The sequence below is a fragment of the Myotis myotis genome, unplaced genomic scaffold (assembly GCF_014108235.1).
Source record: "Myotis myotis isolate mMyoMyo1 unplaced genomic scaffold, mMyoMyo1.p scaffold_m19_p_2, whole genome shotgun sequence".
Taxonomy (NCBI): domain Eukaryota; kingdom Metazoa; phylum Chordata; class Mammalia; order Chiroptera; family Vespertilionidae; genus Myotis; species Myotis myotis.
The window spans coordinates 10609352-10679054 of NW_023416324.1; the positions used below are offsets into that span (position 1 = coordinate 10609352).

The following is a 69703-nucleotide window of genomic DNA, read 5'->3' on the forward strand; positions in this document are numbered from 1 at the left end:
TGGGTGATTGCTCCAGGCTGCGCGATTAGCAGAGGCCTTAGAGCGGATAAGGCTGCGACCTGGATCATTCGGGACTCCAATCTGCCCCACCGGAATTTTCTGGGTGACTGCCCAGGCCCGGTGGCAGGAGCGCCAGCCCCAGTCTCCGGGACTTGGCTGGACTCTTGCGTTCCTGGAGGCCGCTGGGGGCTGAGCAGAGGCATGCGCACTGGGTCCGGGCAAAAGTTGCTCCTCGCTGCCTCCAGGCCCGTCTTCAGGGCTCACTCCCATTTCCCGCTTTAAGATTCTGGAGCCCAGAGTTTGTTGGGATCTGCAGCCCGAGGTCCTCAATGTTGGGGCAGGAGGCCGGGAGCCAGCAGGGCCAGAAGCTCCAGGCCAAAGAGGTCAGTTCCGGGCATGGAGGCTGCGCACACCAGGGAGGCCAACCTGCTGGAGCTGGAGAGACTGGAGAAGGTGGGGTCCGGGGAGCAGAGAGGTCCTTGGGAGGGCTGGGCGAGGCCCAGATCCTGTTGCAGGAGATCCCTCGGGCTACTGGGATCTTTACTCATCAGCTGTCAAAACTTGTGAGCTATATTGTTCTTTTTTTGTGTGTTGTTTTTAATCCTCACCTGACGATATGTTTTTATTGAAGAGAGAGAGAGAGAGAGAGAGAGAGAGAAGCATCAGTGTGAGAGAGAAACATCTATAGGTTGCCTCTTGCACGTACCCCAAGTGGGATCAAATCCACAATCTGGGTAGGTGCCTTGACTAGGAATGGAACACACTGTTGTGGACCAACATTCGCGAGAATAAGACCACCAACTCCAATTAGGTCTTAAACAGCAAGCGAGGATTTATTGAACTGGCCAGCGACCATAGTTACAGCAGCCTGCTGAAGCAAGTGCTGCACTGCAGTGCAGACTACAGGAGTTACATTTTATTAGCTACATTCTGTGGAGGCCCAAAGAAAAATGTGTCTTTCTTTCTTTCTTTCTTTTTTTTTTTTTTTTTTTTACTGTTTTCCAGCTTTTTTATTCTTTTAACATCTTAACAAAAGAATATTCCCCAAAGTTTAAAAACTACAGTTTTATATTATATACACAACATATGAGTACAGATTCCAATATCATACAAACACTGCCATGTTAGAAATACAGTGGGAAGGCATGCTATAATTCACTGCCTCCTGGAGGGTGTAGGCTCATGGATATGTTTTATTATTCCAACTACTTCTGTTACTTGTTATCCTGATAAACTATTAGGCACCTGAGAAGTTGGAACATGAACTTCAATACCTTCTGTTTTGATCTTTATAATCTCTTTACAAGTTTACTTCATCTACAGCTAAGGTACCTTTATTGTCATTAGCCTAAATGATCAAATATTAACCACATTAACTGTTAATATACATACTGATCAAATTAAACTTAAAGCTGTCAAAACTTGTGAGCTATATTGTTCTTTTTTTTGTTTCGTTTTTAATCCTCACCTGACAATATGTTTTTATTGATTAGAGAGAGAGAGAGAGAGAGAGAAGCATCAGTGTGAGAGAGAAACATCTATAGGTTGCCTCTTGCACGTACCCCAAGTGGGATCAAATCCACAACCTTGTGTAGGCTACATATATTTAAACCTAGGAAATTCCCCCAATGCATTGTGAGCGATATAAGTTCTATTAAAGACAAGTGGCAAATCTCCAGTTTCCATGCTCTGGACACTACTTTTTAAAAAAAAATATTAAAAATTGACTGACAGTAATTGGAATTGATTCCTTATAAGTTAATCAAGAAACCTAAGATAAAAAATTCTAAATGATAGTTTTATTTGTATTTAAAAATACATTGGAAATTCTGCATATCCCCATGATCAAGCTTATTTTCAATGCACATTAAATCCTGATGACGTGGTTTGATCTGACAAGTCCTTTTTCAAAGCAGGGAGACTCCTGTACATTTCCACTGGCCCTGCTGCCAATGATGTATATTGCTTCCTTGTTAATGATGGCGGATGACCTTCATCTGCCATTTATCACCTGAACAGTTTTCCGACCGTAACGATAATAACTAAGCTGATGCAACTGTGGTGACAGCTGTAAAACACCACAGTATCGGAAGATAAAAGCCGTGAGCATAATTGAAAACCGGAGCTGCCGAAGAAGCTGCTACCAAGATTAACTGGACTGCTGTGTTTACCTTGCTGATGAAGGTTGGTGTTAACCTAGCAGTAGCATAGCAAGGATTGAAATACTTAGAAAGTGTTCGTGGTTCTGGAAGAGTTCGATATCTGACATAAAAACCAGCAACAATCAACATTATATCTCTTGAAATTATCATATAAGTAAGTGGAACTGGAATAAGATCTGCATAGGTCAAGCTGACCTATAAGATACTGATAAGTATTTTATCAGCAAATGGATCAAGAGCACTTCCCAAAGCTGATTTTTGACTGGCCCAGTTTCGAGCCATTAATCCATCCAACAAATCAGTTAGCCCAGCTAAAGCAAGAACTCCTAGTGCCGCATGAAGCTCTTCTTCAATGATCAAATAGCCCAAAACTGGAGCCAAGCCAATTCTCGTCATTGACAACATATCTGGTATTGTCCATGGGTTTTCATACAGGCTGGCGGCACTCGCTGGGCCCCATGGGCCGCCCGGGGCCTCTGCGGCAGCGCCCTCTCTGGCTGGGGGCTCCGGGGTCGCCTTCCCCGAGCCTGAGCAGTGGCCCCGCGGGCCCCAGGCAGCCCCAGGCCGAGCTCGGTCGGGCGCAGCCACCAGCGCTCCGCCAGGCAGCCCAGGCAGATGGGTGTGGGCGGCAGCAGGGCCCCGAGGGTGCGCCCCGCACGCCCATGTGGCCCCGCGCAGGGCACCCCACGGGCCCCGCGCCACACGCGAAGCCAGCATGGCCCTGCGGCCGCGCTGCGGGAAGGCAGGCAGCGGGAGCTTAGCAGCCCAGGGCAGCGATGAGCCGCTTCGCCACCGAGCGCCCACAACCTCCCGAGACCTCGGACACTTCCATACTTCAAAAATGTGTCTTTCAAATTCTGGGCCCCCCAATATGGAAGAAACTCTGTTTATTTATACTTTTTCCAGTCCTTTGTTTCCCAAATTTGAAATGAGACTTCCGGGCCTTCTGAGAAAGAAGGCCTGGGTGCTGGGAAGGGGCCATGAGACCCTATCTCGAGGCCTGGCCTGATGTCAGTACCTTCCTATCTATGTGTTTTAGGAACAGACAGCACAGCGCGCCCCTGTCTGGCCGAAGTGCCAAATATGCAGCCCAGCACAACACCACCTTTTGGTGTATGGGACTGACACTCAACCAACTGAGCCACACCAGCCAGGGCAGCTGTGTGGTTCTTACTAGGCAAGGCCACACCTGGAGGGAAGATGGAGGTTACCCAGATCACCTGTGAAATTAGGGGCAAAGCTGGGCAGTCATAAATCGAGTTGGGGTTGAGACTCCTGTTTATGTTGACCTGAGGCCTTGCTGGAATTTCTTTTTAACTGAAACCACTGGAAAATATTTGTCATCGGGAATAGAAACAGTCAATATCTATTTAACGTTTCTTACCCTTTTCTGAGCTTTCACCACATACCAAACACTTTGGGACATAGAAAGAAGTACAGAGATGGGAAGTGTTATGGGTTCACTTCAGCGAGATAGACCACCGACTCAGAATTTAAATTTAAGAGCCTTTATTAAGCTGGCCAGCTGACCACAGTCCCAGCACTCCGCCGAAGCAAAGGCTGAACTGCAGTAATGACTGCAAGAGTTACAGCCTTTTTATTTGCAAAAACCACAAAGTTACAAAGCCTTGTTTACGCAATTTGTTCCCAACACAGTATAGCATTATCACCTTCCTATCTATGTTTTCCTGGAACAGAGAGCACAGCATATTGAGGAGGGACCATGAGACCATATCTCAAGGCCTGACCTGATGTCAGTACCTTCCTATCTATGTGTTCCAGGAACAGACAGCACAGCGCGCCCCGTTTGGCCAAAGTGCCAGATATGCAACCCAGAACATTCCCCACTGGTTTTATGTACATGAGTCAAATCATTGACTCTTTTGGGTCATTGTTAGGGAGAGAGTTATATTGACCACTGAGGACTATAAGCTTGATAGAATTAATTCTTTGCCAAATAAAGTCAGTGGGCCTGTTTATAAGATGAGGGCCTGAAATAAGGGCCCCCTGAGTCCTGGACTTTTCATTTTGCCTGGGCTGTCTTAAGCTGGGTGTGATGAAGCCATTTCAGGATCCTGTCGACCTTGATTGCCGTGGGGGTAGTCCTTTCAGTCCTTGGGTGGCAAATTTCTTTACCCAAACAGTGTCACCAGGTTGGAAGGGATGAACCGGATACAGGCAGATCATCTTGGATGTGCTTCTGGTCTGCTTTCTGGGTAGACCGTAAAGCTTGAAAGAACTTGAGTAAACTGGTGAGATGAGTTTTTCAGGGTCTGGAAGAGTCACTAGAATCTGGAAAGGCCCCACTGGTTTTAGGGCAGCCTCTCGGGCTGCTTCGTCTGCAGCCTAGTTCCCTCTTGCTTCTGGGGAGTCAGTGCCAGTTGGCACATCATCCTTGCTCTGCTCATGTCTGTCTGACTGCCTACTATATTACCTCAAGGATCCTGGCTCTGAATTCTTTCAGGGAAAATGGGTGTTGAATTCTCTTCTGTAACTACTTCGAGCTGAGGAGGGTCAGAAGTTTCTCTCAGAGCCAAGAGATCCTTGCTATCTGTTAGAGGGACGATGAGGCCTGGGTATAGAAGGAGGTGGGCTTGTGACATGGCAGAGACAAACTGTAACAAATGGTCTGGTGTGAGGGAAAGAAAACATTTCAGTTTTAACAATCTTTATTAAAATAGGATTTTTCTCCTTAAAATTATCCCTCCGTTCATTAAAATACTAATTTATTTACTGTATTCAATTTGGCCTGATTGTTTGCATAAACACAACAAGAATGGTAACTGACTACCTTTGCTGGAATTTCATGGTTGAATCTTAATGTGCCCTGTAGGGCCAGGAAGCCAAGCCATCCAGCCGCCGTCAGGCCTGCCTGCAGTATCCACTGAGTTAGGTGAATCCCTCACCTGTAGCAACTCCACCTGAGCCCACGCTCCAGGCTTTAAGGCCCATCTCAGTAGCCCTCCTACTCGTTGCAGCCCAGAGTGTGTGGGGGTTCCGCAGGGACGCAGAGGCATCTTTACTGCTCCCCTTCTACTCTGACCAACCACCAGTGATGGTAGGGCATGGGCCTGACGCTCCAGCGCCAGCCATCTTCAGGGCTTCCAAGCAGGATACCAGGCTTTCTCAAGGCACACTTTTTTTTGAGATTGTGTTTGGGAAACTGAAGGGGCTTGTATGAGGCTTCTTCCAGGAATGCCTTGGGGAGGAGGGTGATTTATAAGGTGAGGCTGGAGAGGGTGGCTGTGGGGCCAGCTTATGAGGGCCCATGTGCCTGTGGGGCAGACCAGTACCTCTGACTTTGGCAGCATGTGGAATGTGCTGTCACAGAGAAGACTGACCCAGAAACGGAGAGGAAACTGCTATAGGCAGTTAGATAGACATACACAGAGCAAGGACAAAAGGCCAGGTCCAGAAACTCACCAGGGCAGAAAGCCCTGGATGCCCAGCAAAGGGCAAAACCGGGAAAATAAGATCCTCGTCCCCAGGGTAACCTTTCCTCCCTAGCACATTGATGGTCATGCACTTTGGACCCCCTGACCTTTACCTTCCTAAAGATAACATCTAGGCCTCAGTTGTATTTCAGCTCCAGGCCCGGAAAAGTAGCAAAACCAGACAAATGACCCTATGGCTGCATTGACTTACAACCACCAACCAATCAGCAGAGACCACTGACCCTGAAAGAGCTCACCTGGGAAGCTGGTGAACATTCTATTGAGACCCTCCCTGAGGCCTCCCCTAAGATTTCCCCCAGCAAGAGAGAGACATAAATACCCTCAACACAAATGACCCGGTGTGCACGCTCCAGCAGGGGAGCAGGCTGGCGCCATTCCCTCCCCTCTTCTTCCCTCAAAGGGACCCTATGAGACTTGCCACCAGGGGAGCAGTGGGCAGCGGCAGCTCATCCCCGGCTCACCCCCTGAACCTGCCTCCAAGGCCCCCTTTTCTCTGACCTCCCAGGGAGCCAAAGCAGCCCAGCCTGGGCTCTCCTGTTGCTTCTTCTATGCCCTTCCCGTTTCTGTGTCCTAAGTGTGTTTTTGCTGTGGCCAGTAAATTCTTGCTTGCTTTGCTGCCCTTTGTCTCTTGATTGAAATCTTTCCTTCAAGACAAGAACCGAGGCCTTATTATCTTGCCAGTAACATATTTGGTACCGCGACCTGGACTGTTCTTACTGTGACTCGGATTGTTTCATCCCTGGTAAGCCAGTCCTCACCCCCTTGGCTTGAAGGACATGACTGTGTTCTCTCTCCTCCCTGCCTCTTTTCCTCCGGCCATGGCGTTTTCTCTCTTGGTCTGTGGATTACCTCCCTGTGCAGGCACAGGATGAGGGGATGAACATTTAAAAGCCATTAGCGTGCTTGCCACTAGGAGACCTCCGTGGCAGGATGAGCTGGTCATGGGCCCGGGAAGTTTGCACTAGGCACTCTGCCTGCAAGACAACGTCCATGCACCCAGGAACACTGTAAACTCCCTTAAGGCTTTCCCATGCTTTTCCTGGGCAGGTTACTAGTTCCAATGGAGAGAGATCCTTGCCTTTCAGCTGGAAGGATGCCTCTTCTTCCTTTTATTCTCCTTCCTTTGTGTGGAGTGAAATGCAGGCTGACATTCTTTGACCTTTTTTTTTTAAATCCTCGAGGTGGAGCTAAAGAGTAAGGATTGAGAAGAACCCAGGCTACTGATAAGGGTCAAGCTAACTAAGGACAGGATACATGGGTGGCTGGCTTTTAACTTTGGCTCTTCAGTTGGAATTGCTTTCTGAGGGTCTGAAGGAAATCTGTTACCACGTAAATGAGAGCTGAACTTGTTCAGCTCCAGAGATGAGAGACAATCCTCCCTCCGGCTTGAATCTCGGGTGTTCCTAGGTGACTAAGTATCTCTGCAGAGGTGTCAGAGGCTGTATCTCACCGTGTTCTGGAGCCCCATCGGGAACCCCAACTCAATTGTAATTATTTGACTTGTCTGGGGAGTGCCCATAAAGGTTGGTGACCTGGTGCTTGAGTCCTCACGGCCGTGGCAGGCAGCTGGGGAGAGAAAGCGAGGCACATAGGAGGGTTTGAGATGATTTGGGAAATAAAAGCCCCTTGGCGCTCAACCCACAAGCAGTATACTTATCGACCCACTACACAAAATCCCTAGAAATTCGTGCAGACCCTACAACCTCAAAATAAAACTAAAATCAACATGGGAAATTGTGCCTCCAAGGCTAGAAACTCCCAGCCCCAGCCCCCCAGGAATATGTCTTCCAATTAACAGGAAGACTTTACTCACAAGTGCTTTCAGAAATGGGGCGGATTAACTAGAGGTGATATCAACCTAAGATGGTCAAAATGTAGCACTTGGGTGCCTGAATTAATTTTTGCATACAAATCAGGGAAAGCCAGATCTACAACTCACACTGAACGAATGGGAAGCTTATCTTATTGGAAAGTAGGGGCTTCAGCAGAGGCACAGGTAATGGCACCCAGGAGAGAAGAACCGGAAAGGTGGGCCTTAAGGGAGAGGGGAAGCAGATTGTATACATTTCTTAAACTAGAACAAGAATGAGGGAATCTGCCTAAAGATTTCCCGGACTTTCTCCTGGGCCCTGATGGGTTTGCAAAGGAATTCGATTTAACTGTCAGAGAATATGGTATTGGCCTTCTGAGCGATTCCAATTCAAATACCTACTGGTTTCTGGGAGCAAAGCAACAGAATGATGGAGTAGGGTCTGCTGGGAAGCTCTGGCAGGAGAAGGCTGTTTTTATTGAGGAGAGCGGGGTCACCTTGAGAAGGGCTACAGAAAACGGAAATGGGAATGAAACAGAAGAGAGGTCCTGGCTGGAAGGTGGCAAATCTTTCTGCACCACTAGTCATCTCCAATGCGTTTCCCACTTTTCCTGTGAGTTTCAGAAATGAATGAAAGACAACAAGAAGTCAGATCCTGCCTAGCTGTTTGGTCAGTGGTTAGGGCACCAGCCCGCAGACTGAAGGGTCTCAGGTTCGATTCCGGTCAAGGGCATATACCTCAATCCCCAGCCCCAGTCAGGGTGTCTACGGGAGGCAACCAATCGATGTGTCTCTCTTACATTGATGTTTCTCTCTCTTTTTGTCTTCCATTCCCTTCCATTCTCTCTAAAAAATAAAAAAAAAATCAATGGGAAAAATATCCTCAGGTGAAGATTAAAAAAACGAACAAAAAAAGGCCAAATCCTTATCCGTGACGTCAGGGGCTGCCCTGAGGAATGGGAAAGATTAGAGCCGAACTGGCAAGCTTGGTTGCTCAAGACTAGGGTGTGCACCCAAACCCCAGCAATGAGGGTAGGAGAGGAAAGAGGAGATCACATTGGTGAGTTTAGGGATGTGGTCTCTCGCATGAGACTGGGGGCGGGTAAACGGGGTAAGGCTGGCTGAGTCTGGAAACCCAGGCACAAAGCAGGGATGCTCTCCTTTGAGCCCACCATGGGGTGTTGGGGGTGGGGAGGGATGGAGGGGCGAATCAGGGATGCCTATTCTCCTCTATTCTCTTCCAGATGGAAAACCAAGCCTCCATTTCTCAGGAATCTCCCCTAGAATGCATCCTCAAAAACTGGTCAAAATTTGACCCCCCAACTCTAAAGAAAAAGAGATCAGTCTTCTTTTCTTCGTTGTCTTCTTCTTTTTTTAATCCTCACCTGAGGATATTTTCCCCTTGATTTTTAGAGAGAATGGAAGGGAGGGGGAGACACACACAGAGAAACATAATGGGAGAGAGACATATCGATTGGTTGCCTCCTGCATGCATCCCAACCAGGGCCAGGGATGGAGCCTGCAACAAGGTACGTTCCCTTGAATGGAATTGAAACTGGGACCCTGCAGTCCAAGGGCCCACGTCCTACCCACTGAGCCAAACCGGCTACCACAAGATTAGTCTTTCACAATACAGCATGGTCCCAATACTAAGTTGGGCGCCAGGAGGCCTGGCTGAAGAATGAAAGCCTTAATTATAACACCACTAGAGGCCTGGTGCACAGATTCGTGCACCAGTGGAATCCCTTGGCCTGGCCTGCATCCTCTTGAAATCTGGGATCCCTTGGGGGATGTTGGACTGTGGGTTTTGTCCAATCCCAGCAGGCCAGGCCGAGGGGCCCCACTGATGCATGAATCTGTGCACCGGGCCTCTAGGATGCATATAAGATCTTTGGTTAATTTCTTCCCACCCTCCCTCATTCCCCCTTCCCTCTTAGATTCATCAATCTGTTCCATGTTTCCATGCATGTGAATTGAGCGTCTGCCCCCTGGTGGCCAGTGAGTGTCAGAGCTACTGGTCCAAGGGTCCAACGGTTGCTTAGGTTTTTATATATAGAGATTCTCCAGTTAGATCCTTTCTGCTATCAGGGCAAATGGTTTGAATTCCAATACCCAGCCTTATGGCCTGAGGGAACAACCTAGACCTTTGTAAGAATCGCAGCTAGACCAGTTTTGCTGGGATCAGGGAAATGGACAGCAGTCCCATATACACAAGTCTTTATGGCTCTCGGACATGATCCTAAACTATCTACTGGCTGCAAACTATATCTCTCTATAATTGCTACCGAGTCTGAAAGAAAAATATACCCAAATGGAAAAAGAAGTATTCCAAAAATGGGTGAATGGATTTGTCAATTGTTTGTCAACATTTGGGTGACAACCCAACTCTTGAGATATTAAAAATCATAGACCTTGTTCTACAAATAAAGTCTTTACAGGGCCAGAGGTATGAGTCCAGAAACAATTCAAAGCCCACAAACTCTTATCTGGACCATCTTTTAAAATACAAGTTTCTAAAAGGTAATCCTTATTGAAAGGAACAAAAGAAAACTTAGCCATCTGAGCCAATCAAATGAACTTATTTTAGCTAATAAATACTAGTAGCTAGACAAGTCTTAAGTTCACCTACTTTTGGCCTTTTGTTACAAAATAAAGCTAGAAAATAGACTTGGAACTGTTAATACATGTGTTATACTTTCCTAGGTATGTCTCTCAAAGGGATGAATGTGTTTGCCAGTAAAAGAGCCTTTGTTTCTAGAAATCATAAAATGTATTTGCCAACCTAAACAATGCTGGTCACTTACTTTTAGTTGCTACTAAAAAAATTAAATTTTCTAAAAGTTAAGAGTTAAAATTAAGTTAAAAAACCCCTGTATGGTTGGTAATAGAAGATATAAAATACAAAAATGCATTTTTGAAGACAAGAATTGAAATGGAGTTGTTCCAAAGCTGGTTATTTCTGAATGGGTAAAAAGATTTAAAATTCCCCCCTTACCTAGGCGTCTTAAAAGTCATCCAACACAAATGAAAAAAATCTTATGACTTGTCTATAAAATTACTAATTCAAGTTATGTGTATGGTGTTTATGTGCTATGTGTTCGTCTGTGTATTATATGTGGTGTGCTATGATGAAATAGTTATTGGCCTAAAGAAATTAAGTATTTATATAAATTAAGCAAGATTCTGTGGTCTGGGCAAAATATTGAATATTAAAACCAGGTTAAGTTTGATTAACATCTTTTAAAGTTATTACCCGGTTAGTTTTACCTAAAATATGTGTTGGTTTTACCCAGGTTTACAAAAAATTTATGTTATGACCTCTTGGTTAAGTTTGTTTGACAACCTTCCCAAAGTTTGAATTTTAAAATGCTTTTTTTATCCAAGAAATGAGTTTGAGTTATTCCAATGGGCCCCTGGAATGCCTCAAAGATCTGTTTTCTCTCCATATAAAAGAAGTTTTTTGAGATACTTAGGCCTATTTAATATGCTTGAAATTATATGGGAAATTTTGCCAAGTAAAATAATAATAATAAATATATTCTATTTAAATACACGTATATATATGTTTATTAAAATGGATGTTCTAAATTTTCAGCCTGCCCTAGGAAGGAACTTGCAAAGATTCAAAGGCAAATTCAAACAGAACACTCTCAGGGGTAGCAGGTGTCCTGTCAGTGACACTAGTCATCTGGCAGTTAAAATCCAGGTGTTTGTGACCCATACATTTGAAAATTTATGAATTGTTTTCAGTGCTCAATGCACACTTCCAATAAGTGAATAAGAACTTGGTTGTAAGTTCTTGGTATTCATCACTTTGAATATTTCTTGCCACTCCCTCTGGCCTGCATAGTTTCTGTTGAGAAATCAGCTGACAGTCGTATGGGTACTCCCTTGTAGGTAACTGTTTTTCTCTTGCTGCTTTTAAGATTCTCTTTGTCTTTTGCTCTTGGCATTTTAATTATGATGTGTCTTGGTGTGGTCCTCTTTGGATTCAGTACAACTGTTAACATCTTGCATATAATTTGTTCTTTATATATTGAGGTTATATGTTAAATCTAAAAATATGGGTTTTGCATTGTTCTTTTGTGTCATTTCATAATAATTATTATTTATCAAGAAATTATTATCTTGGGAAGTTATATCTTACCAAAAAAAGCAAAGTTTTTTTCATCAATTACATTATAATCAAATCTATAACGGCCAGGGTCTTGATCCAGCATCTAGAAGGGTTCAGGAATCTGAAGAAGGCGCTGTGTGTAAATTAATCAAGAGTCCAGAGATGAAACATAATTTTGGAAAGCATTTTGGGGAGCCAGAGAAGACTTAGCTAAAGGAACCAAGTTCTCCTTGTCTCAGGACCCCTTGCTTTTTATTAACACAATTTGTCCTAAGGCAAGGTAGATATACACATCAAAGGCCAGGGTTTAGTATACAGAATCCATTTTCACATTGGAGGAAATGCCTCTGGCTGTTCATGTGTTTGCCCAGTAGGAGGCAATAACATGTAGATGGAAATACCCTCAGCTGTCTGCAGCAAGCAATCATTTATGCATCCTTTTCAGGTTTGGGGAAATGCCCTCAGCCATCTCCAGGTGATTCAGCCCTGCTGACATGCTGGAATTGGCTTCCGGCATATAACCATGTCATTTCAAGTTTGTCACTTCCAGACAGTCATTGTTTTAGTCTAATGCATTTGCAAATATGTTAGTTATGTCTTTGGAAAGGTTCATAAAAAGAACTCTGACTTACTCTAAATTACAGATTTCTAAGCAAATAATAACTTAAAACTAGATAAAGATTTCTAAAACTCTAAGAAACAACTGAATTCATGTAAATACTGGTGAATAATCAGGATAAGCAAAAATTGATAATATGGAGCTAAATGAACTGAAAATAATTAGCATTCTTATAACTTTCTTCAAGATACTGCTGATTTTAAGATTTTTTTTTTCTCAAGATATAAGGAAACTTGTTTTTTTTCCTAGAGCAATTTGGTAAAATATAACCTCATAAACAATATTGTCACATTTATGTTTTTCTCCCTACATAATCCCCCCAGAATTTAGCAATTCTTAATGAGTGAATGTTATTATTTTTATGGCAATATGTTTCTTTGCATGAATTCAATAAGACCAGTTTCCAATTCTGGTTTTATTAACCAAGACTTTGAGTGGAGTGTCATGTCTGAGAGAGACATGCCTGGACTCTGAATGTCATCAGAAAACCTTAAGAAATGAAGATTGACTTTAAAGCTAATAAAACCAGTTGGAAAAATGGCCTGCTACCTTGCTTGGTCAGTGGTTCATGGCAGTCTTTCCTGTCAAGGAACGAAGGTTGCTTTCCTGAAAAATGGCAAGAAAAGAACCTCCAGACATTTTGGAGACCCCAGGAACCTGAGGAATCCTCCCAAACATACAGGTATTACAGGCAAGGCTCAATGGCTTGGCTTCCATGTGGAGGGGCAAATTAAAGCTCAGTCTGAAAATTCCCTGTGAAATTCCAGCAAAGCAAATTTAAAAGAACCTATATAATCAATTACTATTCTTGTACTCATGCAAATAATCAAGCCAAATTGGAACTGGACTTAATACAGTAAATAAATTGGTCTTAATTTGGCTTGTTAATAAAAATAAAGGATGATTTATGGGGGAAAATCATGTTTCAATAAACTCCACAATACACAGTTGTAAATATTAGACCCTACTGCAGCTAATTGTCTTCAAAGTTTTATTTTTCACCCATAAAACTAGACTGAACTAGTTAAATAATTGGTTACCACCCTCCAAATGAATGTTCCATTTTTCTCTGAAACCATCACTTGACTTGAAGTTATTAAGAACTAAATCTTTATTCCTTTTACCAGACCATTTGTCATAATTCTTGGCCCAATAATACTGAGATTTGTAACAGGTTATCTCCACCAAGTTACAAGCTCTATTTGTACTCAGGAAATATTTGTGCTCAGGGCACCATCACAACCTCCTTCCATATCCAAGCCTCATTGTCCCTCTGACAAAGAGCAAGGATCTCATGGCTTGGAAGGAAAACATTGCCCCCTTTCAGCAGGAAGCAGCTACAGAAGAGACCCTGCGACCCTTTCCTCTGAAAGAATTCAAAGCCAAAATCTTTGAGGAGGGGAATGTTACAGGCAGTTAGATGGACATGAGTAGAGCAAGGACGATGGACCAGGTACAGAAACTCACCAGGATAGACATCCCAAGATGCCTAGCAAGAGGCAAAACTGGGAAAACAAGAACCTTACCCCCAGAGTACCTTTATTTCCCTAGGGATAATTGTAGTTTAGCTTTCACTTCTCCATTTTGTCTGTAAAGAAATCACATGTCACTTTGGTCATATTTCTGGTGAAGATCCTAATCAATATGTCTTTATTGGATCTCAACACATTTCTGTACTGGAAAGACCATGGACCTGGGTGACAGATGGGTCAGGCTTAAGATGGGTCCACCGTTTACTAGCTGTGGCCTTGGGAAAACTACCTAACATCTGGCCCTCAGTTCCCTTACTTACAGAATGGGGTCATAATGCCCACTAGATTTTGTGAGGATTAAAGATAACAAATGCTGAACTTGCCTTGAACTTGTGGCCCAGTAGACGTTCATTGAATACTGAACTCCTCTATCCTTCCTTCCTGAGCTGTCAGCCTTGTAATCCTCCCCAACAGGAAGTACCAGAGCCCACAGTGTGTGACAGGTTCTGTACATTCCAGAGCCAGGCAAGCTTCTTAGAGAAGGAGCAATCAGGAAAAATTTCCTGGAGGAGGACTCAATGTAGACTTTCTGCCAGTGAGCCTCAGGCAATCCTGTTCTATGTGCCAGCCTCGTGGGGGTCATCAGACCATTTGATAAAACTGGGGGTATTTCAGTAGCTTGGGTCCCAGGGCCAGAGATTGTCCAGTTGTCTATGGCTCCCCTCAGTGGGCTTCAGCCCCAGGATGAACCTGCATAAGACAGACCCAGTAAGGGCAGAGAACAATCATGTTTAGGGGACACTTAATTCTCTCCACAGATATTTTTTGAGGGGTCAGCAGTTGTTCTAGGTTCTGGGGCCAGAAATGAGTCAGAGAAGAATCCTTTCCCCAACAATCTTCCACTCTTGTTGGGGTGTTTTAATTGATAATGTGTGAATGAATGGATCCACTGCCAGAGAGAGGAGAGCTTTGAGGTGCTGGATGGTGGGGGAGACAGTGAATTTAGTTCTGGGGTTCCTGTGGGCCACTGAGCTAGAATTCAGGCAGGTATGTGAATTTTAACTATATTTATTTAAATATATCCTATATAATAAAAGGCTAACATGCAAATTGACCGAATGACCGGTTGCTATGAAACGCACTGACCACCAGGGGGAAGACACTCAATGCAGGAACTGTCCCCTGGTGGTCAGTGCACTCCCACAGGGGGAGCACTGCTCAGCCAGAAGCCGTGCTCCCGGTTGGCGAGCGCAGCAGTGGTGGCAGGAGCCTCTCACATCTCCGTTGGCAGCCTCTCCCACCTAAGCGGCAATCAGACATCCCCCGAGTGCTCCTGGACTGCGAGAGGGTGCAGGCCGGGCTGAGGGACCCCCCACCCCTGCGAGTGCACAAATTTTGTGCATGGGGCCTCTAGTAATTCATATAACATTAATTACAGTAAACTTATTAAAGTTCAAATATCTGCCTGATATGCAAACACCCACCTGATATTTAAATTTGATAATAATTCAAATTCTATTTGAAGTGCCAGCTGGGGCAGTGGGGTGAGTATGGAAGCCAGAGCCGGAGAGGTCATGCATTCACTCAGCAAACCTAAGTGAGCACCTGCTCTGTGCCCAGTGTGGAGGGCACAGAAATGAAGCAGACACAGTGCCTACCCTCAGGGAGCTCTCAGTGTTAGTGGAAATTCACAACAGTAACACTACTTATAATCGTGACGTTTCACTGAGCACCGGCTAGGTGCCAGGCACGGTCCTGAGCCCCTCAGCCGGCCTCATCTCATTGAATTTTCAAAATTACAAAACGAAGCAGGTTTTATCATTGTCCTGCCTTACAGAGGATCAAGCTGAGACCTGAGGAGGTCGGGTGGCACAGGCAGTCAGAGGTGACACCCAGGTTTGAATCCACTTCTGTCTGACGTGAAGCTCAGGCTCTTTGACCCAACACTGTGCTCTCTCTCCATTCATACATTCAATCACTTGTTCACCCGGTGTTATTGTTGAGTCAGAACTAGTGCCAGACGCTGCTCAGCCAACTAAAGCTCCTGGAGTCTGCAGGGAAATAAGACCCAAATCCCTGACCTCATATGAGCTCACGCCCCCAGGAGAGATGAAGGGAGGGGGGGCGGTTCAGGCTTCCTTGAAAACACCAGCATTTGGGGGCCGACAGAGAGGGGAGCTGAGTAGCAGGAACGCAGATGACAGGGCGGCCCCTCGGAAGCCAGAGGGAGAGTTTTGAGACGAGAGGAGATGGTCAGCGGGATGTATTGCCTGAGAGACTGAGGGGGTGAAGTCCAGGCTTGGGCGACCCCAGGCTTTGGGGGATCCCTGAGAGCCGGCTGGGGGACGCAGCTGGAGCCAGGCAGCAAAGGGTTCAGAAGGGAGCGGGCGATGAGTAAGTGGAGGCTTCTCGGTCCAGAAACTGGGCTTTTGCAGGAAACAGAAACTGGAGAGAGGTCAGCAGAGGTAAGGGGTGTTTCCCTTTTTTGGCTGCTTTCGTCTGGGTTGGGGTGGGAGCTCCTGTGTGCCGGCAGCAGAGGAGGGGACTGGAGGGAAAGAGAAATAAACACACCGAAGGCGGAGTTTCCCCACGGCAGCTACTGCTCAGGGGCATGTTGTGTATTTATTTACATGACCGATGCCTGTACGCTCTCTCCATGTCCCCCAACCAGAAAGGCAGCCCTGTTCACAGTGGGTCCCCGGCAGGGCCTGGCACACAGCAGACTCCCAGTGGGTACTTTTTGTGTTAAATTGAATTCACAGGGTTCCTGGCGGGGGGTAGGTCCCAGGTAGAGACGGGTTCATGCGGGCCCAAAGGAGGGGCTTTGGGGACAGGAGGACGGGCACACCCGTGTCTTCTCAGTGTGTGTATGTGGGGGTCAGGATGGGGAGCAGGATCAACAGAATTGGAGGATGGAGAGTAGGGACAGCTACCCATGTCCTTGTGAGAACTCTAGGAGGCTGTGTATTTGTTAACATTTTGGCCACTTCTCTGTTACAAATGCATTAAGTCATTTAATCCCAATCCCTCTCGGAGGCAAGAGAACGACCATCAGCCCTGAGGTGAAATAGCTGAGTGGGGAAGCCAGGATTTGAACCCAGGATTTGGAGCTGCGAGGTGAACCCAGGAGAGCCTGTGGTGTGAACCCCTGAGCCGCACCCCTCCCCACTTGGCCTTACCTCTCCCTGAGCCCCTCAGGCGGTCATTATTGTCATAGTCCCAGGCACAAACAGACAAGTGCGGCGCCTTTCCCGGGGTCACACCGCTGCTGACTGGGGGACTCTAGCTGGCATTCCTCTCACTGCAAGGCGGTGGTTTCTCCTTCTCAGACGAAAGAAATGTGGTAATTTGCTAGAGAGTCAGGTGCAAAAAAGAGGTGCCAGCCGTGCTTGGCAACATTTTACTGCGACTCCAGAGCGGGGCTTTCACTGGTTCCCGAACAGGACAGAGAGTTGGGGTTGGCAGATGGGAAGCAACAGGCAGAGAACGGGGCAGTCAGAGGGGGTGCCACCCGCTGTCCTGGCTGTCCCTGGGATGAGGCCCAGAGAGATCGAATGAAATTTGAGCAGGAGCGTGGGCTGGAGGCCTTGACAGAGACCTGGCGTGGCCTGGGGGCGGGGATGGGGGGCAGGCCCAGAGGGGGATTCCAGATCCCCGGGCCTTGATGGAGAAGGGCCCCGGACCGTGGGTGGCCCCAGCGAGACGGAACTCAATATCCCTCCTGAAGCCACCCAGTCCCAGTGATGTGCTTCAGGAAATAGCTGTTTCTGAGTACAGGGAGGAAAAATCCCCAGGGGTCTTAGGGGAGACGTAAGGCTTCCTCCTGGAGCTGGCAGGGGTGGGAGGCAGGCGGGGAGGCCCTTAAAACCAGGCGGGTCCAACCCTTGCCTCTCCTCCAGGCCTGACCAGAGGACAGAGAGAAGGTCTCACTGGTGAGGAATCTCATTCTGGGGGTGCCTTACCTGTGGGTGGAGGGGTCGGGCACGGAGAGGGCTGTGAGAGGGGCGTCTGTCCCTCCGCTGCTTCTCCATGGACTGTAAGGAGGTCTCAGGTATCCTTCCAGACAGGGGGGCTGGTGCTGTCGTCCTTTCCTGGGGAAGACACGATGGACGGGGTCCTGGGAGCTGGGGGGGCGGGGGCTGCTGCCTGTGGACCTGGAGGGCCTGCCTGTGCAGTGACCCGGCCACACCCCAGCCCCCACGTTGCCATGCTCCGTCAGGCTGCCTGACTCCACTCTCTCCACCTCTCATTACCGCGGCCACTGCTCCACTCCAATATTACCTCCTGGCTCACTCATTCCCTGCTGTGGTTACTTGATAAAAATAGCCAACCCCACATCCTCCTCCTGGGGCCTGGTTTGGGCTTCCTTGAGGGCCATCTTCCCCGCCCTTCCCCACCCCAGGCGGCTGGTTCAGTGCCTCTGCCACCTTCTTGTTGTGGACCAACATTCTCGAGAATAAGACCACCGACTCCAATTAGGTCTTAAACAGCAAGCGAGGATTTATTGAGCTGGCCAGCGACTACAGTTACAGCACCCTGCCGAAGCAGAGGCTGAACTGCAGTGCAGACTATAAGAGTTACATTTTATTATTAAATTCTGTGGAGGCCCAGAGAAAAATGTGTCTTTCAAATTCTGGGCCCCCAATATGGAGGAAACTCTCTTTATTTATACTTTTTCCAGTCCTTTGTCTCCCACATTTGGAATGAGACTTCCAGGCCTTCTGAGAAAGAAGCCCTGCGTGCTGGGAAGGGGCCATGAGACCATATCTCAAGGCCTGGCCTGATGTCAGTACCTTCCTATCTATGTGTTCTAGGACAGCGTGCCCCGTCTGGCCGAAGCGCCAGATATGCAGCCCAGCACATTCTCTGTGTAGCTTAGCTTGTTCTCTTTCAGGGCCCTTTGCCTGGGGCCTCGTGCTCACACCCACAGCCCAGGTCAAAGGTGTTCTAAAATGTGCTGGGAGACACACCATTTAGATCAGGAGACGCAAAAGATAGCTTGCTACTCACAGTTTCCAAGAGAAGGGAACACGCCACAGCATGCAGGCCCACTCGGGCAGCACCGGGTCGACCAGGAGGCAAGATGAGCGAAAACATGGTCCAGAGTCTATTGTGTTTTTTACAAGAAAGGACAATTTAGGATCGACTATCTTGAATGATTTCAAGGGACTCTTAACAGTCCTTCCTGGCCCTCCGGTGATTTAGGGCAGAGGAAATATCGGCTGGGAGCATGAGTGTTAAATAAAGGTGGTTGGGCAAGGAGGTTTAGGATTGGTTGGCTTGCGTATGAGTGAAAGGTGTGCTCACTGAGCAGCCTCTGACTATCTCGAGGAATGAGCTAGTCCTGGGAGGGGCTGTCTCTTCCCAGCCCAGCAAGGCCCCCAGGATGACAAAGCATCATAAGGTGTAGAAAGGGAACAGCGTGGCTCCCACACAGGGGCTGCTCAGAGGCAGGGGGTCCAGTGAGTAGAGGAGTTGCATCCTATTCCTGAGCTGAATCCTTGGGCAACTCACTTCCCCTTCCTGAGCCTGGGTTTCCTGGTCTGTAAAAACCAACAACTGGCATTATCTCCTTCAACAAATGGCTGTTGAAGGGACAGACACCGTGCCAGCAGGTCTAACAGTTGTCACCTGCCAGGGCCATTGGCGGGTTGAGACAGTGCCTGGCACATTGTAGGTGCCCAGTACATGGTAGTTGCCCTCTTCCTCCGGTCACAGCTCCAGGAAGCAGCGGAGAAAGATGGCTGTGGAAGGATAGGGTCTAGAACCATGGCCTTGGCTATTTAGAGCCCTCAAGGCAGCGGCAATGGGTGGACAGAACCCTCGGGAACTCAGAGGAGCTGCTGGACAAAGGATAGCAGGGAGCGGGCATCCCAGGAGCCAGGAGCCCTGGGAGTTGGAGGTGGTGTGCTTGGAGCCAGGCCTTGGGAAGGGACAGGGCTTGGGGCACAGCCACTGGCCGAAAAGACCACTGAACTCAGGACTCAGGGACAGCAGGGCACCGAAGGGGAAACCGTGGCCGACTACTGGCCAGCTGGGCAGCTGCAGATGAACAAGGGGTTGGGATCCAGACAGGGAAGGAAAGCAGGCAGCCATAGGTCAAGGACCTTCTGCCAGAGGCCCAGTTAGAATCAGACACTGGCTCAAGGCACATGGAATTTCCTCTGCCTTCTGCGTGTGATCTCTTTGGACTCTAGGCCAGGACTCCTCTGTCTGGGGGGAGGGAAGCTGGGGCCTCTGGGCTCCATGGCTCAAAGGAGAGCCCTTCCTCTGGGGAGGGAGGCTGTGCAGCACATCGAGGGGCACACTAGGCCCCTCCACTTCTTATGGCTGTGCGACTTCTGGCAGTGCCTTGAGCTCTCGGAGCCTGTACTTCTCTGTTGGCAAAAGGCCAGCAATGATACCTACCCTTCTGAGCTCTCCTGAGCCCCCAGCGTCAACTTATGGCAGGCCCAGTGCCTGGGCCCAAGACAATGTTTCAATGTTAAATTCTTTTGATATTGAAGAAAAATAAATGAATAATAATAATAAGGAACCCAGCATGGATTGTATTTATTTTTATAGCAACTCGGTTGTAAAATATAATTTTAAAAAAGGACTTTTTTTTGAGGAAGGGGACTATGAAGACAAAAGGGCTTGGGATCCACAAAAGCCCTGAGGAGGCCTGAGAGCCACGTCATATAAGGGGTGCTCTTGCTTCATTCCTGAGCCCCTGCTTCGGGCTGGGCACTGTCCGCAGTGCTGGGAGAGGGGTGAGCCCTCCCAGCTTCTGTCCTCAAATCACCAGCACAGAAGACGTCCTTGAATCGGCCCTCAGCACCACCAGAAGAAAGGATGCTAGGACTTAAAGCCATCAGTGTCCCTGTGCCCTCCCGGCCCTGCACCAGCCTCTCCCTTGCTAGGGGCTGCTTTTCTCCCTGCCAGATCCTGACATCCTCCACCCAGGGCCCTGTCTGGGTGTGCCAATTCCTGCCCCTGACTTGTGCCATCAAATCCCCATCCATTAAAGAATCCCACCTCTTCCTCTGGTTACTTTTAGCCATTTTCTGCAGAAGGGGCAATTGAGTGGGGGCATTTGTGGTCAGGTGCATTTGTGGTGGGACAGCTCTCCCCTGTCTCTGTTGGGGACAATATGGCCCTCTGCCCCTAGGGACCCTTTAGATCAACTCCTTGAAGTGTTTGCCTCATCTTTTCTCACTGGGTTGCCCGTGTATTGACTAGCGTGAGAGGGTAGGGCTTGGTGGGAAGCCAGGGGCAGAGTTTGAATGGGCTGTGGGGACATCTCCTGATAAGTATGTCATGGGATATGTTTTCTTTTCTAGAACTTCAGAGATGAAGGGGATCCTCACACTGGCTTGGTTCCTGGCTTGCAGTAAGTCCTGGCCCCCTGACCTTTGATCTTGTGACCCTCAGACCTCTAGGAACAACAGGGTAGTGGCAAGGAGACTAGTTTTTGAGGCTGTAGAGACTTAACTGTGCATCTGGGCTCTGCATGTACTGTGTAGACGTCAGCAGAAGCCTTTGCCTCTCCCAGACTCTGTTTTCTCATTCATGACAGCAGGTCTGTGGCAGGATCTAGTGGGTAATGAGTTAGGGTTGTGCTCCAGGGACACTACATGGTTTGTAAATGCAGGAGGCAGATTTTTTGTTTGCTTGTTTGATGGAAAACAAAAGAAAATAAAGCGGGGGATAAAACACAACAAAGTAAAAAAAAAGCACCTCCCACCCCAGGATTCCTGGCCACCCTCTGCTCAGGCCTGTCCAGGTTTTGTGTGCAGCCCACCGGCTGCCACCTCCCAGCAGGAGGTAACTGCATAGCCTGGAGTCGGGGGTCTGTCTCGAGCTTCTCCTCAGCCCCCATCAGGCTGCCTGCTTTTTGATGTCTCTGAATCCCTGGAGACTGCAGTAGGAGCGCGAGGCCTTGAGCCTCTGGCTCACTGTGTACCCCTGCACAAGCCACCTTTTCCCTCTAGGCCTCAGTTTCCCAATCTGCATGATGAGGGAGCTGGCTTCAGAGAGCTCCAAGGGGCCCACCCTGCTTGAAGATTCTTACGTTCTTAACTAGAGGCCTGGTGCACGAAATTCATGCACTTGGGGTGTGTGTGTGTGTGTGTGTGTGTGTGTGTGTGTTCCCTCAGCCCAGATTGTGAGAGGGTGCAGGCCAGGCCGAGGGACCCCACTAGTGCACAATCAGGGCCGGGGAAGGACACGGGAGGTTGGCCAGCCGGGGAGGGACTGCAGAAGGGCTCCAGGGCGTGTCTGGCTCATCTCACTCAGTCCCGATTGGCCAGACCCCAGCAGCAAGCTAACCTACAGGTCGAAGTGTCTGCCCCTTGGTGGTCAGTGCACATCATAGCGAGTGGTTGAGCAGCCTTAGCATATCATTAACATATTACATTTTGATTGATTGAATGGCCGACCGGACAACCTGACACTTAGCATATTAGGCTTTTATTATATAGGATGGTGTTAGTGGGAGGAGAAGGTGTGTATTGTTAGGAGATAAAGGAAGAGCCCATTAGCCAGCTTCAGATGATACCGTATGACTTATACCTAATGTTTCTTGGCCCCTGAGTATGTATCTGCCACAGTGCTGGAAATTTACAGCCTTTACCTTAGTGTAACCCTCATGACAACTCCCAGAGGCAGGCACTCGTTTTAGGGAACCGAGGAACACGAGGTCTGAGAGATAAGAGGCCTATGCGGCATCATACTGTGAGTCAGCAGGGGTTGTGTTTTGGACCCAGGCCTGCTCATTCCCCAAGTCCAGCCATGTAACCACTTCTCTATGCTGCTTGCCCTCACCTTCCTTGTCCCTCTCCCATTGATGGGGAGGAAGAGAAAGAGACACCTGGGCCCCTCTAAGCCCCGGGGTGGGAGAGAGGCTGGAGTATGCTGGGAAACCGGGGCTGTCTTTCAGGTGTGCCCGCTGTGTCAGGCGGCCTGCTAGAACTGAAGTCCATGATTGAGAAGGTGACGGGGAAGAACGCCCTGATGAACTATGGCTTCTACGGCTGTTACTGTGGCTGGGGCGGTCGAGGGACCCCCAAGGATGTTACTGATTGGTGAGCTGATTATCATGACTGCCCTTCATGCTCCAGGCTCTGCACCCACACGACCTCCTCTAGTCCCATGTCACTTCTGGAATTGAAGCACCATTTTATAGATAAGAAAGCTGAGTGCCAGAGAGGCTAGCTGACTTGCCCACGCTACATCTAGCAACTCTCCAAATCTCAGTGGCCTAATGTGTCAGATGGTCTGTTGCTACGTGACAACCATCCTAAAGTGTAGTGGCTTAAAGCGACGATGACCATTGATTTGTTAAGAATCTGCCATTTGGGCAGGGCTTGGTGGGGTGGCCTGTCTCTGTGCCACCCAGCTTCAGCTTGGGCACCTTGACTGAGGCTGGGTGAGGCATCATCCAGATGGTGCACTCCGATAGCTGGCACGTGGTCGCTGGCTGCTGGCTGGGAGCTCAGATGGGGCTGGGCTGGGGCTGGGGGTCTCAGTTCCTCCCACCCAGGCCTCTCCAAGATTGTTTGGACTCCCTCACAGCACGGTGACCCCTGGGTTCTAAGAGTGAGTGTCCCAAGACTGCAAGACAAAAGAGTATAGCATTTTTATGACTAAGCCTTGGGAATTTCAGGCTGGTCCTTCTTTTTGGCTGAGGCAGTCATAATGGCTTTAAGAGGGAGGGGATCTAGTTCTCACATCTTGATTGGCAAGTATAGAAGTTCCAGAACAGGGGGGAGGGGAGAGATTATTCTTTGGAAAATGCCACCTGCTGGGTTAACTATTCTGAGACTGCTAGACATGTATGATGGGGTGAGGCAATTCAGGGCATGGATGGCAGATGATTGGAGCCGAGTTCCTCGCTGCCGGAGGGGAGTTTGCAGACAAGCAAGGACAGGAAGCTAGAATGACCTATGTGGTGGTGGTTTAGAGTTGGAGACATCAATATGAACTCGAGTTTAGCTTAATACAGATGCAAATGGTTATATATAGAAATATGTATACGTGTATATACATGGGATTAATATAGACACACACATATATATATATATATATATATATATGTATTCTATCAGCTGAGAGGACCTACAAGAAACAACCTCTCAGTAGCAATAAGCAACACCTAGTGTCCAGGTCTGGTTTCTAATATCACTCTCCCAGGAACCAAGACTCCTTAGAGAAATGGCTGATGCTAGGACTAGTGCGGGAAATATACAGGATGAGCCTGGAGCTTCTTATAAATCAGAAGGTAAGGAAGTGCTCAAACAAAACCAGACAAAACAAACCCCAAACAGACGCCACATTGATGGAAATGCCAAAGAGCACAGGAACCGACCGAAAGAGCTCCCCATGGCCAAAGGTGGGACAATTAGAGCAAAAAAGAGAAACACATAACATGAGACAAATGTCAGAGAAACCCAATAGTAGGGCATCCTGCAAAATACTTGAGCAGTACTCCTCAACACTGTCAAGGTCATCGAAAACAAGGAAAGCGTGAGAAACTGCCCTGGGTCAAGAGGAGCCTACAGAGACGTGACGACTCAATGTCATGTGGGGTCCCGTGGGGATTCTGGAACATAAAAGGACCTTACGTAAAAACTAAGGAGATCTGAAAAAGCTGGGAACTTTTTACAATTTAATGAATCAATAATTATATATTAGTATTTAGTAATCAGTTAACATTGGTTTGTTCTAACACATGTATCATATTAATATAAGATGTTACTAATAGAAGAAACTGGATGTGGGGTAAATGGGAACACTGTGTACAATTTCTCAACTTTTTTGTAAGTAAAACATTTTAATGAAACCTGCTACCCCTAGCATACTGGAAGTTTATTTTTTGAGCTTATAACAGTTCAATCAAACAGGTTGATTTTGGGACCCAGGTCCCTTCCATCTTGTGGCTCTGCTATTCCCGGTGGCCTCAGAGTCCCAGGCTGGATCACCTTCATTCAGCTGAGGTGGAGAAAGAAAGAGAGTGGAGGATGGCGTGTGAGGTTTTTATGGGTAGGTCTGAAAGCGGTGTACATCACTTCTGCTCACATTCCTCTGGCTGGAACCTAGTCATGTGACTACTTGTACCTGCAAGGGAGATTGGGAAATGTAGTCTCACCATGAGCTTAGGAGGAAAACACAGGTCAGTGAGCTGCTAGCCAATGGCGGGCAGCCCTAGAAGAAGGGCATATTCTTATGAGATTCTTTCTCTGCCAGACCACACCCACCGATGTGGCCTCCGCTTAAATGGCATGCCCCTTCCACTCAGGATCTAAGTGTGTTGCATTGACAGGTGCTGTTGGATACATGACCACTGCTATGGGCTGCTGGAGGAGAAAGGCTGCCACATCCGGACACAGTCCTACCAATACAGTGTCTCACGGGGCCTGGTCACCTGTGGTAAGGCTGGGCTTCCCATTCAGGCCACTGGAGGAGCCTGGGTCTCTTCTGGCCCTGAGTTCAGCTGCCCCTAGAGGTCAGCCAGCCTATATCTTGGGGGAGGGGGAGAGAACTGGGAAGAAGAGGGGCAAGAATATTGCAGCTGTAGCTGATGTCTTAGATTGAGTATTCAGTAGGTGCCAAATGTTTGCACACTTCCCTTTACTTGCTCCCTGAAAATACCCTGTGAGTAGGTTTAGTCTCTCCATTTTACAGAGGAGGAAACTGAAACACAAAGGCTTGCCAGTTCGTACAGCTAGAGTTGGGATCCAAGTTCAGGTCCCTCTGAGTTCAAAGCTAAGTCTGGAGATGGTGTCGCTATGAGAACTGGGGTTCCTCCAGGGCAGGAGCTGTCTCCGCCATCAGACTGCGGGGATGTGTGTCCTTGATGGACTGGGGCTCCCGGAGGGCAGCAGCTGGGTCTCCTTAGGCTGAAACCTCACCCCGGACAGCTGGGCCTTTTCCATCAGATGATGCCTCCCCCCGGGATAGACGCTGTGCCTCCCTCATCAGACTGAGCGCTCCATCAGAACAGGAAGCAGATGGCGAGGGGGGGAGGGGGGTCTGCTCAGTCTAGAACAGCCGTGAGCAAACTACGGCCCGTGGGCCGGATCCGGCCCGTTTGAAATGAATAAAACTATTGAAAAAAAAAGACCGTACCCTTTGATGTAATGATGTTTACTTTGAATTTATATTAGTTCACACAAACACTCCATCCATGCTTTGGTTCCGGCCCTCCGGTCCAGTTTAAGAACCCATTGTGGCCCTCTAGTCAAAAAGTTTGCCCACCCCTGGTCTAGAAGCAAGTCCTGACTGAAGCAAGCCTGGGAGTCGATGTCCGTAGAGGGCATCTTCCTCATTCCGCATTTGGGGTCCTGTTTGCAGAGCGGGGGTCCCCCTGCCAGATGAAGCTCTGCTCCTGCGACCGGAAGCTCGCCTACTGCCTGAGGAGAAACCTGAAGAGCTACAACCCTGGCTACCAATACTTCCCCAACTTCCTCTGCACCTAGCGGCCCGCGGAGAGCGCCGCCAGACCATGGCTTCTGCCCCCTTCTCCTGCCACACGGGACTCACTGGTGCTGCTGAGAGGGCTCCCAGGTCTGGCTCCTGGTTCTTTCCTGATGGTCCACTGGGCTTGGAGGAGCCTGTAGCCACTCCTCACCCTCCAGACAATCCCCAGAGAGCGGCTGGTCATAGGACCTGACCAAGTCAAGGTTCCCGGCTCACTCCTAAGGCCAGGCCAGTCGTCCTCGCCTCTGAAGACAGTGCCCCGTCTCCAGGAGGAACGCTTTCCTGGGATGCATTTCCGGTTTCTGCCTCCCTCTAGAGAATTGTACTCAAGGAGAAGCGAAATTGACTCCATAAATCTGCCATGTGTATATTAAATAGCATTTCTCCTGAAGACTAATACACTCCACGCAGGCATATCCCTCTGCTGCGGGGATTGCCTGTGCCTCTCTCGCTGCCACTGGGCCACTACGCGCAAAGTTAACCACATTCTCTCAGAGACAGAAGGTGTGGATCAGTAAGTAGAAGGTTTTCTGAGATGAGTGTCAAGCCTTCTTTGGGGTTCATCTCCTCAAATCTTGAGGGCCCCCTGGAGCCAAGCATTGGGTCTCATTTTTCCTTGAGGGGGTGGAGAGAAGGTGATTGACAGTTATGCCAGCCTGGGCTTCCAGGTCAGAGGGCCATGTTCAAATTCCAGCTACATCGATGTGAGAGAGAAGCAATAGGCTGCCTCCTGCACACACCCCGACCAGAGATCGAGCCTGGGCATGCGCCCCAACCAGCCACCTTTCGGTGCACCAACCGACCGACGCTCAACCAACTGAGCCACACTGGCCGGGCTCTGACAATGCCTTTTTTTTAAAAAAGAAACCGTAATGTTTCTTGCGATGTAAATTGGGAAGCCCGAAGCCACCTTGATGCTGACATAGAGATGTTGAGATGCTGGGATTTCACAGAGCAGAACGTTTTCTTACATAGGGTTCAGCTATGGGGTTTATTTTTACCAAGTAAGGCCATTGAGAGCCCCAGCTCATCTAGTATTTGTAAATGAATACTGAGACAGCAGGAAGAAAGGACATATTTTAAAACAAAGGAGAGTCCCGCCCAAGAAAAGACCTTTGGCTCCTTTCCACTGACAAACCCCAAAATAGCCACATGATAAATGGGATCTATATTTAAAAAGCGCCAATGTTCAACATTTTCTAAATAAAATTTGATTTCTTGATTACCCTAAAATGTAACTGGTGTTTCAGAAAAGTGTGATATAGTCTCATGTCTATATTTGACAACATCATACAGAAAATGGGGCTCAAGTATCCAATTTGCTCATAAAAATTTTTTTTTGATCAAAGCCATTTCCTGAATCCATTTTAAGAAATTTTTTTTAAAAAAATTGATTTCAGAGAAGAAAGGGAGAGGGAGAGAGAGATAGAAACATCCATGATGAGAGAGAATCATGGATTGGCTGCCTCCTGCAAGTCCCCTACTGGGGATTGAGCCCACAACCCAGGCATGTGCCCTTGACCAGAATCGAACCTGGGACCTTTCAGTTCGCAGGCTGATGCTCTATCCTGAATCCATTTTTAAACAGGTATATGGGGGAGATGGGGAGCTTCACCCTTAATGCCATTTCTCTTCAATCGCAGTATTCTGGATGATGGAGAGACTCAGCCCAGGCTTCTCCCTTCCCTCAGGGCCAGGTGGCAGGCAAGGTAGTGTCTTGCTGGTAAGTTCTGCAGGAAGGGGCTGTAAACAGGCCCTTTTCCCTGGGGCATCCTAGCTCAGAGATTCAGGATTCAGACATGTGCCCGGAGGCATCTGTGGACGAGGGAGGCTGTGAGGTTATGAAAGCGACATTACAAGCTGACGTGGGTTTGAGCTGGAAGGGTCCATGGAGAACCTTCTTTTACCTGCCAGGACATTGAGGCTCAGAGAGGTTAGGAGACTTTCCTGAAGTCACACAGCACACAGACCGCAGATGCTGGTTCTAAACCACTGTCTTCAACTCCAGCCCACACAGAGAGAAAATGGAACCTGGAGTGGCTCAGGGACTCAGCCACACTGGGGCTTCCCAGGAGCACCCCCTGATTCCACCTGGGAACTAGCTCCCTTCCTTCTCTGCTCCCACTGCCTCCTGGGAGTCTGGCTGGGGCTCTGCGCTGCATCTTCAGTGGAGGGGACCCCACTGAGGTCCTCCAGGCCCACTGCCCTGGATCCACCTCAGGGCTGTGAACAGCTCCTGCAGAAATGATGAAAGCCACGTGATGGCTGGCAGTCGGGGGAAGGGAGGCCCTGGCTGGCAGCCGGCAGCTGCTAGGGTCCCTACCCATGCACGAATTTTGTGCACTGGGCCTCTAGTAAAAATATATTTTTAAAAAAGAAAGAAAGAAAGAAATAGCCTCACACAGATTGCTTTACTGGCTCCCACAATCCTGGAAAGTAAAATCTCCATAAAAAAAAAAAATCCCTTATTTCATACATAGGCATCCCTTAGTAGTTCTGCTGCTCCAACCAAACCATGGTTGATACACAGGCTCCCCGGGGCCCAACAGCATGCTTGCCGCATAGCAGGTGCTCAACCTGTGTTTGTTGAGAGACTGAGTGATTGAATGCACAAATGAGCAGTCCCTGCCCTCAAAGACTTCACAGACCCTCCCGGGAACAGCAACTGAGGAGCTGAGCAGGCAATACAGGGGTCATGGCATTTTGACTTTTGTGGTGGGGCGGTCTGGACAAGCGCTGGGCTCACCCTTTGGCCTCCCAGTCATGGATGTCTCCCTGGTCTGGGTTTGTGCTGGATGAAGGGATGGGCACCCCATTAGACTGCCATGCTAGGCGGCATCCTCAGGGGGGCCAGGGGAGACAACTCAGTGCCCTATTATCCAAAAGGGGGTGTGGGCATGCTCCATGTCTTGCTCCTGAAAATGAGCTTCCAGCCATTGCATGTGCCCAGATGCTGCTGCAGACACAAGGACAGCTCTGGTCACCTTGCAGATCTGCTTCTGGCACTTGTTCCCGGGACTCATACCAGCCTGGGAAGGAAACTAGAGTGCTCACGCCTGCTTAGGCAGAGTGACCATCCCACTCACACATGACCCAGATAGCAAGAGCCCCCCCCCCCGCCCCAGGAACCTCAACAACCCTACCACCTCCTAGAAACCTCCTCAGCTATCAAATGGGCTAATAACACCTCCCTCCCTAGGTTGTTGGAAATATTTGATGATACTGTGCACACAAATGACCCATTATAGTGGCTGGCACACAGTAGGCACACAATAAATGGTACCTGCCCTTGGAGAGAACCATGAAACCGAAGCCCAAGAGTTTTGGCTCCAAGTGGTTGGCCCTAAACATAAGCCCTGAGGGCCAAGGTCAGTGTCCAGGACAGAAGTTGACCCCTTTTATTCCCACTCTTCCCAGGCTGCCTGTGAAGCACTTACCACACTGGATGTGGCCAGAGGTAACACTGGGGTGGCAGTGGTCCTATTTGGGGAGCATTGGCGAGCTCTCAGGAGGGAGCAGCAGCACCTGTGGGGAGACCCAAACCGAGCCCAGGGCAAGCAGGTGTCACAGCCCGTTCAGAGGCCTCGTGGTTCCCTGAGCCTGGAATGCCCATCCAACTACTCGCACCCCCCCCCCTACCCCTCCACCCCCCCACTAGCTAAATCCCTCTTATCCACCAAGGCCAGGCTCAAATGCTACCTCCAGGTGACACCTGTTCCAGGTGACGTCTTCCCCAGCAGAGGTCATCATTCCTCTCCGGGCTCCCAGATAGTACCCGTCATTCATTCACTGAAACACCCACCATCAGTCCTTCAACACACATTGATGGAGCACCTGGCTGGGTCCTGGGGATATGGAGATTGAACAATAACCACAAAGTATAAATTTCTTCCTCAACAAGCTCAGTATAGGGAGGGAGACAGACACAGTAGACAGCACTCCAGAATGCTGAGGATGGGATATCTGATAAAGGAGTTTTGAGTTGAACCAGGAGGCTACTGTCCAGCCAGGATGGTGGTGGGCTGACGCTGCGGGCCAGGCTCCCCGACAGATTCTCCTGGGGTCTGTCTGGACCACGGTACTCCATCTCCATCACAGCGAGCACAGAGGACCGGATGTGCTGCACATAAAGGACCAGATCACACATCTCAGGCCCCATCTGCCAATACAGGGGGACCTCGGGACCCCAGCTCAGAGAGCACAACTTCCCAGTGTCATCGGCATTCTTCACTGGGACCGAAAGGGTTAGGAATTTAGTCCCAGGGGAGGGGGAGAGCTCTGCACAGGTAGAACCTGATACATCCCAAAGGTCCCCGAGGGCCTGCCAGGTAGGTGGGCTGCTTTGGAACTACCTGCTGTTAAACACACATCCCCACGCCCAATAGGAACCTCTGCTCTGGGGACCAGGAGTCTGTTTGTTTTTAACCCTTACATGAGGATATGTTTCTATTGATTTTTTGAGAGAGAGAGAGAGAGAGAAACATCGATGTGGGAGAGAAACATTGATCAGTTGCCTCCAGTTCTTGCCCTGACTAAAGATGAAACCCACAACCTAGGTATGTGCCCTGACTGGGAATTGAAGCCACAACCTTTTGGTATACTGGCCAGCACTCCAATCCACTGAGCAACCAGGCCAGGGCCGGAAATCTGTATTTGTAAACAAGCTCTGTGGGCGTTGTAGACAGCTGTCAGGTGTGGGGACATTGGGAGGCTATATGCATCACAAAAGGTTAGCAAAGCTTACTTATACTCATAATAGAGGCCCGGTGCACGAAATTCATGCACAGGTATGGTCCCTAGGCCTGGCCTGCGATCAGGGCCATCTTCCCCAGCTGCCTACAGCCAGCCCTGTCCCCTACCGCCACCCACCCCTGGTTCCCGTTCACCATCGGGTGATCGGAGCCTGACGGCCAGGGGAAGGGACCGAGATGTCCGCCGTTCCCGCCCGTTCACTGGGCCCGCACCCACTGTGGGTCACCCTCTGTGTGTGGGGCAACCAGCGTGGTGGGGGCCTTGGCCTGGCACTGCCGGCATCCCCCGCCACCCACCCCCAGTTCCCCATTTATCATCGGGCGATTGGAGCCTGCAGGCCAGGGAAAGGGACCAAAAGGTGGTCAGTGCACCTCATAGTGACTGGTCAAGCAGTCATTCTGGCTATTCTGCCATTAGGGTCAATTTGTATATTACCTTTTTATTATATAGGATAGAGTCCCAGTGCACTGGTGGGGGCCGGCTGGCCTGTTCTGATGGGGGCCCCAGATCGGGGTGGGGGTCCCCGCTGAGGGGTGGGGCCTGCTGGGGTGAGGGGCCACGGGCGATTTGCAGGCTGGCCACGGCCCTGATTGGGGTGAGGGTCCCTGCTGGTGGGTGGGGCCGGCTGGGGTGCGGGGCCATGGTTATACTGGTCTCTGGTCATTCTGGTCTTTCTGCTGTTTCGGTCGCTGGGCTTTTATTATATAGGATATCCACTGGTACAACCCAATGATGTCCCCAGGGACTAGGCCAACCTGTGGTCATGGCCCTCATTTCACACATTTCTATATTTGAGACGGTGCACCATAGGGTGGGGAGTGGGGGGGGGGGGGAGTGTAAGAGGTGTGTCCTCCTGATAAATACAAAATTATACATCACCGTCCTCATCCAAAATGTGCACATTTTGTAACTTCCTCTTTTAATTAAAAATGTATTTATAACATTTTTAATATTTTATGATAGGGCATTTTCTTAAAATGTGTTACTCAGCCGTCTGCCTTTTAAACCAAGCCTTTGTAATTGACAAAATGTCCTTGACCAAACTTCAGTCAGGGCCTTTGAGCTCTTTTTTTGTTTTTTGTTTTTGACTGGGCCTTCGTTGGGTCTTGTCCTTCAGAGCAAGAATCTTGTTCAGCCAGTTTCCGGAGAATCCCCCACCCTGGATATCTGATCAAATTCCTCATCCTCACCATCCCAGGTGGCGTCTGCGCCTGGCCTGCCTGCAGCAGGAATCCTGTGCAGTTAGTGAGCATGAACCCCCCTGAACCCATGACGTTTCCTCTTAGTAATTTTCCATCCACGGACCCCCAGCCTGCTCCCTGGCTATAAATGCCCCCTTGTCCCTGCTGTATTTGGAAATAAGCCCCATCCCAGACTGAGGTCTCTTCCCCCCTGATGCAATCATTGTTGGTTAAAAATCTGCTTTTCTTCATTAAGCTACTGTCCAGCTCTGTGGGTTTTTTTTTTTTTTTAAATATATTTTTTAATTGATTTTTAGAGAGAGAATGGGAGGGAGCGGGAGAGAGATAAACATCGATGTGAGAGTGGAACAGGGCTGGCTGCCTTTGGCAAGCCCCCCCAGCCTGCAATTATGTCCCGACCAGAAATTGAACCCTCAACCTTTCAGTGCAGGGGCAACGCCCAACCAACGGAGCCACACGGCCAGGGCCAGCTCTGGTTTTCTTAGCAGTTACGTGAGCGAGGCCCCGGCAGGACCCAGTTCATGGCTGGGCCCCTGGACCTCTCACCCAGGGCCCTAGGTGTGTGCCTTGGACGCCTTTGTCTTCACTCCTGACCCCTAGCTCAGGGGCCACTGATGAGCAGGCTCCTGAGCCTGCAGCGCGGTGAGGACTGAGTAGACTCTAGAGCAGTGATGGCGAACCTTTTGAGCTCGGCGTGTCAGCATTTTGAAAAACCCTAACTTAACTCTGGTGCCGTGTCACATATAGAAATTTTTTGATATTGGCAACCATAGTGAAACAAAGATTTATATTTTTGATATTTATTTTATATATTTAAATGCCATTTAACAAAGAAAATCAACCAAAAAAATGAGTTCGCGTGTCACCTCAGACACGCGTGCCATAGGTTCGCCATCACGGCTCTAGAACAGCGGTCGCCAACTGGTGGTCCGTGAGGTCTGAAAGGTTGACGACCGCTGCTCTAGAAGCTAGGGTAGAGCCTGAGGCATCTGTGTTTGTATGAGGCCAGTCTGGTTAGAGTCTCAAGTGCTTCCGTGGACAAGGTTCAGGCTAATTAAGAAGAAAGGAGCTCTCGGTGCACTGGAAACTCCCTTCTCCAACCCCTGATGACTGTCTGCTTCGCCAACTCTGTCTGCTTTCTTTCTAGGTGGCATGACTTTCCCAAGGATAATACGGAATCTCCATGGCCTCTTTGGGAAACTTGGGATGTCCCCAAACTGGCTCTTCTGAGAACTTTCCTTCCCATCTCCCCTTCTTACCGCTTTAGTTCCCTTGAATGCTTTGATAGGACCTTCTCCATCCCTCTGTCCACCTCTGTTAGACCTTTTCCCTGCCCTCTCCAGCCCCTTGGTCACTTGAATATTCAAATCCCTTTCCCCTCTCTGGGGCTCTGAAGGGCCTCAGGGACCCCCAAAAGCTACTGAGGCTAAAAAGGAAAAAGGCGCATTGAAAACAGACTAGATATTCATCCATTCAGATGGATTTGAAGACATCTGGCAGCTACTTGTGCGGTCAAACTGGCGAAGATTGAATAGATTTATTTATACGTTCTTTTAAAACTTAACTTTGATATCAAAAGTACACTGATGCAAAACTAGCATGTGGTTTTCTCTCTGCTAAAACAACCAAGTTTTCTTGGATTATTTATCTGCGGTTAACAGGAGATTGTAAAAGATAATCAGCCTAGGGACCAAGATCTTGTCTTATCAGAATGATCTTTTGCACAGTATATTAATCTTTACCGTGTCCTTGGCTGTTGCAAAGGTCTAAGGTTTTTTACATTGTTGACAATCTAGACTTCCCAAAACCAAGCCCTGAGTGAAACCTTCTTGTTCTTGAACTGACCTTGAGATTTCCCAGAGGACCCCAGCCCCCACCCCCAAAGGAAGGCTGTTGCAAATAATTTGGTTTATTTGACATGTTAGGTTGCATGGACAGCATTGTTAACTAAGAGATATTTAACCTTCCCTGGGTTATATTTGTATGTGCAAAATGTTATCTCAGAAACTGTGTGAATTTCTAGAAATGGATCCATGTCCTTGCTGTTCATGGCATGTTATGATTTGATGTTATCAGTCATATTTGCAGTTATTATTTTTAAATGTTGGGTGTTGCAGAAATAGGCACATTTGGGGGGGGGGTGTCAAACGAACTTGCATCAGATATTTAACCACAGCCATTTTCATCTGATTTATGTTTTTTTTACTCTGATTCTTCTCTGAAAATATTTGCAATCAGCCACAGGGCAGAATCCTTCGTGATGGAGCCGATTCTAGACAAAGATTAGCCTGCAGAGGCCAGTTACCACTCGTGCTGCCTTTAAATAGTCTATTGAGATGAGAGACTTATTTTGAAAGCAAGAGTAGCTTTACTTTTGTTATCTTTTCTGAAAGTATGTTTTTATTGATTTCAGAGAGAGGAAGGGAGAGGGAGAAAGAGAGAAACATCAGTGATGGGAGAGAATCACAGGTCAGCGGTCTCCTGCATGCCACCCACTGGGGATCGAGCCTGAAACCCGGGCGTGCGCCCCACCGGGAATTGAACCATGGTGTTCTGGGTCACAGGTCGACACTCCACCACTGAGCCACACCCGCCAGGCAGATCAAAAAAGGAGAGGACTGCAGACAGCAATTTTGTGTTTCAATGGAAAACTATAGTACACCCAGCGGGGTCCCCAATGTCTGGCTACAAGTCTCCAAATTCATGTTTCTCTTTATTCTCCTGCCTTCCTGACCTTCGGCCTCCCTGAGCATTCAAACCGCCCTTTTCCAGACGTCCAGCAAACAGAAGCTGGACGATTTGATGTAAACTTCAGAGAAATCTCCACAAAATTTCATGAATGAGCAACCTTCATGCCTGTCGTGTGGGCCACTCAGAGAGTTCAGTGCAACCCCCGAAGCCATTGACAATGACCTTGGAACTGCAAAGCGGGAGACGTGTTGCATCGCCGCTGCTGTCCTCCCTCCGCCACCTAAAGATGCTCACAGCTCCGCAGCTAGAAAGCTGCTCGGGGGGCTGCCCTCTGGGTTTCCAGCTACTAATCTCTGTTTTTCTTTTCTTTTTATAGATACTCTCCCTTTAACTGACTGGCCGCTATGCTACAACCAAGTCTCAATGCGCGGTCTCGCTGATCCTTCCTGAGCAAAAGGTGACCAAATGAGAAATGGACTTAAATTGTTCAGAGGAAACAATGTCCCTTCTTTCCTCGAACAAGAGGGGGGACTGACAAAGACTCTTTCCTTGACCAAACTTTAGTCAGGCTCCTCTCAGACCTATGCTTGACCAGGCCTCGTCCTCAAGAGCAGGAATCCTGTCCTGTTGGTTTAGCCTGAACCCCCACCCTGGATAGCTCATCACCATCGATATCTGATCAAATTCTTCACCCCCACCCTCCGAGGGGCCTGGTCACCTGGCCTGCCTTCCACAGGAATCCTGTTGAGTTGGTTTAGCCAGAATCCCCTCTGACCGCTGATGCATCTTCTCAGTGATTTTCCATCCACAGACCCCTTGCCTGCTCTGTGGCCCTAAGCCCCGCTCCCGCCCCTCCCCCACCCTCCCCGGCCCAGGGTCCCTGCTGTATCGGGAATTGAGGCCAGTTCCACATGAGGTCTCCTTTCCTCTATTGCAGTCGTTCCTGGTTAGAAGCTGCCTTTACTGCTTGAACTACTGTCCGCCTCTCCTTTGACCTTATCCTTTCTGGAAGATTCCCGGCCATTGTGTTCATTCCTCTGCACTGACCTTCCCAGCTGTCCCATTCCTATTCCAGCCAGGAGCTGGGGGGGAAAGCGAGATGAATCGCATGGGAGAAACGTCACCTCTCAAACTCACCAATCCATCATTTTCAGAATGACAGGGCCTGGGAGTTGGCCAACAACTCATTTATCAAGTCTGAGAAGCCCCGATTTAGAGAATCTAAAACTGTTTCGTTGCCGTGTCTAAAACTGTGTGAGTCATCCGCTCTAAACAGCTGATTGAAAACACTGGAATGTTGCCCAATTGCTTTTCTAAACCGAAGTGAGCCAGCTGCTGGACGCCAAAATTACTCAGGTTTCAAAGAAACGAGCTGGCTGTAAACCTCGAACCTGCTATTATCTTCTGTGAGGATCACTTTATCTAAGACAGGGGTGCTGTCCTGTCGAGCATCCAGTCGAAGTTCAAACGCGTTCCAGCTTGCAGACTTTCTTCCTATGCAGAACACCCCAGCCCTCCGAAATAGTGTATGCTTTTCAAAGTGTTTTTTTATCCATGACCCAATATAGCCTCAGCTCATCCCATGGTACAGAGTGGGAAAGTGAGAGACAGAAAGGCATCTTGCTTAATTAAGGTCACACGCACGTTAGCGGTGCCAGGACCTGAACCGGGTTCGCAGGCCCTGAAGTTCGGGGCCGTCTCCCCAGCCTGAACTGGTTCCCCCTAGCAGCGTTAGAGCTTCTCATGGGAACGGAGACATCCTGAGGATGGGGACTGGGGCTCCTTTTTGACCTGCACTGCTTGGCCTGGTGCCTGACTCCTGGAGCAGGTCCCAAAGTGGATAGCGTCCTCACATGGTCTCACTGATCCTCGTAGTAACCCGTGAGGGAAGTACTACGAACTCCCCGTCCTGTGTGTGAAGAGACTGGGCACAGAGAAGTCAAGGAGTTTGCCCCGGGAACCACAGCAGCGCAAAAGGGTACCAACCCCAGAGCGCACCTCTTTGCCCAGGAAAGTGTGCTGAATCAATGTGGCCGCCCCCTGCTTCCCATGACGCCCAGGCAAGGTTTCAGTGCAGACCTTGGCAGGCTGCCTGCTGTCCCCGGAGGGGAGAGTAACTAGTTAATGGCATCCACGGGCTGCCCCCAGCCCTGCAGGCCGAAGTCCAGTCGAGACAGCTGAGGCAGGGCCCCTCCCCCGTGGCCTGCTGGTGTGGGTGAGGGCGAGCCCTCCGGGGAAGGAAGAAAACACAGTGATGCTGGCAAGGCTGATAACATTCATTTAACAACCAGACAGTCCCGACAGCTGCCCCAGGATCCGCGGGCTGGTCTCTACATGCCAGGCAGGCTGCTACGCTGCCCTTCATCTCTCACAACACCTGGTGAAGGCGGTATTAGCACCCGGTGTTGTAGTAAAGAAACTGGGCTCAGAGAGGTTCAATAACTTGTTCCCAAGATCCTACCCCCAGGAGTCAGGAGAGCCCAGAGCGGGAGGCCCTTGTGTGCGGGACCCTGAGCCACACTCCTGGCCGCTATGTTAGAGGGCTTCTCTCACCAGCCTTTCCTGTGGCTCATTTTCCCCAGAGAGTCAAGGGGAATATACTTATCTTTTCTCTTTCTAATCCTCACCCGAGGACATTTTTATTGATTTTTAGAGAGAGGGGAAGGGAGATTGAGAAAGAGAGAGAGAGGGAGGGAGAGAAAGGGAGGAAGAGAGAGAAAACAAACATGGATGTGAGAAACCTTGACTGGTTGCCTCCCACACGCACCTGAAACCTAGGCGTGTGCCCTGACCGGGAGTCCGACCTGGGGCCTCTGGGTGTATGGGATGGCGCTCCTACCGACCAAACCACGCTGGCCACGCCTCCTGCTGCGCATCTTGCTTTACTTTTCTTTCCATAGAACATGAGTTGTTTCTCTTGGGCTCTTGGGTGTTAATGGGGAACTGCGGGCCAGGGTTGCTGCGGAAAACCTTTCCCTCCAAGCTTTTAGGCGTGGTGCATGAGGGCCTGGGAATTGAACTGACAAAAGACACAATAACAGGAGAAAAGGCAGGAGACATTGACTAATATCTACGTGCCCGGGAGTTCAGAGTCAAGAAGTGAAAGTCACAGAAGGGGTCAGACTCAGGCTTATCTACGTTCTTAGCAAAGGATAGAGGGTTTAGACATCAAGGGACTATCAATTGGGAGAAATGACTAGGCAATATAGGAGGAAACCAGTGGAAGATAAGGGCTATACCAGTAAAGTTTGTTTATGCAAATTCATCTTGGTGTTGACGCCCTATCTTTGAAGATAAGAGCTGTTCTCCTCTCCCTGGTACGAGGGCAGGGACAGGGGTGTGGGCGCCTTCTTCAGAGAGAAACAGGCCCTTTTAGGCGACAAGGGGAGAACAGAGAACCCTTGCGTGTCTGTCAATTCTCAGTTGCCTTTGGCTCGAACTCATTTTTATGCCAATGTGGCATATCTTGGGGTGGCACATTCTGGTCCCTATAGAGGTCACGGAGTAAAGGAGTGACAAGGGGTCTCGTGTGGGGTCTCCTGGCTCCCAGCCCACAGCTCCTTGACTGCCTTGCCCTGCTGCCCGCTGTGTTTTTGCTCAAGAGCTGATCCATGTTCTCATCTTCCTCTCCCTGGTGGGGGACTTCCCAGAGATGAGAATCCACGTCGGGCTGACTCTCGGGGCACCTGAGGAAGATGTCAGGGTGAGGTGGTGTCAGCATGGAGCCGGCTGTCTTGAGCACCTCTCAAGCGCCTGTTAGTTCACCCAACTATTTTTTTTTAAAAAAAATACATTTTTATTAATTTCAGAGAGGAAGGGAGTGGGAGAGAGAGCTAGAAGCATCAATGATGAGAGAGAATCATTGATTGGTTGCTTCCTGCATGCCCCCTACTGGGGATCAATCTGGAATCGAACCTGGGACCCTTCAGTCCGCCGGCCACTGAGCCAAACCAGTCAGGGTTACAGCCTGCATTTTAAACAAGCTCCCCCAGGGATTCATGGGAGGGCGGCTCGGGGATGCAGGCCTCCTGTGGCTTCCCCTCCGGAGCCAGGCCTCTGCCGCTTCTGGCTGAGTGAGTGGCCTCGGGAGTGGTTCTCACAGAGCCTGCTTCCTCATCTGTAGAGTAATGGGGTGTCAGCGAGAAGAGGATGTAAGGTGCTTAGCTTAGAGAACTGCGCCTTCCCATCGCCCTCTTAGGAAACCAGGTGGATTCTTCCTCTTCCTTCTGAGATGCGTTTCCGGGACCTGGGGTGCTCAGGGCCAGGGAGGGGCACTGCTGCAGGCCGTCTGCAGAGCCCAGAACAGCGCCAGCTCATCTCAGGTTGGATCCTTTTTTTAAAAAAATATTTTTTATTGATTTTTTTACAGAGAGGAAGGGAGAGAGAGAGAGTTAGAAACATCAATGAGAGAGAAACATTGATCAGCTGCCTCCTGCACACCTCCCACTGGGGATGTGCCCACAACCAAGGCACATGCCCCTGACCGGAATCGAACCCGGGACCCTTCAGTCCGCAGGCTGACGCTCTATCCACTGAGCCAAACCAGTTAGGCCTCAGACTGGATCCTTGGGGGAGCAGGTAGTCTGGGCTTTCACTCGCCTCAGCCCAACCTGGCTCCTGGAGGGGACTCCAGAGGAGAATGACCTTCGACCCACTTCCAAGGCCTCCTGGGAGTAGGGCAGTGTTCTTGGGAGGGGTGGCTGATTTGTGATTGTCGTGAGGGAGGGGCTGGGAGGTGATAAAACGTGTTCCCTTTCCAATCTGCACACCTACCCTTTCCACTCTGTCCCAAACTGCTCACCAACCGCAAGTACTCATCAAGAAAGAGGTGAGGGTGCCCAGCTGCTGTGGCTCAGTGGTTGAGCATCAACCTATAAACCAGGAGGTAGCAGTTCAATTCCAGGTTAGGGCATATGCCCAAGATTCCGGCTCGATCCCCAAGAGGGGGAGTGCAGGAGGTAGCAAATCCATGATTCTCTGTCATCATTAATGTTTCTATCTCTCTTTCCCTCTCCCTTCCTCTCTGAAATCAATAAAAACTTTTTAAAAAAGGAAAAAAATGAGAGGTGAGGGTTTGGTAAAAAAATTCCCATTCATGGAATTCATAAACAGCCCCAAGAGGTAGGTGTGATCACCCCTGTTTAGGGATCACAAATCGAGAATCACAGAAGTAGAGTCACTAGCCCAAGGTCACACAGCTGGGAAATAGCTCAGTTGAGAGAAATAGAATGAGCTTTCCTATCAATTTTCATTCATTCATCCATTCATTCATCCATTCATTCATCAGATATTTTACATGTCTCCAGCTTTGTTCTGGATGCTGGGGATGTTGTGGTCCCTGCATTCGGAGTGTTTATATTCTAGTGGAGCACTAGAGTGAGATAAACTGAATGAGTAAATGATGAAGAAAATCACCAGGAAGTATAAACCAGAGAATTAGAATTAAGGCAGAGAGACAGGGAGTGGTAAGGGTGATGATGGTTTGGGGGCGGGGGGTGAGGAGGGGGGGCGATGCTTCCAGTTGGGAGCACAAGGACGTTTTCCTGAGGGAGTGAGTAACTGTCAGCTCAACTCTCTTGCAAAGAGCTCTGGCAAGTACCTTCCCCGAGAGGCTCCAAGGTGAGCAAGGCTTGGCCAGGAACCCAAGGCAGAGAGTGAACAGGGAGGAATCCCTCGGCCTGCCTTCTCAGCTTCAAGTTTTCACAAACTGTTTTAAAATCTCTTCTTTAAGTGAAAAAACTAAGACAAACAAACATATCCAGAGCTTCCTAAGCGAGAGAGCCAGTCAGTCCCTGACTCTGGGTCGTCCAGACTGCCCCAGGGTCAGGCTGGCTCTCGGCTGACACAGCAGTGAGCGAGGATGCAGGACCCCGAGTGTCAATGTCCTCATTGTCCCGCCAGGGACACTGAAATGTGGTGGAAGGGACAGGAGCCCCAGCCCCACCAGCACCTGGCAGTGAGGGGAGGATGTGTGGGGAGGGAGATCCAGCTGGAAAAATAGGCAGAGACATGGAGAGGCATCAGCCTGGGCCGGGCCCCCACACCCCAGAGGTGAGACCTGAATCCGGGTGACCTGTGGATTGGGTCAGCCAGTGGTGGGAAGGGGCTCTGTGTGGGAGAAAGTGCCCCAAATGTGAGGGTTCTACTTGAGCACTATTGTTATTGTCGATAAGATTATTACTCACTAGCCCTTTACCCAAGTTTCCTGCCTTGCCACACCCAGCCTCATCGCCTGGTCCCGGGCGTGGCTATGCTCCCCTGAAAGGGGACCCAGGGCTGAGTCACCAATTGTCCCAGTAAAGAGTGTGGGAGGTAGGCTGGTGAGACATGGCTCTGCAGCCAGAGGGACCTGCGTTCAAATCCCAGCCCTGCCACTTATCAGCAAGTGACTCATCCTAAAGCTTCAGTTTCCGCAGCTGGAAAGTGCAGGTGCCCCAAGGGAGTGGAGAGGAGTGGGTAAGTGGGCAGCCCAGGTGTTCGGTGTCCCTTCTGCCCCTCCCACGGGTGCCCCTTTGCAGAAACTGACCTCAGAGGAACAGGAAGCTCAATGAATGCGTCCTTCTGTCTGTCTCCTACATCCAGGGTCCATGAGAGACAGGGACAGACAGGGATGCCTGTGAGTCTCCCCTTCCCTGTGCCTCTTCTCCAACCCCAGTGATGGGAAACTGGCCCAGAGGAGAGCTCAGAGGTGGGAAGGGCTTACCTTACTCCAGGGACTCAGTTCTGGCTGCCCTGAGACCCCATCTCTCCTCTTGGTCTAAAGCTCCATGTCTTTACCAACATGGGATTCATTCATTCATTCATTCATTCATTCATTCAACAAATACCTACTAATACCTACTATGTGATCACCAGGCCCTTCCCTAGGTTCCTAGCTCACAGAGGGAAGCATTCCGGACACAGCCCTGCTCTGGACTCAGCCCTGGGATTGCCCACCCAACACCAATCCTATCAATAATCTCAACAGCCCCCATCTTAGCAGCTACTCATCCCTTAGAGACATTGACCTTGCCCTGTCTGAGAGGTAAATAAGTCCCGAGGAATCTAAACCGACCTGGGTAATCACTGGGGCCTCATGGTTTCGGGTGGCCGGCCCTGAGTGGGAGGGCTGCTGGGTGGTGGTGATAGGGCTAATTAAAAAGAGACACACAGAAGAGGCAGCATTTTCTCTGCTGGTTGTTGACATGTCCTGGCTCGAGGTCTGGATCACAGCTGCCGCCTGGGAGCCAGGAGGAGCCACCTGGAAGACCAACCCAACCAACACAGAGAGGGTGGCCGGCCGGGAGCGGGAGAGAAACCAGGTGCTGATGACGCTATCAAGCCAGTAAAGAGCCACCTTCCCCCTGGACTGATTGTCTTGTGAGCTCATAAATGTCCTCATTGTTGAAGCCCATTGAGTCACCGTTTTCTGCTGGAAGCTTCCTGATCGGTATAAACAGGGCGGGGTGCCGGGGGACAGAGTGGGAAGGGTCTGGGGTGGCCTCCTGGCTCTGCCTTTTGCAGGTTGCGGGACCTCGGGCCGTTCCTGTCCCCATTCTGAGCATCAAGTTGCTCAATTTTAAAAGGGGGGATAAATGCCCATACCTGCCAACACTGACATTGTCAAAGCCACAGAGCCCGGAACAGGGGCGCTCTGACGGACAGTGGCATCGCCAGCTCTCGGCCTTGGATGAAGTGGACATCATGCATGAGGATCTAAGTGAACAGCTGCACAGTCATCCAGAAGGGAGAGAGGAGTTGGGTGGAAAGAGGGGAACATTGGTGAACTATTCTCCTCCTGGCTTACTAGTAGCTTGGGGGTGACCGCAGATTTGGTTACTACCTAGTAACAACAACAACAATGCAGTTAACATTTAAAGAGGGGTTACCATGTGCCAAGCACTGTGCTAAGAGCGTAGGCATTAATCCTGTTGAAAACTTTTTTCTTCTTAGTTTCATTGATACTTCACACACAAGGAAAGCAAGATCCCTCCTGGAAGGTCGCATGGCTAGCCAGTGGTATAACTAAAATTTGAACTTGGGCCCCATAGTCCTTCATTCCTATTATACTGCCTCGTACGAGGCACTGAGCTTCACATAGAAGGAAAACTGCTTGGCCAGCTGTTTCTCATCTGGGCACCACAGGCCGGAGGTTGTGGGTGGCTCCAGGTGCCTCAGCCCTGTTGCTGGAGACATGGCTGCTTACATATGAATGACAGATTGTGGATCCTTATATGAAAAAGCTATCCATTCATCCATCATCCATCCATCCATCCATCCATCCATCCATCCATCCATCCATCCATCCATCCAAACTCAGTTTCCCTAGAAGCCATGCCCGAGATGAGGATTCTTGGGCAAGCGCAGGATTTATGGAGGAAGTGCTCTCACGAGAAACCTGTAAGGGAACAAGGGCAACAGGACAGGCCAGGGGACAAAGCAAGCAGAGGTGGTTCCAGATGTCTACCCTCAGCCTGATGCCAGGAGGAGCTCTGGGGCATGCACTGTACCACCCAGGTGGTCCCACGCAGATGGGGGTGGGCAATTATCCATTCCCTGGTATTATATTCCATATGCATTGGTTAGAGGTGGGTGATGTGGAGGGTAGGGGGGATAGGCAAGGTAGTTCCCAGCAGACGAGGTCAATCCTTAAGAGGCAGAGGTGAACAGTTCACAGCCAACATCTGGCTGAGCTGGGAGTAGGGGACCTGGGCCAGAAGGGGATCTGAAGTGAAGCACTCACAGCATCTGCCACAATCTCCATTTGATCCGTTAGCATGAATGGAACACTATTACGGAGAGGAGCAGAGGAAACAAAGATGTGACAGACACGGCCTCCGGCCTCCGGGAGCGCCAGTCTAGTTGGGAGAGATCAGAGAAGTCCAGACAATGATAAGTCGACTCAAGGTACAGCTTGGTAAACTGCAGACCCATCAAGTGCTATGGGAGCTCGGAGGAGGGAGTGAGGCCTGGGGGCCAGGAGGAATCAGCCAGGGGAGACTTCTGTAGGAAGCAACCCTTGGAGCGAGGAGCCTCGATGGAAAGCCCACCTGAGCAGAGGCCTGGGGGCAGGAGAGGAAGGGCCTGGAGGACATGTGGCCTGTGCTCGCGGGCTTCGTCCAGCCCTTCCCTCAAGAGGCATTTACACAGCCCCTTCTTGGCACTGCTTTGGGTACCAGGGATGCAATGAGTCCTCGATGGGCATGGGCCCCGCCCACCAGGACCTGAAGCCTAGTGGGGAGAGGGACACAGCGCCAGATTGGGGGGTGGGAGGGTCCAAACTGCTGCGTCTCCTGCGAGAGGCCCTACCTGGGGTGAGGGAGAGCCTGAGAGGTTTAAGGAGTAGAGTCGGGAGGACAGACAGATCAATGCTGCCCATTAGAGAGGCCACTCAGGCCGCAGCTTGGACAGTGTATTAGAGGAGTGAGACTGAGGTGGGGAGGCCTGGGGAGTGAGTGTCAGTGACAGGCCCCCAACACCTGCAGCTTTGACCCAAACACCTTCCCCCTGGCTCCCTGGCCTTGGCTTTTCCTAAGATCTCAATCCCCCTCCAAGGACACAGCTGCTGTTGGGAGATTTATTTTAGAAGGTCCAAGAGGCAGGCGGGTGGTGGAGGAGAGGCTGACTCTCGCGCGCCCTGGGGGGGTGTTAAGGGAGCCAGGCTGCTTTAGGGGGTTGGTTACTTCTGGGACAGGGGTGTCAGCAATCCCGTGGGACTTCTGAGGACCCGGGTAGGGAGGGTGGGACAGCCGGGCAGGCTTCTTCTAGCACAGAGGGGTTTGTCCCTTGCAGCGGGACCTGGAGAAACGGGAGAAACGCAGCTTCTTCTGGTAGGTGCCCCGCTGACGCTTCAGGCAGAAGGCCACCTCCTTGTCACAGGCGCACAGCTGCTGCTCACACCAGCTCCCTTTGTCAGCTGTGGGGTGCAGGAGGGGGGCTCAGTGTCCGTCCATTTCTGAGGCCGAGCCAGGGCTGGGTCTAGGGTCCCTGGAGGGAACCTCTGAAGGCAGTGCCGTCCTCGCTCAGCTTTAGGGTGTCCTTCCCAGCTACTTGGACTCTAGCTGCGTGACCTTGGGTACCTACCAAGACCTCCCGTGTGCCTTTATTTATTTGCACCTATCATGTGGCCGGCCGGGGTTGGGAGGGTGAGGGGGAAGGAGACAGGACTGAACACAGCTGACCTCTGAGATTCACACTCCCGTGCGTGCGTGGGGCAGCAGGTATTTGAGAACTGCAGAAACGAATATCAAACTGTGCTCTATGGGAGTCAGAAACAATACCAGGGCCACGGCAGGAACGCAGTGGGCCAGAGCCATTGGAGCTGAGGTCAGAGGGTCTCTCTCCCTGTGGGAAGCCAGGTGGAGGAGTGGGAGTGTTCCAGGCTGATGGAACAGCCTGTGCAAAGACTCTGAGGCAGGAGGGACCACAGTACTTCAGTTTCATTATCTGTAAAATGGCGATGATGAGAAGCGCTGCCTGGGGGGGGCGGGGGGGGGAGGCTGTGAGAATTAAAGTAAGAAGGCAAAGCACTCAGTACAAGTAAGTGGTCGATAAATGCCGGCTATTACTATTCGTGTCATTGTTATTATTATTAAGCCCTCAGTGAACAGGGGCAGTGGTGATGTGCCCATTTGATTCCCAGCCATGGAACCTGCCACCTGCTTCCTGCATGGACCCAGGAGCCAAGTGACCTGGGATGCAACCCAGGCTCTACTACTGGCAGCGGTGTGACCCCAGGCAAACACTTCCTCACTCCATTTCCTGGTCTATAAAATAGAGCTCATGGGGTGGGGCTGCCTCCTGGCTGGGCTGCTGTGAGGATCAGTGATGATGGAAGTAGAAACAAGATCAGCTATGGGGCATGCCCTGCGGCAGGCATCTGTGAAGCTCAATCTGTCTGCCCTCATTCTAGTTCTTGGATTAACACTATGGGGTAGAATAGAATACTGTTCTCATCCTCAGTTCCCAGATGAAGATACTGAGATTCAGAGAGGTTGAGCAAGGCACTCAAAGTCACACAGCTGGAATCTAAGCAGAGGTCTGCCAGCCTTCCAGATCCTAAAGGAGCCAAAGCCCTCATTGGACCTCTCCATACTCCCACCCCTACTCCTGCCTCTCCTCCACCGCCCCACTATTGCCACTGGACATGCGAGAGAAACAGAGAGGTTGCGTAGCTTGTGCCTCATTGCACAGCATATGAAAGCAGAACTCCCTTCCTCAGTCTACAACTCCAATCCCCAGTCTAGACACTCACAGCACTGGATGTCCCCCTGGGAAAAGGTGTAGTTGTAATGGTCCCTGAAGTAATGGCAGTGGTGGAGCTTCAGGTGACGATAGCAGCAGTCATGAGCATGGCAGCACCTGGAGGGAGAGGGCAGGAGGTGGGGCAGGGAGCACAGACACACTGCATCGTCCTCAGCCGGCTCGGTCTCAGGCAGCCCCTGCCCCAGAGAACCCGAGCCCCCTTGGAAGAGCCAAGGCCTTGAGGGGTCTAGTCTTCTGCGTGCTCACGCTGGCTAACACTTACAGGGTGCTTCCTAGGGCCCAGGCACCCGCTTTTTCTACAAATTATCTGTTAATCTTCCCAACCACCCTACGACAGGGGTACTAGGACGATCCTCATGTCACAGCTGGGGCAACTGGGACTCAGGGAGGCCACGCCACTTGCCCGAGCTCACACAGCCTGAAAGTGGTGGGTCAGGGAAGTGACCGGGCCTGGCCCAGGCTCTCATCTGTCCTCTGGCCGATTCCCAGGATTGTGGTGAAGATCCGATGAGATAATGGCAAAATGAGTCAGGCCCTTTAAAAAACCCCGTGCAATGGCAGCAGGCAGTGTGTGTGGGTATTCTAATTAGATTAGGGGTTGAGAGTGCAAGCGGGGGGTCTTCAGAGACTTTGGGGAGCCCTCTAGAATAGGGGTCCTCAAACTACTGCCCACGGGCCACATGCAAATACAAATATTGTATTTGTTCCCGTTTTGTTTTTTTACCTCAAAATAAGATATGTGCAGTGTGCATAGGAATTTGTTCATAGTTTTTTTTTAAACTATAGTCCGGCCCTCCAACGGTCTGAGGGACAGTGAACTGGCCCCCTGTTTAAAAAGTTTGAGGACCCCTGCTCTAGAAGGCAGGCTCCAGGAGGGTTGGGGCTGTGTCAAAGCTTAGCAGAGTTCCTAGCACATAGTACAGAACGGATCCACAGAATGAATAAATAGATGGAGAGGACAGGATTGCCACCCGTGGGCCTGCCTGGGAAGGGTTACCAGTCCGTGGCATCGAGGGGTTGGCCTTTTCCACCACGTCCACAGTGACAGCCGTAGTACCAATAGGAGGTGATGGGTGTCTTCCTGGTCACTTGTTTGACCATCTTGTTCAGGTTCAGAATCCCGCCCTGGGTTGGAGTTACACCTGCCAAGGAGCCCGGCAACAAGGAGAGGACGTGAATCCCAAGGGGAGGTCCGTGCACCCCTGGCTGGCACCTCTGCTCTATCTGGTCCAAACCAATGGCCTTGGATAACAGAACGACAACAACCACTACATCCATTAAAAAAATATAATGTCAATGAGTGCTTGCCATGGGCCTTTCCATGTAGCAATTGATTGATTCCATCTCATCCCATGAAAAAAAGACTATTTTTAGAAAAAATATATTTTATTGATTTTTTACAGACAGGAAGGGAGAGGGATAGAGTGTTAGAAATATCTAGGAGAGAGAAACATTGATCAGCTGCCTCCTGCACAGCCCCTACTGGGGATGTGCCTGCAACCAAGGTACATGCCCTTGACCGGAATCGAACCTGGGACTCTTCAGTCCACAGGCCGACGCTCTAGCCACTGAGCCAAACTGGTCAGGGCAAGACTATTTTTTTAAATAAGTCAACTTAGATGTAGAGAAAAGTTGCAAAGATCATACAGAAAGTTCTCATAGAGCGCCCACCCACTTTCCTCTAGTGTGGTATCATCTTACATAATTGTGGTGTATTTATGAAAACTAAGAAACTGACAATGAATACTATTTTTGATCCCCAGTTTAGAGAGGAGCAGATGGAGGCCCGGTCACTTGTTCCAGGTCATAGTAGCTGGTAAGTGGAGGAACCTGGGTAGAGACCCAAGGCATCCTTTCTAAAATCACATACGTTGAGGTGCCAATTTGCTAGAAGCCACATTTTTACATTTGATCTTCTGCTAAAGATGAAATAGAAATCGCCCCATCTCCCACCAAGTCAACAGAACCCACTTCCCAGGTTCAAGGGAGATACATGAACGTGGATGCAGAGTGCTGTTTCTATGCAAATGAGTGTTATTCTTTGGTCAAAAGGATGGAGGGGAACAAGGTGAAGTGAGGAGGCCATTTCTGTAATTTTTGTCCAAAGTGCCACAGGTGCCAGCTGAGCAGGTCCCTGGATTCTGAACCTTCGGCTCTGACCTTCAAGGCAGGCCAGAAGGGCGCCACAGCTTGGCCACTCAGGCCTCTCTGGCCAAAGCCACTGTTCTAAGGGACTGGAAGCCGCTGATGGCTCCTTGCAAGGGGCAGAGGGTTAAGGGCTTGAGGGGCCAGGGCGGTGGAGATTAAAGCAGCAGTTCAGTCTAGGAAAAAGATATTATAGGGCCTACCCGCATCCCTCCTTCCCTTTCCAGCTGTGGCTCCTGTCCCCACTCACCAGCAAACATCACCAGCGCGCACAGAAGGGGGAGTTCCATGATCCCGGCCCAGAGGAGGGGAAGCCGCTGCTGGAAGTCCTTCATGCAGGCAGCCCCTTATATAAGAGGCACCCCCACCCCCACCAGCTGAGCCTGCCCCTGTCCCTTCCACTCTAGCTCTCGTGGAGGCCACCTCTGTCTGCTCCTTCTGTTTCCTCTTTCCTGGCAAGGGGGAATTTTAAAACAAAATTATTTTTAACATCTATTTTTTAAACTTCCTGATTGCAAAAGAAGCACATGTTCAGTGTAGAAGATTTGGAAAACATGAACAATAAGGAGAAATTAAAAATCACCTGTGGATTCATTAAGCAGCATTACGGGTTCGGTGTATGTCCTTCTGGTTCCATTGCGCTCTCTCTCTCTCTCTCTCTCTCTCTCTCTCTCTCTCTATATATATATATATATATATATATATATATATATATATATATATATATATCTCCACACTTTTCCTGACCAAACTAGGAAGTTGTTATTTGTAGCCTCTCTTTTCACTTACCAATGAAATTTGAACACAGTTCTATGCCATTAAATATTCTTCTGCAGAAACATTTGAAAGGCAGTCTGGTATTCCATGGTACGGGCCATTCATTTAATGAATCCCATATTGATGGCCATATGGGTTACTACTCTAGAGTGTTCAGTGGTACAGTGGAAGAAACCACTGTGCCGAAATCTCAGTTCATGTCTAGAACTGTTGCTGTAGGATCTATCCCTAAAGTGGACTTGCCGAGTCAAAGCACATGCACAATTTGAAGGCAATTGACATGTGTCGACAACTTGCAGAAGGTCCGCCTGGTTCACATATGGGAATTCTAATGAACACATGGTGTGGATCCAGCCTAACTAGGGTGGGGGTGCTGATGGCAGGACACACAGAGGCACCACGAAGAGATGGTCTGCCACAATGGCTCCACAGAAAACCCTGCAAGGTTTGATGGAGAGCCCATAGGTAGTAGAAATTGGTTTTCTTCTATGCCCATGAGATGGCTGTTCAAGGGCATAGAGCCCAAGCTGACCTTTTGGCTGCCAGCTAACCAGTTCACCCCAAAAAGTGCACCAGCAAGAGTCACTGCTGGGAGCTGTTTCCTCCCTCAACTCTCTTCTACATTAGTTCCTTGACTCCATCACTGACTGATCACCTAATGTGTGAGAAAAGAATTGGAAACAGCAGGCAAATAAGTATCTCTGGCATATTCTTTGACATGCCTCCCCAATGTGTGCTCAATAGTCACTCCCTTCTACTCTTGCCAAGGGAGTCTTACCCTACTAGCAGTCTTCTAGATCTGGGCTCTTGATGGGGCATGTGGTTACCTCCCAGAGCTTCCCCTCATCTGGTATCCTTTGGGGAGGAGCAAAAGTAGGCAGGAACAGAAGGCTTTGTTGATTCCAGAAAGCCTTTCTCTAGTGGGAGAGACGCCATGATATTGATGCTGTAAAGGGGCCTCAAAAACATTTTCCCTGGACGCCTCCAGAGGCCCCGAGGCACATCTGGACGGCTGGGTTTGGGATCAGAGGGACCTGGCTCAAACTCTGGCTGCTTCTCTTACCATTTGTGGGACCCTGGGCAAATCACTTCCATGAGCCTTGGTTTCCACGTTTGCAGGACAGGGACAATATGGGGACAGCAGTCCCTCCTTCCTCTGATTGCTGTGGGGTTCAGGGAGCATTCAGCACACTGCACCAAGCCTCACCCATGGGGAGAATGCCGTATGGCAACCACACAGGGGTTACATGGCGTTTTGTGGAGGTGAAGAGGATGAATAGGTGGGAGCCAAAGCCAGACTGCCTGGATTCCAGCTGCTTTGCCTGGAGCAAGGAGCTCAGCAACATGTCTTTTGTTCCTTCCATGTATAATAGGGGTGATGATAGTACCTACTTCATAGCCTTCCTGTGGGGATTAAAAAATATGATATGTAAACAGGGCTTGGTCCATGGCTAGAGCTTAATAAATGTTAGCTATGGTTACTCCCATCATCACCATCTTCATCAGCCACACCATCCCTGCTTATAATAGAACTAGAGGCCCGGTGCATGAAATGTGCACACAGGTAGGGTCCCTAGGCGTGGCTGGCAATCAGGGCCAATCAGGGCTTTCTGACCCCTCGTGGTCAGTGCACATCATAGTAAGCGATCGAACTCCCAGTCGAACTCCCAAGGGGACACTTTGCATATTAGCCTTTTATATATATAGATAATTTTTTTCCTTTGCATTGTCTAATCTGCTGTTAATCCTATCTACTCTATCTTTCATCTCAGACAGTGTATTTTTTTTCTCTCTAGAAATTTAATCTGGGTCTTTTTATACCTTCTGTGTTTCTACTTAATATGCATAAGCTCTCCTTATCTTCTTACGCATAGAGAATATAGTTATAATAACTGTCTTAATGTCTGTACCTACTAATACCATCATTGGGGCCATTTCTGGGTCTGTTCTATTGATTGATTTTTTTCCTCATTATGACTTAAGATCACCACTGCTCATTTATATAGACTAGAGGCTCAGTGCACAAAATTTGTGCGGAGGGTGGTCCCTCAGCCCAGCCTGCCCACTCTCACAGTCTGGGAGTCCTCAGGGAATGTCCTACTGACAGCTTAGGCCCGTGCCCATCCCCATGGGGAGCGGGCCTAAGCCACAGTTTGGCCTCCCTCTGTGGGAGGCGACCGGGCTTATCAGGGGAAGGCGCCACCCTCATCACTCCACTGCTGCCGCAGCTGCCAAGGTGTTTTTATCAACACGGATGCCAGTCCCTTCACCACAAAAAAATGACAACTTTCTTTAGGCATTTTCAAGATGTCTCTTTCATAGGATATGACATTTCTTTCTTTCTTTTTTAATCTTCACCTGAGGATATTTTTCCATTGATTTTTAGAGTGTGAAAGAGGGAAAGACAGAGAGAAACATCAATGTGAGAGGGACACTTTGATTGGTTGCCTCCTGCATGAGCCCTGACTTGGGCCCCGGCCAGGGAGGAGCCTGCAACCTAGGTACATGCCCTTGATCAGAATTGAACCTGGACCCTGTGGTCCGCAGGCCGAGGCTCTATCCAAACCGGCTAGGGCAGGATATGACATATCTTAGCCCCTCCAGCAGTGGACCTTCGTTTTTTCCTCCAGGAGTGAGGTGGGAAAACCCTAGATCACCTTCTTGGATTCTTTTTACCCAAGTTACCAAGAACACTGTGAGTGGTGTACTGGGAGCTTAGCCAATGAGCAGTCAGAAAAGGTGTTCTTTTACCGCGCAGAGGCGGGACTGCTGGTGTACACTGTGGAGGCTTGGGCAGGCCCCTCTGTGTGTGTGTCTGCTCCAGCCATGCTGTGGTGGTTTGGGCAGGACTCCTGTGTGTGTATCCGCTCTAGGCCTGCTCCAGCCACGCTGCTGCGGCTAGAGCAGGCCCCCCTTTGTGTGTGTCCACTCCAGGTCTGTGCCATCCATGGCTTGCCTCACTGCGCATGCAGTCCCCTCCTTCCCACCTGCACGCACAGCTCCTCCTGAGTAGCAGTGACTGTTATGGTGTCCTGGCTAATTTGCATATTACCGCTTTATATATACTAGAGGCCCAGTGCACAAAAATTTGTGTACTCGGGGGGGGGGGGGTGTTCCTCAGCCTGGCCTATGCCCTCTCGCAGTCTGGGACCCCCTCGGGGGATGTCCACCTGCTGGCTTAGGCCCGCTCCCCGGGGGATTGGGCCTAAGCTGGAAGTCAGATGTCCCTCTGACAGCCCTCGGGAGATGTCCCCTTGCCAGCGGGGAGCAGGCCTAAGCTGTAGTCGGACATCCTTAGTGCTGCTGAGGAGGTGGGAGAGGCTCCCGCCAACACCGCTGTGCTGGCAGCCATCAGCCTGGCTTGTGGCTGAGCAGAGCTCCCCCTGTGGGTGTGTACTGACCACCAGGGGGCAGCTCCTGCATTGAGTGTCTGCCCCCTGGTGGTCAATGTGTGTCATAGTGACCAGTCATTCTGCTATTAGGGTCAATTTGCATATTACCCTTTTAATATATAGGATAGAGGCCTGGTGCATGGGTGGGGGCTAGCTGGTTTTCCCTGAATCAGGGTGTCCCTGATTAGGGTCGGGGTCCCACTGGAGTGCCTGGCCAGCCTGGGTGAGGGGCTGATGGCCATTTTCAGGCTGGCCACATCCCCCCGGTGACCCAAGCTCCCAGCCTCTCCTTTTTTTCTTTTTCTTTTTTTTTTTTTTTTCAGCAGGTATCTGGGATTTATTTATCTTCTATAATTGAAACTTTGTAGCCTTGAGCAGAGCCCAGTGCCGGCCAGGGAAGCTTGGTTTCTTCCATCGCCAGGGGCAACCCAAGCCTCCTGCTCACTCCAGCTTTGTGGCCACTACCATCTTTGTGACAGAGTGATAGAGTGATGTTTAATTTGCATATTCCTCTTTTATTAGATAGGATATAGATCACACTATGATAATAAAACTGTCTATTTTTAAAGGGTGGTTTCTTTTTAAAAATATACATATATTTTATTGATTTCAGATAGGAAGGGAGAGGGAGAGATAGAAACATCAATAATGAGAGAGAATCATTGATTGGTTGCCTCCTGCATGCCCGCTACTAGGAATGGAGCCTGAAACCTGGGCATGTGCCTTGACTGGGAATTGAACTGTGACCTCCTGGTTCATAGGTTGATGCTCAGCTACTGAGCCACACCACTTGGGCCAGGGTGGTTGCTTTCAAGTAGATTTCCAGAAGTGAAATTGCTGGGTCAGATGATACAAATGTTTTTAAGCCTCTTCCTTTCTCTGAATTCTATAGAAATTTAGAGCCCCTGCATCTGCCTCCATTAGCAACATGTGCGCATTCATTAAGCCTGGTGGTTTCTTGAGACTTGTCAGCAAATCTGTGGGTTTTTACGTCCCTGGGAACAGTAGAAAAAACACTTGACAATGCACCAAGATCTCCATGTGATGGGCGCAAAGCAGCAGGAGGGGGCTTAGGTGCTGGAGTGCTAATTTGTTTGCTGAGCCTCTACCATGTGTCAGGCACCGGCTTGTTATGTGATTTTCACATCCACACCAAAAGGGAGATACTGCTGCATCCATTTTACAGGTGAGGAGACGAGCTCAGAAACTTACCCAGGGTCACAAGCAAGTATGAGGCAGAGATTGGATTACAACATAAGTCTGCCAGGAGCTGCCCTTACCAGGCACTGTTCTAAGTGGTCCCACATAGTAAATGCACATGGTTACTGCTCTAATCCCCGTTTCATAGACGAGTCATTGTACCTGGGCTCTGCTGTGACTTTCCTGTCCTCCTGATATAGATGGAGGTGGGCATGAGAAGAGCTGGAAGAGCCTGGAAGTCTGTCCCCAACCTCACTGTTGAAAAGAAAGAGGACCCCCATCTCCAAAGGGGTACCCCATGGGTGACCCCACATCCTCTCAGCCAGAGGCCAGGACCTCCCCTCAACCCACTCCTCTCTGCTAAGCTCCATGTACCAGGATGATCCCCTGCCTGGACTCTATCCGAGATGAATCGCCAGACGATGTTAGAGACGAAGCTCAGACTTACTGGAGGTTTGCAGGACAAGAGGAAGTGAAAGCTGGGCTTCCACGGGGGCTTCCAGCAGGAAAAGAGAAGGGAGGGAGAGAGCTGAGCTTCCTTTGGGGAAGAGAGACCCATTTTCCTGCAGCTGCACCAAGGCAGAACCAAAGCAAGTGGAGTAAACAACCGGAGTGCCCCCCTCCCAAGTGCCTGCTTACTGCAGAAAGGATCCGTTGAGGCAGAGCCGCTGGGGGATAACATGACCATGGGCCGAAACTACACACAGCAACACGGAAAAACCTCACACGCCTAATGCTGGACCAAAAGGCCGACACCAAAGAGTACAGGCTCTGTGTATATGACCCTCCAACGCCGCCAAACCGAATGGCGCTTTCACAAGTCAGGACAGGGCTCCCCGCTGAGGGGGTAGGGACTGGACAGGTGATAGGAGGGCTTCCGCTGCTGCTCTCTTTGGCTGGCTGCGGTTACATTGGTGTGTTCAAGTTGGGAAAATTCACCCAGCTATTTTAATTTGTGCATTTTCCTACGTATATTATACTTCTACCAATTTGAGGGAGCAAATGGGCAGTGGGAGTTACTTCAGACAGCCTTCTAGATGATGAACTCGGGCTGTGTGGTAGCGAGAAAATCCAGCTTTGATATCAGTCCGATCTGGGTTTGAATTCCAGCTTACTAGTGGCATCACCTTGATTACAATACATCGGCTCCCTGAGCTTTAGTTTTCCCATCCAAAATATGGGCCCAGTGATGCCATAATCACAGGTAGAACGATAGGTATACAGTAGGTGGTCAGTAAATGCATGGCACCAGGTGACCCCTCCTCCCAGGAGGGAAGAGTCTAAGGTTCTGACCAAAGCAAAGGGCTGGGCACGCTGACTTCTCCCCACACCTCGGGCCCAGCCACTGGTTTCCAACTGACACAGAGCTGGTCACCCACAGAGGGGATTTCCACTTCGACCTCTCAGTGCACTCAGAGTGACCCAAGCTCAGTGGCCACAGAATCTTCTTTCAAAATTGCTGGACCATTGCCATCCCCAGCAGCTTTGACACGGTCATGGCTCCAAGGTTCTTGCTTTGCCTTCAGACCTGGTGAGGCCCCCTGCTGCCTGTCTCAAGGCCACATCCTGCTGGGACGCAGCAGCGCCTGGGCGTTCAGGAGGCTTGGCGGTCATCCTGACTCCCCGGCTGTTTTCTCACCTGTTAAATGGGGCGGAGGAACATGGGGTGGAGGCCCAGCCTGCACAATGGGGTTCTTGTGCAGATGCTGAGACATGGGGCTTATACGATGCTTGGCTTGCATACCGTAAGCGCTCAATAGTGGTAGTTGGTGTTCTCATTATTAGCATTAGCTTATGGAAGACAAGGACCACACTTGCAAGAAATCGCCCAGCCACCCAGCAAATGAAGGGCTTTCCTGAGCGCCAACTACCTGCTGGCCCCCAGGCAGACCCTGCCCCTGCCCGCTAGGGACTTTTGGTATCTCTGGAGTGACCAGACACATTTGAGCTGATTGGAGGCTGGGCTGTGCAGACCCCCGGTGGCCTGTCTGGTGGGTGTGGGTGGGGGTCTCATGCGGATTTGCACAATGTGGGTGGATCTGTCTGAGGAGTCAGAATGGGGGGATCACTGTGGACCCTAAGACGTTTGTCTGGTTTTACAAATGGGCCTATGAGCCATTTTTAATATTTATTTTTAAAATTCTTAGTAAAATATGCTCTAACAATATTGACCATGTTAACCATCGTTGAGTGAAGAGTTCAGTTGCATTAGGACTCAGTGGTTCTCAACCTTCCTAATGCCACGACCCTTTCATACAGTTCCTCATGTTGTGGTGACCCCCAATTTCATTGTTACAAATCGAACATAATTAAAGCATAGTGATTAATCACAAAAACAATATGTAATTATATATGTGTTTTCCGATGGTCTTAGGTAACCCCTGAGAAAGGGTCGTTCGACCCCCAAAGGGGTCGCGACCCACAGGTTGAGAATCGCTGCAGTAGGTGCACTCACACTGTGGTGAGCCGTCACCACCATCCATCCACAGCACTCTTCATCTTGCAAAACTGAAACTCCACACCCATTGAACTCTCCGTTTCTCTCTCCCCAGTTCCTGGCAACCACTATTCTACTTTCTGTCTCTATGAATTTGACTCCTCTACGTTCCTCAGCTGAGTGGAATCATGCAGTATTTGTCCTGTTGTGACGGGCTCATTTCACTTATCATAATGACCTTAAGTTTCATCCATATGATATGTATCAGGATTTTCTTCCTTTTAAAATTTGAATAAAATGATCCAATTTTTTAAAAAGTTTTACTGAAATATAATTTGCATGCCATACCATTTATTTATTTCTCAGTGTATAAATTAATGTGAGGTTTTTTTGTGTATGCACTGTTATGCAACCATCACCACAATCTAATTTTAGAACATTTTCAACAACCCCCCAAAATAACCCTACCCATTAACAGTTTCTCTGCATCGCCTCTACCACAGCCTTGGCCAGCCACTAAGCTACTTTCCGTCTCTATAGATTTGCCTATTCGTTTTATATGAGTAAAATCACGTTGTGGCCTTTATGAGAAGAGGAAAGTTGGACTCACAACGAGACAAGAAGATAGTGCACACACAGAGGCAAGGCCATGTGAGGGCAGTGAGAAGGTGGCCACCTGCAAGCCAAGGAGAGAGGCCTCAAAATGAAACCAAACCTGCCTTCACCTCGATCTTGGGCTTCCAACCTCCTGAGCTGTGAGAAAATAAATGTCTATTGTTTAAGCCAGCCAGTCTGTGGTATTTTGTTACAGCAGCCCTAGCAGTTAACACAGTATTGTTATTGGGTTGAATTCACCAGTGAAGTCATCCGGACCTGGAGTTCATTTATGAGAAGGTTTTAAACTAGAATTGATTATTCATTTTTCTTTAATAGATATAGGCTATTTCCAGTTGAGTGAGTGTGTGTCTTTCAAGGAAATTGACTATTCCATCTTAATGGTATTATCTTATATTCATTTTAATACAGAAAATTACAAGTAATAAAATAAAACCATCAGGTATTCCACTGCCTAAAACCAACCATTACTAATGTTTTGCTGTGTATCCTTCTGATAATTTTTATATATATGCATGCCAACCTTCTCATTTCCTCCCCCCTTTTTGGTTTTAACAAAATTGCTATTACCCTTCATATCCAGGATTTTGTTTTTGGTATTATCAAATCTTTAAAAACATTATGGGTTATGAATGGCTGATTAATAACTGGCTTAACTAACTCCTAACTTAAGTTGCTTCTGATTTTCGCGGGTGCATCACATAAAACACCACAGTCAATATCTTTTTCATCTGTGCCGTCATCTTCGTTTACAGTTCCCAGAGTGGAAATACTGGGTCGACCAGTTTATTGACTTTGGGTATTGAGCTCCCTGTGCTTGGTAGGGGGAAGGCAGAGAGAGGGAAGAGCTGATCCCCCCACTTCAGGGGCTTGCCCTCTGCAGACCAGCCCAACCAGCACAGCCAGTGGGAGTACCGGACAACCTGGCAACAGGGCTGTTTGGAGGCCTGCAGGGGTCCCCACCCTGGCGGTGGCCTCGTTGGCACAGATCTAAGTGGCTCTGGGTTACCTACCAGATGGAGGCTATATCGTCCAGGTGCGGGCTGTACAGGCCTTACTTCTTAGTTCTTCTTCCTTCGGAGGCTGTGGTATCATTACGAGGCATATGCAAAATGGAAGCAAAGACCGAGCCAAGCTTTGTGCAGACAAGTGAAGGCAGAGCCCAGCCTCCTCCCAGCACTCTCAGTCCTAAGGGAGCTCCCAGCCTGATGAGGCAGGTGCTGTCTCTGGGAATCCCCGGGCTTTGGAGGAAATAAAGTCCCTTGTTCCCCAGGATGCCCGGTCTGAGTGAAGCGTCAAGATTCACACACGAGAACGTGCACAGGCACCTACAGAGGAATGTACTGTGTAAGCAAGTGTAAATGAACACCGTCCCTGGCCCGGCGTGTGCCTGGATGCAGTGGGGTTTCCTAGAACTTCTGGGAACGAGAAGGGCCTGGATCCATGGAGAGGACGTTGGGCAGAGGCAGGATGGGGGCTGGGAGGAGGGGGATGACCTGTGGGACAGGCTGGCCAGTTGGTGTGATAGATCCCTAAGAAGGGAAGCCCCAGAGGGTCCCTTCAGTCCCTTGTCAGCCACTTAGGGGGCATTTGGGAGAGCAGGGCCAATGTGAAGGTGGGGGGTTACTTGGGGTTTTAATTTCCAAGAGTACGCTTCTCTCCCCTGCCTTGTTCCTCTTCCCACCACCCCAGTTCACCTCAAGACTGGAGAAGGACCCTAGCTGGTGTGGCTCAGTGAATAGAGCATTGGTCTATGGACTGAAGGGTCCCAGGTTTGCTTCTGTTCAAGGGCACATGCCTGGGTTGTGGGCTTGATCCCCGGTGGGGGGCGTGCAGGAGGCAGCCGATCAATGATTCTCTCTCATCACTGATGTTTCTATCTCTCTTTCCCTCCCTCTCCCTTCCTATTTAAAATCAATAAAAATATATTTAAAAAAAAAAAAAAAGACTGGAGAAGGAGCCTGGGCTTGGCAGCAATCATATCCTTCACTGAGTGCCTACCCCATGCCCAGGTGGCATAGCACCTGCCACCTGTCCAACCATCCTCTCTCAGGGAAGCCGGTTACATCCAGTCCACAGCTGAGGACACAGGGGCCAGGGAAGGGAACTATGCTGTCAGGGTCTCCGAGCCGAGCTGCGGGGGTACTGCAGTCAGAGCCTCATCAGTGGGACTATGCCATCCTCCAGGGGCTCCCCAAGCTCCAGGCCCCTCTGCTCCTCTCCTGTCCATCTTCCCCACATGCGTGCCATCCTCTATCAAGGGGCACATGGCACCGACTCCCAGGCTACGAGGCTCTCAACCTGAAGCCACTGAGCCCCCTAGGGCACACCTGTGATGCCTGGGGACATTTTGGCTGTCAGACTTGGTGGGGAGGGGGCTCCTACTGGATCTAGTGTGGGGTCAGGGATCCGCTCAGCGCCAGAGGCGTGGGGCCGCTTGCCCGTGGTGCGGGTGGGGAAACCCTGCTCCGGGTCGGGCAGGCTCACCCTCCTGGGGGCTTCGTGCCAGGTGCCTGTGCCTGTGCCCTCCGTCTTGGCCAGATGTGGGCACCAACACGTTGCAGATGTGGAGGGAAGCCTACAGACAGGCACCTAGCCACCTGGAGACCCTGGCGAACATTCTCTGCTTGATGTTCCACCCAGTCTCTCTTGAACTCTTGCTCAACTACGCCTCGGCTTTTGGGCTTCTGTGTTTGTCTCTGTTTTGTCCAATTTTAGGAAGAATCCTGTTAAGTCAGTTCAGCCAGCATCCCCCTGACCCCTGATGTTTCCTGTCAGTATTTTCCATCCACCGACACCCATCCTCCTCCTTGGTTATAAATTCCCGTTTCTCCTTGTTGGAGTTAAGTTCAATCCCTCTTCCCCAAGGGGTGACCCCTCTGTAATGGCCCCCTTGAGTAAAGTCTGCCCCCCTGCCCTGTAGCAAGTGTCATTAAATAACTTGAACATCCTTTTCAGATGGGGATAGAGAGGACTTTGGACTAATATTTTTTCAGATGCAACGGGAGGGGCCAACCCCTGGCCAGGTGCACAAACCCCCACCCTCTGCAGGCCAGAGCCCCAGGGGTGGGGACTTCACCAGGCAGCTGTGGGCAGGGTGGAGGTGGTGGTGGGAGGGAGGGGGTGGAGCCTCCTTTTTCTAGGCCATGTGTCACCAGCCTCCTGCCCAGGGGCACTGCCCCGGCTCGATCCTGCCAGTGTAGGTGGCAGTGAGAAGCTGGGGCCTACTCCCCAGAGCCTTTGGAGCAGATCTCGGACCTTTGGAGCTCTATGTCGCTGGCCCCCCAGAACCCTGAACATGGCAGATGGGGTGCAGGCCAACCCCAAAGGGTTCAGAAAGACGGTGCTGGTTAGACACCCCTCTGGGTGGAGGGGCCCTGATCTTAGGGCCTCTTCTTCAAGGACCTCCAGGTACGTGCCTGCTCCCTGGGGATAGAACCTTCCATGCAGAGCAGCCGGGATGGAGGTGGGGAACTGGCTCCTTAAATCCACATATCCAGAAAGAGAGCTCTGAGTCTCTGAGGGGTGGCTGAGGAATGTCTCTGCATTTTCAGCACTAGAAGGGCCTTACGGATCTAGTCCATCCTCATGAGGCAATCGAGGCCCAGAGAGGCTATGAGATCTATCGGAGTCACACAGCATTTTAGAAGCAGAGCTGGGACTAGAATCCAAGGATCCAGGTCCCTTGGCTCTGAGTGCAAGACCCAGCCACCAGGTTGAGTCACATGACTTTCTGATCCAAATATGGCAGGGGGTTGGTTCTGATCTGCAACAGTGATCTGACTCCATGAGGCAATGAGCCGACTCCTGCTCGGGGTGGGAGGGGAGAGGCTCCTGGTACCTCCTGGCTCCGCCATTCTGGGGGCTGAGCCTTTGGGAGGTGCAGGGCAGGTAGGAGGTGCTCAGATCTTCCTGGAGCTGCTAATCACAGGGATGGGCAGCAGGAACCACGGCATCAATGTCGCCAGGGTCAACAAGGGACAGCACTGAGTGCATCTGTAATGATAATGAGGCCGGGGCAGGAGCAGCAGGCCTGGAATTGCAGGAAGGAGGAATGGCTCGACTCAGGACCTGGGTTTCGTCCTCTCTCAGATCTAGCCTTGCTTTGAAGTTCTTCACCGTCACCATCCTGGCCAGCAGCAGTGAGTAAAGGCTCTGGGGAGATGCCTCCTCCCCACCCCCCCAGTCACCCCACTCCCCAGGCTTTCTCCCTTGACCTTGGGCAGCCTGCTTCTCCATCCGCTGAGCAGCTGCAAGACCTTGGGCCTGTCCCTTGTCTTTCTGGGCCTCCAGTTTCCCGCTCAGCCCCTGGCAGGCTTCACCCTCTCTCCGGGGCTGCTCATTCCTCCTCCGCCTGTAAACACACGCCACGAGCAGTTGGCATTTACAAGCCTCAAGAGGCAGGGCCCAGAGCTGAGCAAGCATCGTAAAGTGGTGGCATTCACTGGGCGTCTGGGCACCCCAGCACAGCTGGGTGTTTGTGTACTTTGGAGGTGTGTTTGTGTATGTGTGTACATGTAAACAGAAGCTAATGGTTTGTTTATGGACATACACATGTGTCTATAGGTGTGCCCGAGCATACGATGATGTCCCTGTATGTATACATTTCAATAAAGTGTGCATGTGTATTGAGTTGTATGTGTCTCGAGGATGTATAAGAACATAGGGGTACATACACCTGTATGTGGTGTGTATGGAGCAGTGGTGTCTATGTGAGCATATAAAAAGTTGATGGAGCAGGTCCAGGGACTTCTTACCCAGGGTGGTAACCCGGGCATGTGGATCGGGGCCAGCTGAAGCCCCTGACACATATTGAACCCCCACAGGCCTAGACGTTCCGGTGGCAGGTGCCTCGGGTCGATGGAAGATGACCTGAACCTCTCGCTGGCTTTCCCTGCAGCCTGTCCCCCCTCTCCTGGACACGGCCAGCGTGGAGGAAAAGAAATGCCAGAGGCAACATAAGGCTCCATGTGGCCGGACATGAGACAGCGCTGGGTGAATTCGGGCAAAGTGACCTGTTATTTGGAAAATAACCACTGAGTTCAGCCCAAACCACTGGCCAGGGACGGAGCCTCTGGCCCAACTGAATGCAGACTTTGTGTGTGTCTTGCACTTGGAGTGTGGACGTGGCCTTGCTTCAGGCCGCGGATCCCACTCTGGGCGCTGCCCGTGGGAGAGTGTATTCGTGAGGTGTGAGTGTGTGTATGAGTGAGATGTTTAAGTGGTGTGAGGAATTTGTGGGTGAGCGTGTGCATGAGTGTTTTTCATTGACAACCAGGAGATTGTGCATCTGTGTGTGAGGTGTGAGGGTATGAATATGCGTTGAGTGTGTGTAGCAGTGTGCAGCGTGTGAAGGAGAGGATGAGGTATGTGTCTGTGTGTGTCTGTGTGTGCCCACCTTTTGTGTGATGGGCCCTGGGGATGAAGCCACCCCGAGGGGGGTAATGCCTGCACAACTAGAGGATGGGTGGGGTAGGAGGTCGGGGCTCAGGCTGGGGAGTGAGGGGCCAGGACCTCACACAGGACCTCAGGGGCTCTGCACAGAGCGCCCCGAAAGGGAATGCCATTATTGGCTGTTGTCAGATTTAGGAATTGAGGTCAAAGAGGTTATGCAACCTGCCTACAGTCTCACAGTGTTAAACCTGTTTGCAAACCCAGTCCATCCAACTCCCAAGCTGCTTGGCACACATTTTTCTCCAGCACCAAAAAGCCAGCAGAGCAGAGCTAACCTTCCCAGACATTCCCTCCCGCACCCCCTCCCCTGCGCCCCCTACCCCCGGCCTTTCAACAGTCAAATCTCTGTACAGCTCAAGAAACAGGCTCAGGCCCACAGGATGCAGGGTCCCCTCTCTCCCTGTCCCAGGCCCCAGTGTAGACACCTATATAGCTCTAAACCATCCTCTTAAAGTCATCTGTCACTTCTCCCTACTTCTTCCCCATGCCCTCTCTTGTTTGCTCCTTATTCTCTGTAATGTCGAAAATCGCAGAGCCAATAGACAGGGAGACTCTGGTGGGGCAGGATTCCCAACATCAGCTCTCTGAGGGGGCAGGCATGTCCAGCCCAGGGGCCTAACAAGCCCCAGGAGTTGGCAGGGGGCCATGCAGGGAGCGAGTGTCTGGTGCACGCTGGCTCCAAACAGGGCACTACCCCGGGGGAATCCCAGGAGGTCAGTACTAATGTTCCCATTTTACAGATGGGAAAATGGAGCCCTGGGGAGCTGTAGTTATGGGCCCAGGTCTGTCTGTGCTCGTCCCACTAAGGCATGTTGAGATGGTGAGTTTCCTGTCACTCATGATGTGACAGCCACGTCTCAAGAAGCAAGTAGTCTCGGCCTTTGGGATTCCATCCAGTCTCCAGTTTCTGAAATTCTTGGTGCCTCCCTCTCCTGGGACGATTCCTATTCAGGCTGTGGAGGAGGGTGGAGAAAGTGGAGAGAGTGGCGACAGGGTGCTGAACTGGGCACCTAGCCCTGGACCCAGCTGGAGGAGCCCAGGGAGGGGGAGACAGGCAGGAGCGGCCCTGCATGGTGGTGGCATCACAGCTCTGGGGCACACACACCTGGACTCATGTCCGGGCTCAGCCACTCCAGGCTCTGAAACCTTCACTGTTCTGAGCCCTGGTTTGCTCATCAATTGGGGCTAGAGCAGCTCTCCTGCCTGTGTGTGTGTTGGGGGGTGGGGTGCATCACCCAGGTGAGTGCCTGGTGTCGACTCGGCAGTGAGCCAGGAGGAGATGCAGACGCAGCACAGGCCAGGAGGCCAGCAGGCAGGGGAGCGGGGAGGAGAGGCTGTCACTGGGGTGGGCAGGCTGCCAGGTGCCAGGAAGCTGATGTTGCTGGTACAGGAAGGGTCATTGCTCTATTGCTTCCTGTGAGACACTGACAGAGGGAAAGGAGTGTGTGTGTGTGTGTGTGTGTGTGTGTGTGTGTGTGTGTGTGTGTGTCTTCATTGAATGACCAGGGCACCCAATTGTCTCTGGACTTATCCTGAGATGTACCAGCCCCAGGACTGTGGTTGGGACGCTGAGTCCCCGCTAGGGGCAGAGGAGCCAGGCCAAGGCAGAAGGGCCCAGAATCAAACCCCAGCGTCCTGAAGAGCAGGTCCATGTGCGAAACCCTTACAGTTTCCTGACCAGTTGGGCTTTGGGTTCTCACTGCCTGGGTCCAAATTCTGTCTCTGCTGCTTTTCAATGTGTTCTTGGGCAAGTTACTAAATGCTCTGGGCCTCAGCGATCTCATCTGTAAAATGGGCAGCTCCACCACAATAGCCTTTCACCAGGCTGCAGTGAGCACTCGATGAGTTAATGTGCAGAAGGGGCCTAGGACAGTGCCTGACAGGCACTGAGAAGTCCTCGGCATGATGGTAACTAGTATTATTTCCTCAGGGCCACAGGGCTTAATGTAAGGACGTGGGCTATGAATACTCTGTACATGGCTTCCTTCCTCCCGCTCTGCCTGCTGCCCGCCCCCATTCCCCTGGCCCTGGGTGCGGGGAGGACAGCCAGGCGGACAGGGCAGGCTGTGCACAGCGTCCCCTTGGTTCTCTTGCAGTCCTGCCCGCAGCGCACAGCAGCCTGTTCAACCTGAAGACCATGGTGGAAGCCATCACGGGGAAAAATGCCATCCTGTCCTTCGTGGGCTACGGCTGCTACTGCGGGCTGGGGGGGCGTGGCCTGCCCATGGATGAAGTAGACTGGTAGGTTCCAGAATGCCAGGGCGGCTCTCAAAACCGGGCGGGGCAGAGGAGGTCAGACTGGTCTCTATCTTCGAGAGGTGGGAGAGGCCCGTTCCCCAAACGATGAGGCTTGTTTGATGGGTTAGTGACGACGAGCTGACCTTTGACCCGTGTCCTCTCCAACCATGGTGGACACACTCTATTGTCCGTCTCAAAGGTCTCCGGCCTGGAGGCATTTGAACTCCCGCTCTTGCCAGGAAGGAAACTTTGACCTCCCCCAAACACACCCTGATGCTTGACCAAGGCAAGGCCTGTGACCCCTGCCCCCATCACATTGCAGGCTCTGAAGGTCAGGGCTGTGTGTGCTTCCTCCATCCCTCAGGGAGTCCTGGAAGTTATGGCTTGTCTTCCACTCCTGTCTCCCCAAAAGCAGCCAGCACCAAGTCTGGTACCCCGGGAGCTTAATAAATGCATGTGGACTAATTGTTTTCCCTCCACCAGAGGGGATAGGAACAGCCACCCCACATTTGCTTCCTGTCCCCCACCCCCCCCTCCCCACTCAAGCCTTCAGACTTTGGTTCTTCCTGGGCACCATGCACAGCCAGGTACGGCCTCTGCATGTAGTCAGTGTATAACCCTAACCCTCCCTCCTACTTGACCACGTTGCTGGACCACCTGGCCCTTCTGGAAGCTGCAGCCAGGGCTCCCGGGGGGAAGCTGGAGCCCTGGGCACAGACAAAGAGGCATAATCATGGACAAGAACCTAGGGCACTGGCCTGCTTTGCCTGGCTGTGTGACCTCAGGAAAGTAACTACCCCTCTCTGGGCCTCAGTCTGAAGGTCTGACCAGTGAGGGAATGGGACAGATGAGCAGGGTCTCTGCTGGTAGGAGATGGGCCTAGCCTGGCTATGTGGGCCTGTTCTCCTCTCCCCACCCCTAGGTGCTGCCATGCCCATGACTGCTGCTACCAGAAGCTCTTTGACCAGGGTTGCCACACCTACGTGGACCATTATGAGTACAGCATCGAGAATAATACTACGATTGTCTGCAGTGAGTCCCTCCCCCGACATCTGCCCCAGCCTGTGCTGGGGCCCTGTGCAGGGCTGCCAGATGAAATACCGGACGCCCAGTTAAATTTGAAGTTCAGATAAACAACGAAAAATGTTTACGCAGAAGTATATCGTAAACATTTCATGGGATACACTTATGCTAAAAATTTAATATTAGCATAATGCCAATTAGTGTTAGTATAGAATTTAAGAATTAGCATAAGTATGTCCCATGCAATATTTGGGATATACTGATACTAAAAATATTTGTTTGTCTGAAATGCAAATTAACCAGGCCTCTTGTTTTATTGTTTGTTCAATCTAACAACCCTCGCCGTGGCTCTGGCACATCTCCCTGGTATGTTCTGATCCCCAAGCCTGACGTGGTCCCCATTTCTCTCGTCCTGGAGATTCCTCAGCTCTGTAGATTCTGATTCAGTGGGTCTGGGTGGGGCCCAGGAATCTCTTAGGTGATTTCGAGACTTTATGACACTGGCCTGGGAGCCGGGGGTTGGGGGTTTAAAGCCGGGTTCTGCCAGCATCTCCTGACCCTGTAGCCCTGGGCAGGGCCCTTCCCTACCTGGCTTCAGTCTCCCCATGGGTACATGAAGGGGGTTGGTTCCCTTTCAGTTCTGTCACTGGGACCCCACCAGAAGGTGGCGCCATCCCAGGACTCTCAGAGTTTCCAGATTTCAAGCTATTGGAGTCAGGCCCGGTGGAGTTTCCTCCTTTACCAGGACTCCCCATGGTCTTTTCCCAACGGGTGCAGTATCCAAGCTAATGGCCCAGGCGTCCCTGCCCTGCCTCCCCTATGCGCCCCTCCCTGGGGCAGCAGGTGTCCCCAATCCCATGCTGTGGGCAGCCTGAGCTCCCTTTGTCTCCTTTCTTAACCAGGCTCTGCTCCTAGTCCCTCACTAACAGCTCACCAGCAACCCCAGCTTTGCAAAGAAACTCGTCTCCTGTTCTCTGGGAAAGAATCTGGAGCTTGGGGGGTGGGGGGAACTGGGTACACCTGGGCCCTTGGGAACTCCGGGCTCTGTGGGCCTCCTATGCTGCTGTTCAAACATGGGGCCGAGGGGCTGGCTTGAAAGAGGGGGTGTCCCTCCATTTAAACCCCAAGCAGTGGTTTTCATGGTAACTTCTGGGGATTCCTGGGGCAGGGGGAATAGCTGCGGTAAGAGGTGATGGTGGGGGGTGGTGGGGGATGGGGGTCCCTGAGTGGCCCGCTGGCCCTTTAATGTATATTACAGTTTAAGAGGCTTCTCTTTCAGCTGTTTGATGCATTAGCCTTCGGCAAAGAGTTTCGTTTAAGAGAAAGGATTCTGTTGATGGAAAGGTTGAAATATTTGCAAACCATTGGCTAGTGGGTGGTTCCCAAAGGGTGTTTCCCCAACCTGGGGCATCTGCATCCCCATGGCACTTGTCAGAAACGCAGATTGCCAGGCCCTGCCTGACCTACTGAGTCCGAAGCTCTAGGGGTGGGGCTGGGCAGTGTTTTCACAAGCCTGCCAGCTGGCTCGCACGCACACCTCCGGTTGGGAATTGCTGGGGTAAATGATTTCCGGAGGCTAATGTTAATAACAGCAGCAGTGGCTACCATGCATCAGGCATTTGCTCCGTGGGAGGAAGTGCTTTCCTCATTGGATCCTTAGCACGAACGCCCTCCAGGGTGGGTGTCCACAATTCTGTGATGGGAGAGAGTTCCTGACACCGGAGTTCTCGTCCCAGCTCTGCCTTGGGGGTGTTGGTGACTTAGGTAAACCCATCCCCCTCTGAGCCTCAGTTTCCCAACGATGCAACGACAGGCGGGCCTTGCGTGCCTCTCCAAGGTTCGCATGCACACAGCCACCTGGCGGGCTGTTAATGCAGGCTGCCCAGCCCAGCGCTTTGGCGCTCACAGGCCTGGGGTGGGCCTGCGGGGGGTGCTGGTGCAGCTGGCCCCGGACCACTGGACCCTCAGAGTGCATGCACTCCCCTCCCCATAGGAGATCGCAACCAGACGGACTGCGACAGGCAGACCTGCGAGTGCGACAAGAGCGTGGCTCTGTGCTTCCAGAGGCAGACGTACAATGAGAAGCATCGCAACTACCTCAACATCTACTGCCAGGGCACCACCCCCAACTGCAGCATCTACGAGCAGCCCAAGAAGGAGACCTGTAGCCCCGCCTCCTCGCCACCCCCTGCACTGCCCTAGTGCCCTCTGGGGGCTGACAGAGAAGAAGGGTGGCAGTTCCTGCTCTGGGGACCAGGCACATGGAGCAGGCAGAGGTGGGGGTGGACCTGGAGCCTATGGGCTACCCTGCCATCTTCTCCCTGGAGCCCTCCAGCAAGGCTGGTCCCCAGAGGATTCAGGAAGGCCTGGGCCCTGACTGTGGCCACCGGGGTCCTCCAGCCCAGGACTGGGCATGTCCGTGTCCTGCTGTTGGTCCTGGACTTGGCAGGGAACGTGTGGCTTGTTGGCGTCACTCCTGAGTGTGGAAGACGAGACCTGAGAGAGAGGCCCCAGGCCCCCAGGTCTCTGACAAACACAGGAGAAGGCAGGGCCCAGCCCTCAGCCTCTCCCCCTGCACCTCCCCTCATGCAGCAGCCAGGCCAGTGGGTGGAAAGACCTTAGGCCTGGGGAGGAAAGGCTGAGGGCTGGGACCCTCCTGGGTGAAAAGGGAAACAAAGGCCCAGGCAGGAAGCTGAGCAGAAGATTCAGGGAGGCCGGGAGGGAGCAGCCTGGGGAGGAGGAAAGGGTAGGGAGAAGGGGAGAGAGGGGTGAGGGTCAGATGTCTAGACCAGAGGTGTGGAGCTGGGTTGAAGAGCCTGAAGGTGGAGAGGAGGAGTGAGGGTCACATTTTTTGAGGAAGGGGCTCCTGCAATCCAGAGGTTCTCTCCTTCCTTACGAGTCCTTTCAGCTTAGTGAGATCTTTTATGCTAAGGTTTGTGGACGGGGCTGCACCTGCTTTACATTGGTCTAGGAGCTGCCATTGCCGAAGGGGTTCTCCTTGGCCAATCTTCACTCAGGCTCCTGAGACCTCTTACCAACCTTTGGGTTTCCATGTCCATCTCAGCATCACCTAGCTGTAGCAAGAATCCTGCCTTGTCATTTTAGCAAGAATCCCCACCCACCATTAATGTCTGACCAGATTCCACATCCTCCATCGTCTGATCTGGCCTGCCCTCAGCAAGAATCCTATTAGGTCAGTGTAGCAAGAATTATCTTACCCTCTTAGCAATTGTCCATCCCCCAACCCACCTCCGGCTCCTCTAAATCCCCACTTAAGAAGAATGTGGCTTTGTGATTGTTGTATTAAGAATGGAGCCCAGTGCTATACTGCCCCCTGTTGCAGTAGTCTTGAATAAAATCTGTTTCTACCACTGAACCGACTGCCCAGCATCTGGTTTTCTAAGGGCCGTGGCGCCATGACTTGGGTGATACCTGAGTCATCATTGGACCCCAGGCCTCTCCGCCAGGACCCCAAGTGTGCACCTTGGAAGCCTTTGTCTGGTGCATCAGGGTCCATTGGTGAGTCCAGCTCCTGAGCCAGGGCTGGGGATCAGTGCCTGCTGCCGTGTGGTGAGGACAGGCTTTGATTCCTAAGGTTCGAGTTTCTCCCTGAAGCAGGTTAGAATTCCTGGCTGATGTGTTTGAAAAGTGCCTGCTGGGCCGGAAGTCATCCTTCCAGACTCTTCCTTTTGAGGAGGGAGGCATTCCCTAACTCTCTAGGCTGGACATTTTCCCCTGGCTCTTTGGAAAGCGTCTCTGTTCTCCCTATTTGATCCTGCTCCTCCCAAAGGAACTTCCTAGTCAACTGAAACCCGACTTCTCAAATCCCTGCTGAATTTGGAACTTCGCTGTCTTCTTTGGGAAACTTGAGGCCTCCACAAACTGGTTCCTCTAAGGCCTGTTCCTTCCCATCTCCCTCTCTTACCACCTTTGGTCTTCCCTTCAGTACCCGTGCATCTATTCATAGGACCTTCTTTAAATCTCTACCTTCTCACCCCTCTGTCCACCCCGCCATCCCCTTTCCCTGCCCACGCCAGTCCCTCAACTTCCTACAGTCACTTGAATCGCTTCTGCACACCCCCGAGCCTATTAAGGAGCCCCAACAGGACTCAGGGGTCCCCGAAAGCAACTCCTAAAGCTAAAAAGGAAAAAGGCTCATTGGAAACAGACTGGACATTTTGTCCATTCAGACGGGCCTCGGGGACATCCAGATGACTGCTGGATGTCCCCTGAGTCTCTTGCCTAAAATGCAGTCCACAGCCTTTGTAAGATTACATATTAGGACACATGAAAAACCATAAAAGTCCTTTCCATAAATATTGGTACAAAGCGTTAGCCCTCATGTTGAATCAGTAACCTCAATTTGTTTCATCTGCCAAAAACATAATTTGGATAAGTAATATAAAATGGAGCAGAGATGTGATCTATTTTATTTAAAC

General features: G+C 50.6%; 3 protein-coding genes, 1 long non-coding RNA gene and 1 pseudogene across 5 annotated transcripts; 3 read left to right on the plus strand and 2 right to left on the minus strand.

Annotated features, from left to right (window-relative positions):
* Positions 1–1688: 1688 nt before the first annotated feature.
* LOC118677178 lies at positions 1689–2922 on the minus strand (annotated as a pseudogene).
* An 18045-nt stretch (positions 2923–20967) lies between these two features.
* On the plus strand, positions 20968–26104 carry PLA2G5 (phospholipase A2 group V). Its single transcript, XM_036347683.1, has 4 exons — positions 20968–21007; positions 22556–22700; positions 24938–25044; positions 25969–26104. Exons 1-4 carry the CDS (start codon positions 20968–20970, stop codon positions 26091–26093), a joined length of 417 nt encoding a protein of 138 aa, XP_036203576.1. The 3' UTR covers positions 26094–26104.
* Positions 26105–41065: 14961 nt separating this feature from the next.
* On the plus strand, positions 41066–42127 carry LOC118677709. Its single transcript, XR_004974481.1, has 2 exons — positions 41066–41195; positions 41595–42127. It is a non-coding gene; the product is annotated as an uncharacterized LOC118677709 (long non-coding RNA).
* Positions 42128–44294: 2167 nt separating this feature from the next.
* PLA2G2D (phospholipase A2 group IID) lies at positions 44295–48533 on the minus strand. Its single transcript, XM_036351916.1, has 4 exons — positions 48379–48533; positions 46981–47125; positions 45973–46079; positions 44295–44634 (listed from the first exon to the last, which is right to left on the minus strand). The coding sequence occupies exons 1-4, from the start codon at positions 48461–48463 to the stop codon at positions 44483–44485; spliced, it is 489 nt and encodes a 162-aa protein (XP_036207809.1). The 5' UTR covers positions 48464–48533; the 3' UTR covers positions 44295–44482.
* Positions 48534–59705: 11172 nt separating this feature from the next.
* On the plus strand, positions 59706–68640 carry PLA2G2F (phospholipase A2 group IIF). Of its 2 annotated transcripts, XM_036351837.1 has the most exons (5): positions 59706–59960; positions 60642–60691; positions 64100–64244; positions 65164–65273; positions 67258–68640. In XM_036351837.1, the coding sequence occupies exons 1-5, from the start codon at positions 59848–59850 to the stop codon at positions 67464–67466; spliced, it is 627 nt and encodes a 208-aa protein (XP_036207730.1). In that variant the 5' UTR covers positions 59706–59847; the 3' UTR covers positions 67467–68640. The 2 variants fall into 2 exon arrangements, with proteins under 2 accessions (XP_036207730.1, XP_036207729.1); XM_036351836.1 differs by lacking the exon at positions 59706–59960 and having other exon boundaries at positions 60348–60691.
* The last annotated feature ends 1063 nt before the right edge of the window (positions 68641–69703 follow it).

Coding starts and splice junctions, on each gene's coding strand:
- PLA2G5 (XM_036347683.1), top strand. CDS start 20,968: ATGAAGGGGATCCTCACACTGGCTTGGTTCCTGGCTTGCA. Junction 21,008..22,555: donor GGCTTGGTTCCTGGCTTGCA/GTAAGTCCTGGC, acceptor GCTGTCTTTCAG/GTGTGCCCGCTGTGTCAGGC. Junction 25,045..25,968: donor ACGGGGCCTGGTCACCTGTG/GTAAGGCTGGGC, acceptor TCCTGTTTGCAG/AGCGGGGGTCCCCCTGCCAG.
- PLA2G2D (XM_036351916.1), bottom strand. CDS start 48,463: ATGAAGGACTTCCAGCAGCGGCTTCCCCTCCTCTGGGCCGGGATCATG. Junction 47,126..48,378: donor CGCGCTGGTGATGTTTGCTG/GTGAGTGGGGAC, acceptor GCTCCTTGGCAG/GTGTAACTCCAACCCAGGGC. Junction 46,080..46,980: donor CCCCTCGATGCCACGGACTG/GTAACCCTTCCC, acceptor CTCTCCCTCCAG/GTGCTGCCATGCTCATGACT.
- PLA2G2F (XM_036351836.1), top strand. CDS start 60,508: ATGTCGCCAGGGTCAACAAGGGACAGCACTGAGTGCATCTGTAATGAT. Junction 60,692..64,099: donor CACCATCCTGGCCAGCAGCA/GTGAGTAAAGGC, acceptor GTTCTCTTGCAG/TCCTGCCCGCAGCGCACAGC. Junction 65,274..67,257: donor TAATACTACGATTGTCTGCA/GTGAGTCCCTCC, acceptor CCCTCCCCATAG/GAGATCGCAACCAGACGGAC.